The 68,150-nt window shown below is 41.8% G+C and overlaps 2 long non-coding RNA genes across 3 annotated transcripts; both read left to right on the top strand.

Moving 5' to 3' along the window:
• The first annotated feature begins 7,553 nt into the window (after nt 1-7,553).
• Nucleotides 7,554-36,439, top strand: LOC116780171. Of its 2 annotated transcripts, XR_004354364.1 has the most exons (4): nt 7,554-7,848; nt 8,172-8,231; nt 26,880-27,019; nt 33,640-36,439. It is a non-coding gene; the product is annotated as an uncharacterized LOC116780171 (long non-coding RNA). The 2 variants fall into 2 exon arrangements; XR_004354367.1 differs by lacking the exon at nt 26,880-27,019.
• Nucleotides 36,440-63,182: 26,743 nt separating this feature from the next.
• On the top strand, nt 63,183-63,699 carry LOC116796818. The gene is made up of 2 exons (XR_004360510.1): nt 63,183-63,270; nt 63,544-63,699. It is a non-coding gene; the product is annotated as an uncharacterized LOC116796818 (long non-coding RNA).
• Nucleotides 63,700-68,150: the final 4,451 nt, after the last annotated feature.

Below are 68,150 nucleotides of genomic sequence, written 5' to 3'. Positions count from 1 at the left end.
ATGGGCAACTTGTGAAATAGAAGTATTTTCAGTGCCAGGGAGAAAGATACTGTGTATTTCAACAAAGCTCAGATATTTCTGATTTATGTACTCTTAATAATTCAAGTATAGTAAGTGTAGTTATTGCCATAGTCTGAAGCCACATTGGAAAAAACTGATCACTCACCTCATGCTGTCTATAACCGGGTCTTTGCTGCGGCCCCCAAACAGTTTAAGCTGTGCTGGCCATAAAACAATTTTGAAGATTTTCCCAGTGCAGGCAGGCTTGAAGAAGAAGCCAGTTTATTGCAATTCATGTAAGTGAAAAATACATGACATTAAGTTGCTTCCTGGAGCCATTCCTAAATGAATAATGGATAAACAATGTCAGTGACCCCCCCCTTGCCCTTAACTGAGGCACAAGAAAAGAACACCCGTGGTTGAAGGTTTTGTTCAGCCTGTTGGGAAGCTTCCCAACAGAAGGAGTCCCAGGCAGAAAGAGGCACCTGCCACTGCTTTATATGGAGATTACTTTCCCCATGACCACTCACTCCCCTATAAATTTCTTCTGCTCTGTGGATTTACACACTAAAAATATGTAATAGGGAAGGAATATAAACTCTCACTTTGTGGTATCGCTGGCTCGCATATTGCAGCTCAGCAGTCATGGACAGCATCCAGCATTAACGCTCAAAGGCAGCTGCCATATTTATGACTTCTCCAGCCTCACAAGAGCAAGAAAAGCTGGCAAAGAGTGATTGAAGCACAGCTGAATGAAATGCATAGTATAAAGAGGCCAAAAATAAAATATTTTTTTAGTGGATTCCTAAAGTAATGGGGTTTATGCAATGCAGCTTGTCTGGGCGAGGATGTGTGTGTGGCAGGTGCTCCTTCCACAAGCCCCACACCATATTTTGATCCTACTGAGCTGCTGCCAATGACTTTTGACAGGGGGGATCAGCAGTTTTGGAGGCAATTCAGTTTGCATGTGATGGATGGAAACAGATGCTTATGCCTCATAGGTAGAAAGGCTAATAAACTCATTATTATTAGGCATCAGACTATTAAGAGAAGGTAGACATTTTTGAAACTGCACCCACTTATTCTGCAGCCCACAGAAGATCCCCTCCATGGCTTAAACTGGCTGAAAAATATCTCTGTGTATGTTTCAAATGCATTTGCCAGCTTCTTCAGAAAAAAAACCCATACATTTCTGATGTGCAGCTCACCTGGGAAGGGTTGGCTATACTCACAGAGTCTTTTTCTGGTGCCCTCTGTTTCTCTAAAATTATGTGCGGATGCAGATGCTGCTCCATGGGGGCAAGGCTGCCATCACCCAGCCCAGGCTTTGCTGAGGGCACAGCGTGCACTGCTGCTTGTGAATCACACCGCTGCATGTGCAATGTGAAGTGGGCACTTGAATTTATAGTATCTATTCAAACTTCTTGGTAAGCAGAGAAAGGGAACATTGCCATATATGGAAAGTAGGCAAATGGCATTGGGAAGGTTTTCCAAGGTGTGCTCTGCCACATAGTGAATGATTTTTATGCTTCACAGACCCGTAACTGGCCAAATTGGGCTTGAGGAGGAGGGAAAAGTTCAAAAATCTACAGTCATAGAACAGTTTTGCAATACATTTGGATCATATCCAAATGCCACTGCTTCCATTAAGAAGATTCCCAAAATATCCTGATTTCCACAGTAGGTAAAGAAATCATAATAATGAATGCAATTACATCAGACAGCCCATTACCTGTGCTTATAACTAATGTGATCATGGTGCAGCAGTGATGAGTGGGTATTCACTGCTTCTTATTGCAAACAATAGCAGTACTCCGGTTTTTGCACCCACATTTATAATATAGTAAGAGGAGAGAAATTTCATAGCAGTGGCTAATATCAAATGCTTCCATCCAGAGAAGGCTGTGAGCACACTGTTTGATGTTCAGAGGTGGAAAAGCACCAACAGCTTTCATTTCATCATTTTTAAAATCAGATCACTTGCTCGGGTGCTGCTGTGATTGATAATGCCAGTGCTTGCTTCAGAAATGTTCGTGCTCACACCTCTGTGAAGAATATCCAGAAGAGTAGTCCAGGACTAGGAAGGAAGTTTTGGCCTACACTGCATCTGAATGAAATGGAGCTCACACTGTAGTAGTGATTATTTCGGGTCTGTGGAATTGAAGAAAGCTCTCTCGCCACATGTGGTATCAGCTTTCACTCAAACCTCTACCAAACAGTAAAAACTTCTTACTTGATTGCAGCCACTAAAGCAGGATTAAATATATGACTAATTTGTAAGTTGAGATCCCTTTGACTCTGAAGAGAGCCTGAAGCAATGATTCAAAACTATGTGAACTTTCAACTTCAGCTCACTCAGGGCTGTGGGCTCTCCAGTTGTAAGCTGTGTTTTTCCAAGCTTTTTTTTTCTTTCTTTTGCTTTTGCTACAAGGTTCGTTATTTTGCAGACAATGGGTCTTTCTGCCCTGCAGGGATTTATTTATCACTGCTGACCCTCTGCATCTTCTCCACATGGAAGAACTAATTGGATGTACTTTCTGCACATGACCAAGGCGGGGAAACTCAGAGCTGTAGGCCAGGGAACTGAGCTGTCTAGAGGGTAGGGAAGCACCTGATGCCTAGGAAAACTAAATGTCAGAGTCTTACAACAATATCTTTCCTTTCTTCCCATAGAGGAACTGGGACATACTGAACTGAACTCACCAGACTGCCTACGAAGGTCTGTGAAGCCTTCAGGGAGCAGTGAAAAAAAACTACTGAGATAATCCCTGACAAAAACCAGCCCAGGGGCATTAGATGTCTGTGAATATACAAAACAATATATATTCTATGGGATACTAAGAGTTCAGGACATTTCTTAAAATTACAATGCAATTACCACAAAATTACAGTGGCATTTTTACACTGTCAGGACCTCCATGTGCTACCCTGTGGCTGGTGTATATGATTAGGCAGGAACAACTGCTGCTTTTCAGCCTAGAAAATATATTTCATGTATTTCCAGATAGGGTTGTATTTATTATAATTAAATGTTGCAAAATGCCGTGTTGTAATCTTAAGCATTTTTCTATTTCTTTATTCCTAAAGACACCAGAATCCTGACATTATTGTATTTGGGAAAAGTGATGGGATTGCCAAGACTTTATGCTGTAAGTCTTTAAGAGTTTAGTAGATTTATTATTTTCCTTCAAACGAATGCCTTCTTGTCATTGTCAACCTTCCACTGCTTATCCCCACCTCCAACTCCTTAGATCCAAGCCTAAAAAAAGAAGCTCTTTGGAGCTTGATGCTTTGCTTGTATCTGTGTTAGAGAAACTGTGCTATTCTGGAAACACTCAGGCTTCTCCAAACAGTTCTTCCAGGAGTAACATCATGCATGGTTTTCATCTCAGCCATAAGAACTTTCACTGGTCTCCCATCAAGCACCACCAGCCAAACCCCAAGTACTGGCAAGGCCTAAAAAATGTGTGTGTATGTGAGTATGTGCACATGGGTGTATGCACATAGAATCATTTATTCTCATGAAAGAGAGGTTTAATGGCCAGTTTTGAAAACACACCAGCACCATTACAACAGGCTCATCCTGCAGGCTGTGTCCTGAGATACAGCACTGACACGGACTTGCAGATCTGACCCAACCACCACTGGGAGGTTTACTGATGGGATGTGTTTTTTGCTCTGGACAAGCCATCACCTCCGTCTGTCCCTGCAGTGGAGGCAGAGGAGGGTTCTACATGCCTGTATGATGGCCTGTGCCTCAGGAAAGCCCCTGCCTAGGCTGTGCCAGCTTAGGTTTGCATGAAGGCAGCTTTGTACAGGGATGGGACTGCACTACACCGGAATATCACCCCCACACTTGTGCTGATCAGCAGCAGCACAGACTGAGTTGTACGTTTCTCTTCAAGAAATATTTTATCAACCTTGACTGGAATAAAGCACTGACACACAGGGAAAACTGTCTGCTATTATTTTACAGTTATAAAGAACACAAATCTGCATGATGAACCAAATTCTCCTATTGCAAAGATTATTTGTTAAATGAAACAGCTAAAACAGCAGAAAGAAGCCATTCCTGGAATTCACAAGGAAAAAGATTTTTCTTTACAGCAGCAAAGCAGCACCATTGTCTCACTCAGCATATTAACACTCACAGTAAAAGATGGCAGTTGCAAAAATGTGGGGGAGTACAATTAAATCAGTATTTCTTAAATAGTTCTGGAGTGTGCAAGCTGATATTTTGGAATAATAATGGAGAACGCACCATGTTCTGAGCTGTCAGAGTTTCTGAGGGGGCAGATTCAAAGGTCTTGTGTCACTTGATACCTCCAAATCTCCAGATGAATGGAACAGGAGCAAACAAGACAGGGTGTTGTATTTGCATGTTGGATGAGCTATGTTTTGTTTTCTTTTCTTTTTTACTTTTTTTTTAAGCAAATCCATAATTTAAATGCTGCCGTGATTGAAAACTAAAATTGCACAGTATCATACACAGATCTCCTACAGATAGTATGAGTTGGTGCATATATGTGTGCATGTCTTTGTACTGTAATTTAAAATATAACATTACCCCAAGCTAAAAACATTTAGGAAACTCCTTTGAGAGAGTGTCTTCACCTCAAAAAGGGGATCCATGGTAATGAAAATCAATGTGGCAGCCAGAAATAGCATTTAAGCCTTTACCAGAAAGATATGGCACATCAAAGAAGTTAAATCAATCTTCCATCCTTCCGTCCCAAATATCACGCCTGCAAGACGAGCATCCCTTTCTCTGTGCTGACAACTACGCAGTTGTTACTTGTCCCCATCAGTGTACACTGCATGCTGTCTTTGCCACCACCCTCTCTCTCCATCTCCAGACATCTGATCTGCAGTCAACGATCTGGATTAATAGGAGCAGTTTTGCATGGGCAGTGATACTGTGAAATACAGTGAAACCAAAGAAATGTGGACTTTTACCTTGTGGGCAGCCACAGACGCTGGGTTTTCAGTTTGCAGCATGGCTGAGGCTAAACTTGGTATCATAACAAAGTGTGGGTCTAAATAAAAGCTGCCTTAAACCCCCAGGAGATTTGCTGCTTCTACGCGATGACAGTTGTTAGAGAGTAGCTCTCCTACAGAAACAACCGTACCAAATATAACATGTTGGAGTAAATGCAAGAGGCAATGCTGGAATAACACTAAAAATGTTTTGCTTTCTCTCTGAATGCAACGCTATTTCTGTGAGAGGTCAAATAGATGCCATATCTTAAGGGATTTGGGTATTTGTCCCTCTAGCTCTGTGATTCCCTCAGTTATTAATACAACACAACCATTTTCAGAAGTTCCTAGTCTTTCCCGAGGCTGTGCTTTGGGTTGAGAAACTCTTTCATGTACCAGCCCCAGAGAAGCTGGTGAGCAACTTTCTCTCCCAGATGACTGCCAGCTGCATTGAACATAGGCCACCAGGATGCCCTAATTGTGTCACCTTTTCTACTGTTCTGCTGTTGATCAGTTTCACAGATAGTCTTGATTCAGCCACGTATTCATGCAGGCAGAAGACGCAATTGGGGGAGAAAGCAGCCAAACACAGTAACACAGACATTTGCCCGCTTTACCACAATGGTGTATTTTCATAGAATGATAGAATGTCTGGGGTTGGAAGGGACCTTAAAGATCCTCTGCTTCCCACCTCCCTGCCATGGGCAGGGACACCTTCCACCAGACCATTTTCTGTCAACTTCTCTGCTGTCCCTTTCCTCCAGCTCTGCTCAGAATGGCACGTGGATTCCTCACGCAGCTGCTGTGACCTGCAGGAACTTTGCAGGCATGTACAAGCCTGTAAGACAGAAAAGTAGTGACCTTGCCTGGAAGCTTAGGTACACCAAAGCCAAAGGAAAAGCTCTTCCAGTCCATAGAATGCCTGGATTTTTACCTGTGGATTTTAACCTTTGTGTTCAAAGCACAGCAGGCAGCACTGCTAGTAAAGGAGCTTATAGGAAGATTCATTCTTTGGCCTTTTTTTCCACACAAGTTTTCTCCTCTGCTTTTTTTTTTTTTTTAATTTTTAAAATTTTTTAAAATTTTTTTCTTATTTGGAGTTCTTCTAACTTCAGCACACAAAGCAGAATGCAGCAAAACCCCTTGTATGTCAGTACAAAACTGTAGCAAGAAATGGTTTCGATTGAAGCTGAGCCAGCTTTCACCTGCCTCGATCCATAACCCTTTCAGCTCCCCTGAGAAGCAACCTTGCTGGAAAATGCTGCAAGCAGACGAGTCTGGTGTGGCTCCGTGGCAAGCCAAAATAAAACACAGTCACACTGCTAAGTGCTGCTCTGGGCTGTGAGAGGGATAAGATATCCCAGCCCCTTTGTGTCCCTACAAAGTACATGTTTCCACGCTGCAAAACGTGGGTCTCGCTTGCTATGGGGAGAGACAGAAACTGAGCAATACCTTCTTTAATGCCCCTTGCTATAACATGCCCCTATGGGTGCCAAAGGTGGACTTGACTAAATAAAAGTGAGTATTTGGACTGCTACAAAATGGGAGATGTCATAGGGGGATGTGCACGCCTCTGAACGATGGCTGGGCCATCTGTGACTGCCAGCGTGGTGGAGCTTGCCTGATGCTTGAAACATTATCAACAATCTCAGCTATAAGCTCCCACCATTTCATTTTAAAATTAAAGTAATTTTATGAGTAATAGGAGCACATTCATGCTTGGAAACAGTAGAGCACTTAGAATCTTTTTCTATTTCAGCGCTAGAAAAAAGAAAGGGACAAAGTGCCAGGAAATATTGTTTCTTGGCTGAACCCTTGTAGACTGAGTTTTGGTCCAGAGTGGGTTTTTTTTGCATGACTCAGTGGTAAGTTTCTGAACAAAGAACTTTATGATACAGAGTCAATACTGTAAAAAGCATTTAACTCTAGATGTGCTGGAAGAAGTTTTGAAAACTTCTGCTATCTTCTCAGAGCAGTGCTTGCAAACGGATTGAAACATTCCTTGGGGATTTCTGTAACAAAGTAGGTAAAAATTTAAGTGCTTTGTAATCTCTATGAGAAGAGATAGTATCAGGTAGAGTAGATAATTTGAAATACTTAGAGCAATGATGCTTTTGAAAGCCTTACTTCATTCTTGGAAAAACTAGTTAGTAGCAAAATTACCTTCCAAAAGCTTCTCTGCATACTCTCCTAATGAACTTCTGATTTACATGCAGGTTTTAGATATGACTTGTCTCTTCTAATGTAATTTTCTTCCTTTTATTCAAGGTAGATTTCTGTTTTAGGTGGAAGTATTATGTAGTGTAGATAGCTGCTGTGGAGGAATTATTGCAAATACCTCATTTGTAAAGCTTTTGTTCTTCCACTCTGAAACGCCACATCTCGCTTCTCAAAGGAAGAGAGGATATTGTGTTTGACTTATGACAAAGCCTAAAGCATTCTTAGGATTAACTGCAACTAATCACTAAAACATGCCTTCTCATTTTGGAACTGTTGTGACTCTTCAACATAGGAAAAGTGCTTCCTGCTTCAAAATCTATTTCATTTCTAATTTTTTTTTTCTCTCCCCAAACGCTAGATCTGGGCCTGTGCCTTCCTCATCAGCATGCCTATTAATGTCAAGACTGAGGACATGAGAAGGATGAGGTGATCAGCGCACAGCAGTGAAAAAGACGCCAGTACAAGGATCAAGACCAAAAGTGATCAGACTTCAGACAGAGAAGGAGTAGGAAAATTGCTGAGGTCTCCACGCAGGTGTCTAATAACAGTCCCACCAAGGTGGAAGTCAAACTGTCTCACAACTCAGCCTCTTCTCCCTAGTGCCTGTGGAGGCAGCTTCCAGCACGACACATCCCATCTTTGCCTCTCCAGGTAAGACTGGGATATCAGTATGAGAATTGGGCAAATTTTTACTTCTTTTGATATATAGTAACTACTGTATCTATGATACGATATATTTATGTAATTTATTGAAGGATAATGCTGAAGAAAGGGATGTCAGATGCTGTGCTGGTATTTAGAAAACTGACCACTAATCTAGTGATTTCCAAAAAGCCGCTCTGAGTTACAGCATGGAATAGAAATTGTCTCAAAAAGTAAGTGAAAGGAACTTGTGCTTCAGGGCATAAACAAGTTTCATGAAAGGTTGGGATAGGAATAATATCCCCTTCTGACACATTACTTTATAATTGCAGAGTATGGGACTGCTTGCATCGTTCTCTGAAGGGTCTAGTGCTGGTACTTCTAGACACTAGGTAAGTAATTTTTTAAATTTATAGATTCTTCAACTTCTTTCAATGGAAATATAAGTTTTCAAGGACATTTTACACAGGTCAATTACTATGTAGAGGCAAAGAACTTCATTTCCTCAATTACATTTCATGATCACATAAGGGGTAGTTCACAGATGCCCAGGGACTGATGAACCTCATGATGAAAACCACAAGATAACTCAGACCAAGAATCAGATTCTGTCTGACAGTTTTCTAATACCTGATGTCTTTAAACCAATGCTTGATTTTTATTTTTTCTAATTGCAGAAGACATGCTTCAGTTCAGTCAGAAAATATGAACTTGAGGGAAGAACTTAAAATTCTGTGGCAAGTTTATAAGGACTGATATACCATTTGATTGTAATTGTTTAATTCTAGACTGAAAAAAATCGATGAATATACAAAATTTCATATTTCTAAGAAAACAAAGACATAAATCTACAGCCATGTTGGCAAATGATGTGCAGATATCTCCTTGGGGAATCTGCAAAGAAGGCCCACATTTGTGGAAAGGGTGTTCCCAGGATTACGTCACTTACATGTATCATGAAGGAATTTTCTCCTTGGCTGCTCAGATGAGGATTTTTAACAGTTGCCTCCCATTTACTCCATAACATTTCATTGCTGAGTAACTCACACTTCTTCACACTGTTTTAGTTTGATGGCATGTACAAGTAATGCAGAGACCTTTCTTTCCTAGAGGAAATTAAGAAAATAATTAATTCTTTCACTCAGAAGCTCAACTGAATTCAATTCAGGTTCATTCTTTTAGGGAAGGTATTTAGCTAATTCTGTCAAATTAAAATATGAAAGGAAAAATGTTAATAATAATGACCATCATCATCACAATTCTTAGTTCTTTCATGTCATGCTTCCTCCACTGAGAATTTTATTTTGCAGAGGGAGAAACTAGCATAAAGCCTTAGAAGGTTCAAGTCATATCTGTAATTTCTGCATATTACTAAACACTAGCATACACATATATACATGGCACAAAATCTCAGCAATGCACTTTTCATGTTGATTTGGCTTTTTGGTTTCATTTGTGAGAATTTTTTTTTCCTTATATTTACTTTAATGTGTATTTGCCAGATGCATTATATGCACAGAAAAAGGTGTAATAACAGGACAGGAGTGTCAGCTGCACTCCATGCCCTTAAGAGAGAGAGAAAAAATATTATCTGGAAATATCTATGGCACAGGGCCCTGCTGGCAGCTGCTGATCTCATTCCTATCCTCACATGGGGTTGTTAACACAAAGACACATCAGGGAATGGCCAAGTATTGGAAAGGCCATGACCAAAGTGAATATTGATTCTCTTTTTCCTTGGTGTGACTGGCTGCGTAGAAAACACTGATCACCATTGCAGCTTTGAGAGAAGGTTGAATGAATTCATGGAAGAGAAACTCCCCTGAGAGCTACTGAATACACAGAAAACCAGTCTGGCTCAGGATGTGTCTGGGCTGCTAAAGGCTGTAAAGTACTTGGAGGAGAGGGGAGATGCTGCTTGCACTTCTCTGATCTCATGCTCCTCATTCCAAAATCAGCTTTTGGGCGTTTGCATTAGCTGTTCTTGTTTCATTATGCTTTTGTTTATTGTTGGAAGGAGATGAGGACTGGAAGCTGTCAAGGACACTGGCTGCAGGCACTGAGAGACCTCTCTTTCCTGAGGGCTGGCTGCAGCACAGAACTGACAGGCCCTGCAGCTGCCCAGTAAGCATGTTTCATATCCAGAATGAATTTTCCAGATTGCCTAAATGAGTTGAAACTGCAGGTTCTGTTGGCCAAGACCAAGTGACTTGCACATATTGGGAAACTACTTCCAATTAGCTTTCTCTCTCTTTGTCTTTCTACCTGTGTTTGAGCATTTTCAATTATGCAGAAATGTATCATTAAGCTCCACTTCTTTATATTTAAGCAGGCAAGGAACAGGGATCTTCAAATTTTGAGAGAACTGCAGAATACTTTGAAACATTTTAATGTGAACCACTCTTTCTCTGATAGAAAAACACATATTTCCTTGTTAATTCTGAGTCACGTTAACTGGTACTGGTAAGTTTGTACTCGCAAGCATAGCACGCTAGATGGATAGACTGCAGCAAAACGAGTTACGTGTTGCATTTAGAAGCAAATATCACCTTTAAAAAACTTACCTGTCTGCCAAGACTTGGTAAAATGAGAAAGTTCATCTCAGTACACAGAGCAGTTCTTCCCTGCCTGACTCTCCTCGTGGCTGCTGGGTAACACTGGCATGCTGGCTCGTGGCATGTCAGGTAACACATGCTGAGCAACAGTCAAAAAGCCCTTCATTTCTTGTAAAAGTGAAACAAGTTCCTTATTGAAAAAAAGCTATTTGCAGAGGTATTACAGCTGCAGATGATGCTGTAGGCTTCCTTCTCAGCCATCAGGCAGAGCCCAGGAGTCTGCCAGTTTCAGTAGGTAACATGTATAACAGGGACTCCTCAATCCCAAAGAGAGAGGTCCAGCTGCCTTGTGCCAGAGCATCCTACCTTTCTTTACACCTTCATTACCCAAACAACACATACTAACAGCCAACATTAATATGAAACAAGCAACAATAAAATATACCTATTTAATTGTTCACAGTCTGCTAAGTGTGGAGGGCCCCTGGGACATCCTGCGCTGTTTTGACCTCCAGTTCTCTCCTAACTCATCTGCAGCTCTGCTGTTTCATGCTGGGAGGTCTTTCAGTTTTGGCTTTGCCTTGCCTACTACATCTGCAGTGAAGGTGCTGTTCTCTCCTAGTGTGCCCAGTGGTTGCCCCTCCTGAGGAAGAGTGATGATTTTTTGAGGCTGTGGTGATCTGGTGTGATGAATGGCTGTCTGACCTCTCAGATAGGAGGTCTCAGCTAGCAGTCTCTTGTCTGTTCAAGACCTTACAAGCTAAATGTCTTCACAACCTTCTCCCCTTGGGCTTGAGGGTGGCATCAGGTGCTAGGGCTCTTTCACACTACAAGGTTTGTAACATCTGGCCAATGTCATGGATTACAACAATAAATGACACCACTTATAACAAACATCTCCAGGATTTTTCCAGACTTTTCAATGGTTTCCAGATTTCCTGTCCCCTGTATCTAGAAATGACAGTTCTCTAGAAATGACAATAGATGTGATTTTGACATTGAGGATTCATGTGAAGCTGGTGCAGAGGCTAGTAAGAGACTGCCCTGATCCTCTGGGGCCAGAAACATTTGAACTGAAAGTAGAGAGGCTATAGAAGGGTCAGATAGATGTGTATGATCTCACTTTTCTCTTTGTGTCATGGGACTTTGTGCATAACTGGCAATTACAGATATACCCCTGAAACTCACACCAAGCTTCTGACCTGTTGTTGCACACTATTTTATGCAGCATATCATGTCCAACATGACTATAACATCTTCTGATTTACTCAGATCCAGCTCTGTCTCCTGCTTTTTTTAAATTCTCTCCCAGGAATTTCCCTTAGGCAGACTTCTTTTTTCATTATTCAGATCTGATTTCACCACTGTTTTGCTCCACATCAAAACCTCCAACCTCACTCCCTTTACACTTAAGGTTTCCAAAAGCCTAGAAAGCTGCTCCAAGGCAGCTGGTCTCGGTGGAGCTGGGGTAATGAGCTGGGGTGGCTGTACACGTTTCTGTTATTAAAAGCAAACCAATCTGTCCAGTTTGTTTGGTTTTTTTGTATTTTTTTTTTTTATACCCATGTGCCAGGTCTATCTCCCTACCAGCTCACTGCTTTCCCTGTCTGACAGTATTTGCTGTGGGCACTCATGCTTGGCCAAAGGATATGCTCTGTGACTTCGCTCAGGCAAGGCTGTCTACCACATGTTCAGTGTATGCTGAATAAACAATGTCAGATCTTTGCTGGAGCTACTGGGTCACTACTTAAAAAAATGCTGGGAGTTAGCTCAGGCACATCCCACAGTGCCCGTTGTGGGCAGTAGGTTACAGTGGTTGCTGGAGCCTCCCTTCTTGGCTGTCAAGGTTTTGCAAACAGACATCTGTGTGGTACTCCACACAGCATGCCCTGCTCGCTGTATTGCCAGAGACATTGCTGGGCAGTACCCTCTCCTCACCTGAGAGCTCTGGAGTCCCAGTGACATGTGTTATAGTTGTCTGAGCACTCATCAGTGACTTCTTTGTGATGATGGCTAATCTCTCCAGGGCTGGATCTGTTTCTGTTAATAATTTTCCTTGCACGCTGGAATCCTGCAAGCAACCCTTGTTTTTAATTAGGGGCTCCATAATGTCTCCGATGATAGCACAGTGTCAGAGATCTTACATCTGAAACATAAGGCTCTATTGCCCCTTATTTTTATTCTCAGTTTTGAGCACAATTACTGAGTCCCTTTACAGTCGTATTCTGTCCAGGTCAAGTCTTCAAATAACTTTCTCGATGGTTCAATTGTTCCAAGTATTATTTTGAAAATAATAAGTGACTCTCTCGTGTCACTTCTTGTCCTCCTTGCCCAGTGAGACAGTAAAAAGTTTTACTTCCAAGTTTTCCCACTGTCTTTCATGACCAACTCCATGTATCAATTCTGTGTTCACATGGACACCTCAGACTGGCTTTTTGACCTCTCAGTGACACAAGGCCCTTATGGCAGTTTCCTGCTTCATTTCCAGGCTGTCTTTCTTTGCCTGGACAACAGGGCATTAGTCAGCAGGGCTGATGCTGCAGTGATGTGTGTACTGCACTGGCTGATGACATAAGCTCTATCCCACCTCTTAGAAAGGACAGTTTATCTCCAGCTGCCGGTCACCCCCTTGCTGTGTGCTCCCTGACGTCACCTCTAAATGCTTCCTACATAGAACCTATGCCTCACCCTCCCTGCTCTAGAACTGAGAATATAGAAATACGTGAATAAAAGAACTCAAAATAATTTCTGCTGTCCTTTATGGAGTAGCACTGCTACTGGTGTTAATAAGAGAGAAGTCCTGTTAGAGTCTGTTCAAACATTCCTCAGGTAACTGTGGCAAATAAGGAAGCATTTAAAGGTGGGCTATGTCCTAATATCATCTGTTGGAAAGAACTTTATGTTTCATATATTTGATGTTATTGCTCTGAAAGACTGAATGAGGGAGCACACTACGAATTGAAGTGCTTATGGAAATTAAAGCCATGTTTAAATGAATTTAAAATTTTTAATGCAAAATTCAGCAGTTAGAAATTTTGCATCAACTTCTACTTAATTAAAATTAATAAGGTTTCAAAGAGTTTTAGTTGGGATAGATGAGGAAAGAATTTGGCCTTAAATGTGTAATTAAAATACAATTATATTGGAAGGAAGTAATTACTGAGGTTGTACCTCAAAAGAATACCTAATGGGCTATCAGGAGGAAAAGGTTTATGCTTTTGGTACACCAGTTATATAAGATATAAAAGGATGTAGTCACTGAGAGAAAGAGATATTAGCAAGATCATTTAGGTAGATAGTAACAGCTCTTTTATGGTCAAATCTCTCTGGCTGTATTCAGCAACGAATCTGCTTCATCTTAGTTTGGGATGTACAAGCATCTCTGCAAGTTTTTCTTCTGACACATTTAGTTGTTTCCCAGCCCTCTCAAGGGGCTGTGAGAGAGGGAAGCATTGTTCAACCATGTCAGACATCTCTGGATGATGGAAACATTAGCACTAAAATAGCTCAGCTGTCTGATTTTGGGAGCCGTTTGAGAAAGGTACACTCAAAGTGAAGGGCCTAATCCAATCCTTGTTGAAACCATGGGAGGAGCTTCCCTCTTGGTACCTGCACCAGTCTGCATGAAGCCCTGAGCACAGCACCACAATTGTGGTGTCAGAGTTATGCACAACCCTACACTTGCAGGTTTTGTTTTTACTTTATTCTTCTGGCACACCTATGAAAAATGATTTAATAAATGTGACATTCCACAACATGCACGAAACAGACAGATTTGGGAGTTAAAGTTGAAGTGTGAGCATTAAAACTGAAGCCACTTTGTGCTCTGTGGAGACAGAACAATCCGTCATTCGTTGGACTGTTTTGGGTTTTTCTGGCTTTTTTTTATTTTCATTTTTTTTGGTAATGTGATAAGTTTTGGTTTTGAAGTCAGTGGTGAGGTTTCTCTTGACTGTAGTGGGGTTTGGATTAGGTTCTTGGAAGTAAATGTATTATCTTCTGTAATAAATCATACGGGTAGTCAAAGATGGAAAGTTCACAGTCCCACTCAGATCAGCTCCTTTTCAAATGTTCTGAGTCATGGATGGAGTTGAATGGTCTGGACCACCTGGATATAACCTTGAATTCAAATCACATCAAGAGGATTTTCTTGTAAGTTTTTGATTTAACCTTGTTTCTTCACATAAATTTCTAAATTTTTTAACTGTGATTTTTACAAGTACAGTGAGTTTTATAAAAGAAATGCGGAAGAGGAAATGTGCATCCCTGAGCTGTGCAGTGTCCCCTTTGATACAGTACAAAATCTAGAGTAAGTAGCCTGATGTTTTAATGAACAGATATATGTTCCTAGCAAGGAAGGAAGTGAACTTAACACTTAGTGAGATGCACTCCGCTGAACTGCTGACATTCAGTTCATAATCAAACTTTTATTGTTAAAGAGAAACTGCAGTCAGACCCTTTTTATTGAAGATTTAGTTCAGTAAAATAAAATTCTGTGGCAGTAATTTCTCTCTACCCTTAGCTTCCCTGTGATAATGCTTGTTACATGGATAAGAAACATATAGAGCTTGACCTAACCTTTCTCACAACAAAATCAGATGTCTTCAGTAATACTCAACAAAGATGTTTTCAAGCATCTTTTTTTCATTTTTAATACAATACTGAAGATGTGTGATTGTCAGTGTTGTAGTACTTCATCATCTAAAATGGTTTCTGCATCAGAGCTCCTGAAGAAGCCTGAGAAGGGGTGTTTCATGTACAATATTAGCAGCACTTTCAACAAGGCAGGACTGAGTGAAGACAGTCTTCTGTGGCCATAATAGCATAAGTGCATCCTTCCCTTCAGCAGTTTCTTTCTTTTCCCCCAGGATCTTGTGGTAGCTCACACCTGGAAAAGCAGCCTTTATATCTTCCTCAAGCTAATTAAAATATAGATTCAAGTAGATGAGCAATATTGCTAAAGTGTCCATTTTTTAAGTTGTCAGTCTCTGAAGATTTTCACGTTTCAGTCATGATTGAGGTAAGTGGCAGCAGAGTTCTCAGCCATGGAAACCACATCTGGATAAATTACACCTCTCAAAATTGCAAAACTCTTAAGGATTGACCTGGGGTGGCACTAACTACCAGGATCAAATAAATGTAGTGAAAAAGTGCTCCCAATCACAGAGGTCACTGAAAAGCCACACAATTTTGGCTTATGTTGAGTTTTGTCTTTTTGTACCCACAGGAAATATTTTTTGTAATGCTTTGAGAGGGGGTGGTGAAATTTAGCAGAGAAACTAATGGCCTGAGGTACACAGCTGAGTCAGGCAAGGCCCATTGCTTATGTCCACACAATATTGATGTGAGCATAGTCTGAGTGTGACTTACCCCCTGCAAGCCACAGCTCCTCTCCATGTGCAGTCACTGGTGGGGCAGGGCAGGTGCAGTCAAACAGAGAGCATTATGGCTGAACCCCCTCAGGTGCGGACAGAGGCTGGATGGAGGCCACTCAAGCCTTTTCACTTGTATTTTGAACCAAGTTCAGAGCAGTATGGTTTAGCTGATATGGTGGTGTTTGGACTTGATGATCTTGGAGGTCTTTTCCAACCTTAATGATTCTATGGATCTATGAATATAGGTATTCGCTGGCTGACATCTATGCCATTCAACTTACAGGGTTGTTCAGGTCCTTTGGATTTATATTTTGTATCCTGTACACGGTTTAAAAGATATATCTTCTGTCTAGGATTTCAATATGCAAGCCATGTAGCTAGAATGCATGAGGGGGCTTATGTCCAAGAATATCAGGATTTGCCATCAGTTTTGCATAGGGATAAGGCCTACTTCCTTTCTTTTTTTTCTTGTACTCATTAAAGGCAAAACACAAATCTGTGCATTTTAAAGCAGCTCTATGAAATTGCATGACCATATAATTGCAATCTACTGGACTAAAAATTAAATCTAAAATTAGGGATAAAAATCACAAAACTTTACCAGTCCTGAATTTAAGGCTTACATTTCTGTGAATTTCTAGGAAAATATTTAAGAATCAATTTAAATGCTAATGAACTGGTTTGCCATAAAATACATAGTAGTAATTTTCAATAGCTGCTTCAGAGCCATAGTCTTTCCTTTGTTGGGCTTCACTTGTGACATTAAATTTACACATATTGCTGTGTATCACAGACCGAGGAGCTTCCCTGAAACCCTGAAGAAACCAAGTCATCAAAACCTGAAATTGTTCATGTGCGCTTTGAAAATCTGATTGTAGAGCCAGACACAAACTTGTGGAATCCTGAAGAAGAGTTAAAGGCAGAAGTACTTGTCTCTTCCTACCCTGTACCTGACTAGCTGTGGTCTGCAGCTTTGCCTATGGGATGTCCCCTATAGTTCAGAGACCTCAAAACAGTCTTACTCAGATCCTTCTGCCAGCTTCCCTTTAGTTTGCACTTCTTTGGGGACCACAGGCACTTCCCACTCTGGGTGGTTGTGGGGTTACAGCCCATTAGAGGTTATTTCCATTTAAATCGGGACCAGCTACAGTTATTGCCTCTGAAAAGCATGGTCTCTGTGACCTCTATCACACCATCTAGGGCTGGGCTGCAGACCATGTGACAGAGGTGATGATGAGGTGGCTCTTTTACTCAGCACACACCCAGTGACCTTGTTAAACTTCTGATGTAAGGGCCTGGGCATAGCACTTTCCCACACATTTTCTGAAGCAGTCATAAGCAGTGCTGTACAAGCAAATGGCCCTGGGTCTGGCCATCTGCACAAACCTGAAGCATTTGCTCCATTCAGCCAGTCACTACCAACTCATTCCTGAGCTGATGAAATCTGGTTTGCCATGAGGTTGTGTCTTGTAACCAGGCCTTCTGGTGTCAGGAGACAATTTGGTGTAGATTTCTGACTGTTTGCTATCTGGCTTCTATCTCTTTCAATTTGCAGGTATAACCATTGGTTACATTTATCCTAGAAAACTAAGCTGTGGCCATGGGTATATAGTCATCTCTACAGCACAATGATGATGGTGACCCCTTGCCCCATTTTGGCCTGTGCTGACCAGCACTCTCCCAGCAGATCCTGGACATGATACAACAGTAAAGCCCAAGATCATTCCAAATACACAGTGTGGAGAAAAAGGAGTTGAATCACATGGACAAGAACTGTTCTGTGCCAGGGAAAAACTCCAGACATATTTAATTCATTGCTATATTTGTAGCATTTGAAGCCACTTCCATTTGATCAAACTTGTTTGGAAACTGCCTAGCCAATACCAGGGTCATTTGGGAAAGCTGGCATGGAGGAAAAAAGGGAGTGAAAAGGCAAATAAACACATTTGCCAGTAGCTTTTTTTCCTAAATAGCTGGGCTGCAAAAAAAAAAAAAAAAAGAAGGAAGAAGAAAGCTTCCCTCCTGGTACTTGTGGATTGGGTCAAAATAGAGGAATCACAGGCAACCACAAGCATGTTCATGATCTGTAAAACATGTATGCAAGGCAAGGAAAGATCCTGGAATGACAAGTTTGAGGAGAGTGAGAAAGTTGCTCCAGTGGAGCTGTTGATGGAGGAAGGTTGTTAATGGTGTGTCCCCACATAGCAGAGGACACTCACCAAGACTCTGGAAATGCCTTTGGGCTTTCTGTCAGAAGAGGAAACATGAATATACGATGCAGTCCAGCCTGAACAAGGATGGAGGGAGAGGACAAAGACTCAAACGCCTGTTAACCTGGTGGGAATATAACCTGAAAGACAGAGAAGATAGGACAGTTCTGGAGAACCAGACAAGCCCAGCAGCTGCACAGTGCACAGTGCCATCTTGTTTGTACTGTATTTCTGATGAAGTTGTACCCAAGACAGCTGTATCCTGGATGTGGCTTCCCTGTGCCAGGTGTCAAGCACCCCAAAACAACAGAGAAACCTGGTCCCTGCCAGCGGACACTCACACCAGAGAGCAGAGACACCTTCACTCCCCTGCTGCAGGCAGATGGAGGAATGGGGCACCACGTATGTCACCTCTTCAGTGTCTCAGTATGCTCAATAGCCTCGGATGGGACTAAGGTGTGGGGACATCTGCCGGCATCACTTCTGAAAAACTGAAGATTCATTTACATACTGTTGATTGTTCATCATATTGATTGTTAGCAAGTAAGAAATTTAAATATTAAGGGACAACTTCAGAGTTAAACAGGCAGAAACCTTAGTCCTTTTTCATTAAGAAAACATCTGGGGGCTTTTTTGCCCTCCTGAACAGGGTTTGAAAAGACAAGTTATCCTCATAAACTCTTATAAACACCCACAGGACAATTTTGCTTTGAAGTATCAATGTGACAGAGCAAAAGCAGAACAATTTGATACTAATGATTTTAGTCACCATCCTAATGCTTCATGTTTTAAAGATCATTCTGCAATAAAGACATCATGATTTTACAGTCACATTAGAATAATAAACTGTAGCACTTACCGAGTACATTTTCTCCAAGACATGAAATAAAATGGAGCAAGAAGTGGTTTTCCCATTTTAGAGTTAGAGAAACTGAGGCCCAAAGATGTGAACTTCTCATAGCACAGTTTGGGAGAACCTCACCTGCCTCCTAGTTCTAGGGCTGCCCTTTGGGTCATACTATCCCTCACCTGCTAGTCCAGACAAGATGACTGATGACAACTCTCTGCAGGAAAGAGCAGATGCATATTGATGTTCTCACTCCCTCCTTTGTAACTTCAGGCACTTCACGAAGACATCTCAAATAGCAGTGTTGAAACTGTCATTAGGGAAAAAAAATAAAAGCAGAAAGAAAAAGTGTCAAGATCTATTCACAAAAGACAAGATGAATACAATTCACCAGACCTGCTGATAATCTCTGGAGGGCAGCGGGGTGGCCACAGTCACCTTTCCCCATCATTTTTGCTGGCACATTCTCTGTCCTTTCGTCTGCATGAGAGAAGCAGTAGTGTCGTCCCCAGCCTGGGTGACTGCATCTCACCTGGTCCTACAACAGGCCCCGTCACTGACCTTACAGTCACCAACAGGTGAGGAACACACAGATGTGCGGCTGGTACCAAACAGCCCCTCGAGTGCAGGGACTGCAAAGGCAGGAGGCCGACGATATGTCAGACTTCTAATTGAGATTCACCAGCCTCCAACCTGGGCTCGATTCATTATTCATCTGGAAATTTTCCTCCGTAACTTTCTTCTTTTCTTTTGTTATCACCCACTAAGCAAAGGTATTTATTTCCCTCTCATCGGTGTCTCTGCTGATATGTTGCTCTCAGATTGTGACAGAAGAGAAAGAAACCAGGTCCCAGAGCAGTCATCAATATTTACAGGAGTCTGACAGTGACTTATTTTAGACCATCTACATTTAACCACAGAAATGCAAATGAGGTGCTGTTTGCATTGTGAGCAGTAAGGATGAGGTATTCTTACATGGGACTCCACTAGTAGAGATTTGTTCTTCTTCTAGAAATATTTCCTTTTGGTGCTGTCTTGGCATCTCACTGCAACATACAGTCAAGAAGTCAGGAAAGGCAATACAAAAGACAGAGTGGACTTCCTAGCTTAGAAACAGGTGTACATAGCTTAAAATTTTGGCAGAGAAAAGAGAGGAAAAACTCTTTGCAGCAGGCGTTCACCATCAAAGCCTCTGCTACGCTCTTTCACGGCAGTTGCCCAGTGAGCCAGTGCATGCTGAGCTGATTTAAAAGATTGATTCAGATAAAATATTTAAGGATTGACATCATTAAGTATGCAGGAGTTGATATGAACATTTCGCTCTCCATCGTTCTCCTCCAAAACATGATCCCATGTGTTGCACACTGTGGGTGAGATGGGATGGGGAAAAAAAGAAAAAGAAGGAAAATCTCTAAACTGGAGGCTCTCATCTTGAGACTTCAGAAGAAAGCTCATACTGATGTGGACACAATTCTCAAGATGAGGTTCCATTACAGAATGAACGCAGTGGAGAACGACTACTGCTTGCCTACCTACTGTCCTGGGGAAGGACCCGCAGGTGCTCTCTTTTGATGGTCATGCTCACTCCCTGCAGCATCCTGGCCCTGGGACACTTACTGAAAGCTGTCCAGAGCATCAGATGGCACATCAGAGAGCAGAAAGCAATTTCAACCGTGGGATTGCTTCTGGTAGCAGCACTCATTGCCAGTTCAAGGTTGTCAGCCTCCCAAACTCACTTTTACTCTCAGTTAGGGATTTTTTTTGTTTCTCAGCACAGCAATCTTTTTACTAAGCATCATTTGCAGAATTGGCTGGAAAGATAAAGATCATCATTTCATCAAGTTCTCTAGATCTGCATCTTCATGTTTATTTGTCTTCGCATGACTGAGGAATGTACTGAGGACTGCTCTGGGAGTAGAGGCTACCCTCAGGAATAAGGAAAAGTCCCATGAGTCTAGAGATAATTTCACTACATCTTGGATGTGTGATATGTGGGAGGACAGCCCCCCTCTTTTTTGCCGCTTGCTTATGTTGCTGTATATGAAAAGTTATTTCCAAATGATGAAAGTGTTTGCCAGGGGTAGACAGGTTGTTATGAATGGCATAACTTTTGAATTCTGCTTATAATTACCCTCCTATAAATTTTTCCTTCCTTCTTTTTTTTAAACTTTTTATTTTTAGGGCCTGTATGTATCTAGTACATTTCTTCCCTTATGTGAAAGACTTAATAATCCATTGCTTGATTTCCATGTTAATTAAGCACGTGGCTTCTCCAAATAACTGCCACATCCTTGCTTACTTAATATGTACTTTTATACCCTTAGCAATGATCTGATAACATTGTCAGAGCAAAATACAGAACAAGAAACTGTGGGGATTAGATATCACCACGGAGGACACTTTAGGGACTGTGTTAATTGAGGCAATCAGCAAGATTAAGATAAGTCTTGCCGCTTCCTCATGTTGGTCTTAATGACACAACACAGACCCCAAAGCACTTTACCTGCTGTACAATGTGGTTAAGTCGCTTTCTTCCCTAGGGTGTGTAATCTAATCTGCTAGATAAAACACTTAGCACACTGAAACCAGCTGGTGTTAAAAGCTGTATTTCTAAAATACGGCACCTGTGTAAGGTTTTGAAGACTACTGAAAATAGTAAGGGCCTATGAAAGTTGTCATTTGGTGTATATGTGCATACACACAGAGATAGAAATCTGTATGTATGTGTGAGTGTACAGGCTGGACTGACCTAGGTTGATGCTACTCCAGCTTCAAGACCGAGGCTTGCCCAAGTGATCCCCAGGCATCTCTAAACAATATTGCCCTGAATTTCTGATAGAATCCATGGGTCGGGATGTGATAAAATTTGACATTAAATTTTTAAAAAAACTATTCTTCCTTCAAGAATATTGGTGATTTTCTTTTTTTTTTTTTTTTGCTTCTTTCTACAATTAAAATGAAGATATCTCTGCAGCAAATGATTTTGCATAAACAGGCTTTAAATAATGGAGCTGTTGTCAAGGAATAAAAAGGCACTACCCAAACCTTTTTCAAATCAATTCTTGACAGAGTTCTTCAAACAGAGATAAACATTGTTAGTGCAATGATTTGCCACATGACCTTGCACTTGAAGTGCCAAGCAAACTGAAAAATAGCACATTCAAACAAAAAAAGTGCTGATTCTGATTCCCAAAATAATATTTTTCTAGATGGAACTATTTCTGCTATGGACCAGCATGCACATACAGAGAGAAAGTTAAGATTTTCCCTCAGCAATATATGACATTTCCTTCTCAGCTTAGATAACTGAGAGTCTATTTGGGCTCGCTAAAAACACTTCTGCACATCTGGGAGCAATACAGCTCAAAAGCAATTCGTGAGGAAAGATAAGTCTTGCAGTCAAGGCAGAGGATTAAAAGGGTGAGTTCAGTTCAACTCTGTCTTGACCTCTGAGCCAGCCTCTTTCTCCCTCTGAGGTTCTCTTCCCATTTCCATGAGTCTATGTGGGTCAGGGGCTCCCATTTGGCCAGAGACCCTTCCCATCTCCTGTGTCACCAGAGCCCTTGTTTTCCATGCATTTATAGACCGATATGAGGAGTTTGGAAAACAAGCAGGAGGAAATGAAAGTAACCCCAGTGGGAAGAAATCTGATATAACTGGCCTACTAAACAGCCTGGAGGGTTTTATATGATGGCAGTGTTAAAAGCACTGGATAAAACCTGCTTGGGCAGGGCACAGGCTATAAAATGGAAGGTGACACATTCTCCACAGTTGCTGGTTTGGGGATGGCGGGCATCTCAGGGGCAGCAAACCTCCTCTGCCTGTGTGTCAGGAACAGCTTCGTAAACTGCATACACCTATGAAACCAACACCTTCAGAGAGCAGAGACCCTTTGCCACCCCGGGCCCAGTGCAGACTGGTGTCCTCCTTTGGAATTGGACTGTGTGGCAAGGAAAACTGTGCCGAAGCATAAGTCATAGGCTGCCTAGGGACAGCTGCCATCACTGCCCTGACAAGTTGTATAACCCCAAGTGCCACATGCACTCAGTAGTTAAAAGATACTAGTTTCCCAAACCAAGAAAAGTTACAAGTGAAACTAAGTGTAAAAAGTTATTAGGCAGAAGCACATATTAAATGGCCAAAAAGCCATTACTTCACAGCAAAGGAGCTAAATAATATTGGTGAAAAGCACATTCTCTTTCAATGGAAGAATGAAGGCAGGAATAACGAATTAAAAAGCAATATGCAACATATGGCAAAAAGGGGGAGTAATAAAAATCCATGTAAATAAGAGTTTATGAGGTGTAGAAAATTGATAAAGGATACTAAAGACATCAGAAAAAACTTCATGGATGGTCAGACTTTGTTTAAGAAGAAGTATTTTCTTGAAAAGATATGAATAATAGCAGAAAAACTATCAATGCCATAGACTCATTACTAGCTGAAGACAACCTAGTCATTAATAACATTGAAGAAAAACTCTAAACTGTTCAACAATTATTTCTGCTCTCTATTTGGAATAATGTATTTTCTGACACATTACTAATTAAGAAAGATATTGAACAACTTGCACTAGAGTTAACCATTTTTTAAATTGGAAGGTCCACAAAAGTGGCCCACAAGAGTCAATGAAGGATATTTTTAGCATGTGTACGTACTTTTTAATATTAGTATTAATATTTTTAAAAATGGGTAAATTCTCATAGTTCGATGTCAATATTGTGTAAAAATTCTGAGACAAATGAAACCATGCAGGTGAATATAGTCCAGTTTACTTGATATCAATATCAGGCTAAATAAATGAGAAACTAATTGAAGATTTAATTAATAAAGAGTTAGAAGAGAGGCATATAATTGACATGGTTCTACTGAGACGGAGTTTGTGATTTCAGACAGACCACCTGTCGTGGTTGCTAGAGGGTAACCAGGCAGGACAGATATGTCCAATGGGCAAAGCATCAGTGTGCAGGACACCCAGGGCCAAGACAAGAAAGATCACGGCACTGCTTCCCTTCAGTGTGCTAGACAGGTGCTGTAATTCCCATCTCCAGTTGCCCCCTAAAGCTGCAAGGCGTGGGTAGCCCCTGTGGTCGGAGCCACTCAGTGATAGGTGGCACGAAGGGAAAGCCACAGGAGCCAGGGACAAAGAGTCTGAAATGTCCCAGGCAGGCAGAAGGTGAAGGAGCCTAGTGGTTTCTGGTGGCAGGGGTAGCCCAGATGGCCAGGGCAGTGGATGCAAGGAGTCTGGGGCTGTGACAAAATGCAGGACACCAAGATAGGGTTGGGGGTCAGTGGGGCAGGAAGGGAGAGTGGAGGTAAGATCAGTAGAAAGGCAATGGGACAGGGAGCTTTGGGGTGGAATGAAGAATGTCTGAATTCAGCAATAAGATATAATTTTCTGGAAAAGCTCTGTCCTAGGCAAGGGATGAGACAGGCTCCCTTGGAAAAAAAGAGTCAGCTGTTGCGCCGTGGTCCACTTTATTGCCACATGCATGCAGTTCATGCGAAAGGCAAGCATTCAACATTGACCAATGAATTTCAAATGCCTTTTCTGTTTTAATTTGTTGTTCTTTAACACAGAAAGTCATTCCAATAAATAAATAAGGTGATTGTGCAGAAATCTGTGAAGAAATAAATGAAGCAGGGGCAGGAAGCAGGGCAATGTAGGTGCTTCAGGAAGTGAAGGGAGCAACTGGGCTGCAGGTTGCTCATATGGCAAAGAAAATAAAAAAGGAGAGAAGGAAAGGGGCATGTTATGTAGGCTTTAGAAGCTTCATCAAATGTCCTTAGCTAGCTTTCATGAAATGATGAGTGTGTGGCTGAACTACCCTTCCAAAGGAGTGCTCCAGCAGATTAGCGGGGAATACAATGAAGGGTCATTTTTCTCTTGGAGCTGTTTAATTCCTTTCTTTTATTAAATCAGTGAATTGCAGATTTCGCTTATCAAAGGTTCAGGTTCCTTTGGAGCTCTCTGATGATGAGCCATATTCTGCGTTGACTTCCATCCCAGGCAACCCCACTAAGTTCAATTACATCTTGGGGAGAAAAAAGCAGGACAGACGTTAGCTTGATGTTTTTAACAGTGTTGTGGCCGCTAATGAAGCATGATCTGATCTGGTACAAGTTCAGACACTGCTGCCGGTGTCTGCAGTAGAATAAACTGTCTTTAATGTGAAGGTGCAGTTGATACATCAGTACATCATGTATGCAGGAAAGTAGAACAACTTTTCTTTTTTGTTTGATTTTGTTCCCATTGAGGAGTCACTCAGATAAAATATGCAAGAAACAGTTCAGACAGTTTTGGCAATGAAAAGGTTTCTTTTCCTCCCACTCCTGCCCCACCCAAAATTAAAGGATCTGGTTATCTTGTTAGTTAGCATGGGCAAGTTTTAAGACTCTCCTTATAAAATAAAGGATTGGAATTTTGCTGTTATAAAGAAGAATTGCAGAACTGGAAAGGATCCATATTTAGGACATGAATGCAAGCTGTTATGCAGATCAAAGTATCTATTTGAAGCTGAATTACTCAACAGCATCTATCTATGCCTCTTCAACACCTGCAGATTAGCAATGTAATCATGTGGAGGTTGCTATAGCTACATCTCCAGAGCAGGTGGAGTTCTTCATCTCTTGGAGCATTATGTTCATTCTTTGCAAATAAATCATAGAAGAGTATATTTAAAATGCCACCCTAGCGGTATCATCTCCTGTCTCTAACTGAAACTGTCATGTCTAATCTGTGCTTACCCTATTAGTCCTGGTTGTTTTCTCTAGAAACAATGCCACTTCCATCTGAGTATCATGCCTTCCTTGTAAATATTTGTGAACAAGCACCAGGGCCTTGACAATCTAGACCTAGTAACGTCATAAAGCAGGTGCTTAGTTTAAGCTGAGAAAGACTGCTCAAGTATATTTAGCAAATATGTAGTCTTGCCTTAGGTTTGATGGCATGTAAGACTGTAAGCTGGAGCTAAATACAGCACGTAGCAAAACTACCAGCCTTCAGCAACAACATTTTCCAGAGTCTGACCAAATACTCAGACAGCAGGCGTACTGGTTATGATGGTTTTCAGCTGGTCTCTTTTAGAACAAAGGCTCTACTCACTTTTTTTCTCACTTTTTTTTTTTTTTTGCATTGAAAATTTCAGCCTTCTTGTTTTGGTTCCCTTGCTGTTTACTATAGCAAAGGGCTGTCCAGATGACCTTTCCTTCTAGCTGTCTGTCTGCGGTGACTGATATATGCTGTAACCCTTAACCCTCTGCCAGTCAAGCCCACAACATGCTAACCTTTGTGAAAACTCAATCCCTGTGCAAAAATCTGATAGCCTAAAAGAAAAGCCCTGACAAGTAGAAAAGATACAGACAAGAAGCTAAGAAGAGAAAGTACCAAAGAGTAGATAAAAAACAAATCAGGATGCTTTGACTTGTCTAATTTTGTCATTCTCCTTGTTTGTCTTTTTCTCTAGCTCTTCATCAAGTGCAAGCTTTTCATTCCCTAGTGAAGGTAGGGAAGGAGAGATTTCTTACTAAAAGTTGTCAACAGCAACAACAACATCAGAGGATGTTTTCCCTCCCTGGCAAATTCTAATTACTACACTAAAAAGCTCAATATCAGAAAATGCTCCAAACATAACAATATTTCAGTAGCTTTTCAATAGAAAGTTTGAGTTTTTCCTGGAAAGCGGATGCTGTTGAAAGGGCATTTAGCAAAGAAGTAGAAATTTTTGCCAATGCCCAACTTCATCCTTAGCACTGCTCTTTTTCCATTTTCTCCTTTTCCCTCCAGTTTATTTTTGGCCGTTATCTCTCTGATACACTGATGCTTTAACTTTTTACAAATTACTGAAATATGTATGCTCCTCAGAGCCTGCTAACTTTTGTCTGCCCTGAAAAGCAGCGCTGTAAAATTTATTCCTATAAATTCAGGTAGATAAAGATATGTCATGTTGCTTTGAGAGAAATCCATCTTCACGTGATTGGTGCATTACATATCATAGAATCATGGTATGGTTTAGGTTGGAAAAGACCTTTGTTTTTCTCTCTCTGTCTTCAGGCTGTTTCCTTTCAGGAAGTTTCTTCTACATGTTCTGCAGACTGCTGGTACTGATGACGATAATGAAGAGGCCACTCATTAGGAGAGAGGCTTTTTAGTGATCAGTCTTTCCACTTACTTCGGGAATACTGTTGAAAAAGGTGAGTCAGACAAAGGTAGCATGGAGAAATTCACATCAACCTTGCCTTTCTTTTCTTCTGACACTGTCTTGGTCATAACCAGCAATCAAAACATTGCCAAAAGCAGCAGTATACATTCTGGCTTTGAAAAGGGTATGGCTTTAAGGCATAGAGGTGAAACCGGCTACAGCATCATGTGCTGCAAGAAATGGCTCCTCCTATCTAGGTGCCGAATTCCTGTCAGGATTGAGCCATTACAGAGCAGGAATTAAGCCTTGGTAAATGTAAGACCTGGGGAGAGTGTGCCCAATGGACAACTATGAAAATTGATTTATTTGGTTTTTTCAAGCTTCAAGTCCAGAATTAGGGTTATTTATTTTTTTTCTCTTTGAGCTGTTTTTTCTCTAAGGTCTATTAAAATTTGTAAACTGGTAATTTTGTACTACACCAAATTAAGAGTAACATTTGCTCATTATTTAGCTACCAGGAACTTAATTTTGCTTTTTGTGGCCTGCCTGACAAACAAGAGGCACACACAAATTTGCATCAACAAGGTTTTCAAAAGCAGCTGGCAATGTGGGCAACTGTGGTTCCCCACCCTGAGACTCCTGCAGTGGACTTCCTTCCCTGAAATGAAGCCTTCCTTAAGACATCTCCAATCAAGCAAATAAAAGACATGCCCCATATCATTAGTCAGTTTTAAAGCAGACTACCTTAACCATCAAAAACAAAGAATGTGGTCTCAATAATTGCCAGTGTGCCCCAATTGTCCAGGGCACCTGAAGGACTTTTTCTGAAGGACGAAAACTCTTGCTGGGAAGTCTCCTGAATGACTTTGTTACAGGGAAAATAAAAGAAAGTCAATCTGTTTGAAGTGGTAGCAATCAGTACTTGGGCTGAGGCAGAATTTTGTTCCGTGCCTGAAAGAAATGCAAAGGAACAGAAAAGACCACAAAAAATGGCATCTGTTTCTTTGGGGGCAGAGCAGTGTTGGGGGAGGAAGTTAATCTCCATCCCTCAGTACAGCATTGTGCTCACAACTCCCTAACTGGGCTTGACCATGGGCCCTGTGCTGTGCCCTGCCCTGGGGGTCCGTCAGTGGGAGAGTGGTCCCATGCTAACCTGTTACATCCACCACTGGCTGCTGGTGGGAGCCCCAGGCACACTGGCTGGCACCTTGCTGCCAGTGCTGATGTGCCCAGCAATTCAGAGGCCAAAGAGCTGCAGTGGGTTGCCTGCAATTCTCAGCACAGCTTCCTCTCTATTCCCATTGCTATGGAAATTGTTTCTGGAGGCAGCCCTAATTTTCCTTTCATCAATCAATTAGGGGCAGGCTTTGCACTGGGTTGTTTGTTTCCCCAGCACTGCTCCACTTGATATTACTTTCTTCATGATAAATTAACCACAGCTGGACCCGTCTGAAATTGCTAAGAATTCTCTTATATAAAGTGAAGAAAAAAAGAGAAAAAAACCATACTAAGCATGAGAAGCAGGAATAAATTGATATTTCAAAGAGGAAGGAGTGGGAATAGCCGGGACCTGACAGCTGCCCAGGGAAAAGGATGTCCTCTGATTGCCTGTCTGGTCAGGTCCCACCATCTCCCAGAGTCAGGCAGGCTAACAGCGTGGTTCAAAATCCATAGCTCCTCTGTGTATTAGTGGTGACACTCCTTGTTATGCTGAGCTGTGTAAACAGCCAGGAGCTTTCTGGAAAAGTCCAGTTGTGAGGCTGTCACTTATTCCTTTACCACAGAGTCAGCCAAGCCAAGGCTCCCATGTTTGACACAGGGACATGTCCTCTCATGGAATAAGAAAAGCAGGGGGAAAAAAAAGGTCTTTTTTTGCTACTATAAAAGTCTGGCACCAGGAGCTTTGAAATCGTGTGCTCTTTTAAATCAAACAAACTTACTTTACATTTTCGCTCTGCCTTCCCCCACCTTCTATACTTACTTGCCACAACAGTCTCCCATAACATATTAACAGATTAAAAATAACCTTCTGCCACCCTTCATCTACTTTGGCCAATTTAAAACTAGACAAACTACCCCAGGCACTGTAGAGTAGAGGAAGTACTGTGTTCACATGTGCATGCATATGGGCTCTGACCTAAAGGGAACAACTTTAATAGCAAGAGGCAAGAGGTTATTTTTATTTCCAAGATGTCCGATTTTGCACCCTCCTTTTTCAGATGTTTTTTTTTCTCTTCTGCTAAGACAATCAGCCAAAGGCCTAGAAAAGTAGTAATTACAGTTATTAAGTGACAGGAACAATGATTTCTGAACAACAGGACACAAAAATACTCTGTCAATGCATTCATCTTTGCTGAAGCGATCAGGTCCTAATGATTAGAGCTGAGTGAGCAGCAGAGAGAAAAATGCATGGAAAGGAAGACTTGTGTATTGAATTGGCCCTGGGTGCAGATATTTCTCAAAATGTGTGAAAACGGCTATTAACTGCCAGCTCTGCACCCCCCACCTCAGTATGGATTATTTTGAGGGGACCTTTGACACAGAGGCATCAGTGAGGGAACGAGCACAGCATCATATGAAGAAGCAGCTACAGTCCTAAAGCAAGTGCAACCTGTGCAGTGGCTGCACGTGCTTGCAAGGAAAGATGTAAGGAATACAAAGAATACAGGGGCTTGGAAATACATCTTAATATCATGCATGTTCTTGCAAAATTAAAATAACTGTAATGTCTGTAGGAGCAGGATGAGGTTGGACAGGAGCAGAAAACCTGTGGAGTGTGGGGGAAAGAGACGCTGTGTCCTCTGCTCACCCAGCAGCTGCATGGCTCAGAATGCCTGAGATCCAGCCATGCAGAGGGTGGAGGCAGAAACTGGACAAGAATAACCCCAGCACCCAATTGATACATGACATTCACCTGTAGAAAGGTATAGCTGGGCCACGTAGCTGGGCAATGGCCATCCCAGCCGATGGTCACCACTGGTTTTCTCCTATTATAGACCTCAGTATTCTCTTCAACATGTTGTCTCTTCAACATCTTCATAAATGACCTGGATACAGAGGCATACCAGGTAAGTTTGCTGATGAAACCAGGAGGAACTGTCCACTACCTCAGAGGCAGAGAGACCCTGCAGAGAGACCTTGATAAATTAGAGGGCTGGGTAATCCCCCACTGTATGAAGTTTAACAAACACAAGTGCCATATTTTGCACCTGGGATGGGGCAACTCTGGATGTATGTACAGACTGGGGAATGAGATGCTGGAAAGCAGTGCTGTGGAAGGAGACCTGAGGGTCCTGGTCAATGGCAAATTGAATGAGTCAACAGTGCCCTGGCAGCCAGGAGGGCCAACCATGTCCTGGGGGGCATCACCAGCCGGTAGAGGGAGGGGATTGTCCCGCTCTACTCTGCACTGGTGTGGCCTCACCCAGAACATTGCGTACAGTGTTGGGTGCCACAATATAAGAAAAACATTAAGCTCTTAGAGAGTGTCCAAAGGAGGGCAACAAAGATGGCGAAAGGCCTTGAGGGGAAGCCCTATGAGGAGCAGCTGAGGTCACTTGGTCTGTTCAGCCTGAAGTAGACTGAGGGGAGACCTCATTGCAGTCTACAACTTACTTGTGAGGGGAAAAGGAGAGGCAGGCACCACGCTGGTGACCAGTGACAGAACCCAAGGGAATGGCCTGAAGTTGTGTCAGGGAAGGTTTAGGTTGAACATTAGGAAAATGTTTTTCAACCGGAAGGTGGTTGGGCACTGGAACCAGGAGAATGGGCACAGCACCAAGCCTGACAGAGTTTAAAAAGCATTTGGACACTCTCAAGCATACAGGTGTGATTCTTGGGGTGGTCCTGTGCAAGGCCAGGAACTGGACTTTGATGATCCTGATAGGTCCCTACCTATGATTCACACAAAATGTTTTGTGTCACAACTTAAGATACAAATTCCTTTAGCAAGCATTTGGAACAGATTTTTCTTAAGCATTTTTGCTTCAAAGATTGTTTGTGCTGGTTATTAAGCAGTGTTAACCAGGTTCAATCAGTCTGGCAACTGGGCTGCAGGGCAAAATATAGAAATTTCTGGGTAACCTGAGCTGACAAAAAATCTGTTTCCCCATTGTTCTTCCTTGAGCACATACAAAAATCAATAGCTCAGAAAGCCCTTCAATGCCTCTGTCCCCACATGAACTCAATTTTTTTTCCCAGCTGCTGCTCATTTACCTACCAAGGCAACCAGATGCTTCCTGAGGTTTGCTGCCAATATTGTGTCATCAAAGGTGAACTGATGTCAAGACACAGCAGAGTACATGCTGAGAGACTGAGCTTATTCAGAAACCATGGTTTGCTTCCCCCAATCTTCACACACATCTGTACTTATTCACCCATGCACATATTGCTGAAAGAGCACCTGGTATAGGGAGAACCATCTCCACAAACTGATGCATCCTGTCTGCTTCCCTCATCCACAACTTCAGCCTTACAACTTCTGTGAGGTGCATCAAATTTCAGGGTAGACCAAAAGATGCTATTAATTTGGACCTGTTCAAGAATTGAACTTCATCACTGTAGTGGTTTGGATTTTGTTTTCCCCCAGAGGCTAAGAAAAGTGGTAGCCCCCAAGGGGTGGAAACCCCTGGAAGTTTTGAAATTCTGCCCAATAGGCGCTCCTGCAAAAATGTAAACATATCACAACCAGACCGGAAGAGAAGAGTTGTAGTTTGGGTTAGAAGAAGGTGGCCATGTTGTGAGCCACGAGGAGAAACTGCGGCAGCCCCACTGGGGGTTGGCCCCCCCCCCCCAGTCCCCAGTGGGGGGCTACAGAGACTTGGAACAGTGTTAAGCTGGACTATGTGTCTGTAGCTATAAGCTAGGAGATCCTTCCCCACTCTGAGCCGCAGAAGAGATACTGAAAGCAGCGGCAGACCAGCACTGACCGGAGAAAAGCAGCGGCATGGAGCCAAAAGACAAGAGAGCAGCAAACAAACATGTAGCAAAGCAGACAGAACTTCTGCAAGCTGAGAGAGAAAGAACAGTAGCAGAGAACAGAACTAAGTTCTACAGAGAGAAGGTTTGGGGGTAAGAACTGCAAAACTCCCCTAAACTTTCTTTGAGATCCCTCTAAGATGGAGGGGGTGGACTCTTACTGATTAGAAGTCCTAAATGGGTAAAGGAGCTAAGAAGCTCGGTTGTCCTGAGAGCTCAACCAGGACGGTGTGGGAGGTTGACCTTGAGGCCCTCCCTTGCTGCAAACTACAAAGAAGCTCGCAGCCTGAGACAGGGCACAGAGGCCCTGCAAGGAGCTTGAATCTCCTGGAGATACCAGACCGTCACGAAGACCCCCTGTGCTTCGTGATATGACGTGGTGAAACGACCTTTGTCTGGGGTGACGAAGCCCACGGAAGACCTCTTTGCCTGCGTCAAGGGGCCGAGGGAGCTTGGATACCTCCCTCGTGAGTGCTGGCAGAGATCCAGCTATCAGCTGCATGCATGAGATGAGGAGAACCTGCTGCCTTAGAAGAAGCTGCTGCCCTGAGAAACTGGAAGGGGTCTGTCCTTCTTTCCCTCCTGGACTTTTATTTGGAGGGGAGAAGAGATCTGATCCATAGTAAATACTATATGTCATGGTAGAGATAGTTGTAATCGTGTGTATAATGTATTATGATATTTATTTGTACAGTCATTGTAATATATTCCCTTTCCCCCATTCTGAGTCTGGTTGTGTTTTGTCTGGAAAAACCCATCTCACATTGGGTTGAGATGGAGGGGGATGGAGCTAGGGAATTGGATTTTGGGGCTATCTCAAACCATGACAATCACAAAGGCATCTCTGCCCAACCTGTCAACTAAGGAGGGTTTGGAGGACTGCTTTCTCCTCTGACTTGGTAAAGAGTTGTTCATTGTATGTGGAAAAATATAACATGTTGTTAGACAAGTCTTGGACACTTAGCTCTCTTGTACTGCTGCATGGCTACATCTCTGGCATAAATCAAGGACTCTAAGTTGACCTAATGCCTGGCTTACTAGCTGCACAAAGCTTTTCATGACATATTTAGGATTGTTATTTTTTTTCCTTCATCTGAATTTGAAAATATTTCCTGGCAATGGAGTATCAAATAAAAACTTTGAGATTGATGGACTTAGTTGTTTTTGTGTGGGGAAGTAAGGATGTTTCAGCTCTGACAATTGTACTTCAGATCCCCTAGTTAGTTAGCTGATAATTTTCTTTCAGATTTAAATACTCTTCATGATAGTATTAAAATTGTAATTTTCAAATTTAGTGCACATTAGGACTTGTAAATTCTCCACTGGTACACTAACTGGGGGGAAATGCTCATTAATATCTGTTATTCTCTTACTAACAATAATTCTTAAGGCCTGTTCCACAAATACTTTGTGTAAAATGCTTAGTGGCAATTTCCTCAGAGCACTTTGGATTATTAAGGTGGCAACAGAAAACAGTTATACCCTTGACTTTTTTGATTTGCTTTACCAAATCATTCAGCAAAAATATCAACATCAAGATGGTAGCAGTCATCTCCCATTACCCACTCTGCAACCCCGAACCAATAACTCCCATGTTTACTTCATGTAGGGACCAATTATTTTGAGCTATTATAAATTCTTTCAAAATTATGGCTTTCCGTTTGTACGTGAAAATGTTGACATAATATTTTTCAGCTTTCAGCATTACTGAACAACAACCAGAATTCCCAGCAACACTGCGTTGGACAGCCCTGCTTGTTGGAAGAAGGTGAAGAAGGAGCTTCCTACTTGGGTACCCTGGGAGGGAAGTGACCGTTGTGGGTGGAGGCGTGCAGAAAACACACCCGAAGTCCCACTGCTTTCCTGTGCAGGGAAATCCTTCAGCTTGACTGGAGTCAGAGGAAACCTGGTTTCTGTCCCCACACAAGGTCACACTGCAGTCTCGGGGATCAATTTTCCTGGATAAACCAGAGGTTTCCTCCCAGTGGACACTCCTATGCTCTCTTTCTCTAGCAAGCAGCTTTGATTCAGGAAACTTTTTCCGCTGATTGGGTATCAGCTGATTGTTACTGGAGTGCTGGGATACTGGAGAGTTGGATGATGAAATGCCTCACCTGTGGCTGCCCAATCTCATGCTGCTTCCTCTCTTCAATAATGCTCCCACACAGACATCCATTTACTTATCTAACCATGGGCTAACTTTTTGTCTGGTTTTTTTTGAGCTGTTGTGGGATTTGTTTCCAGTAGGCGTATTACTTGATTAATGACCTTTCTGTTAACACTTGCTCATATTCCATATGGGATCTTCTTGGGCTATCTAAATGCACAAAATACTTAAACTAATTTTTTTTCTCAGCTCATCTCTGTTTTTAATAACACAATTTTTTTCTCCTGCCTCCAAAGAAAAAAGAGCATTTTTTAGCTTGCTCAAGCTCACGTTGAATGTTTCTTGTGATTCATGTTGTCACTTTATGCAGTATTCCAAGAAAACAGAGCATGGACAGGCTCTGTCAGGAAGGGTTTTGTAATCTATTTGTCATTTCTTTTCTGTATAGATTAAGGGCTAAATTTTGTGATGGCAGATGAATTTGTAGACCCCATCTTGAAATCACGCCAGCTATTCAAAAGAGAGAAGCTGCTTTTCTTTCAACCCATGATAGTAGCGCTTTCCTGGATGCAAGTTGAAAAATATTTACATCATTATAAATAAGCAGTGTGTAACTATAAATAAAGAACACGGGTAATAAAGTGTTATCATTGAAGTTGAAATTAAAATTGGATCCTACCAAGCCCTAAACATAGATCATGACAGAAAAATCCAATAAGGTTTTTTTGTTTGTTTGTTTGTAGGTGCTGTAATTATAGACTAGATAAAGGAAAGAAAAGATTATACAGCAGACATAATTTGTAATGATTACAGTAACATTTCTGATGCAATGCCATGAAAAGAATGACTACTTGTGCATGGCATCCACACGTGCATCTACATCCCTCCTCAGGGAGGTGCCCTCTGCAGCACTTACCTCATAACCTGAGACATGTCACAGCCTGTATGACCATGGGCTATGTGACCACAGCCTGTATGACTGCGGGCCTGTTTCCAAAGAATATGCTCTGGTGTGCACTGGGTGACTCCTGCTAGGGTTGTCCCTGAACCTGACCCCATGCAGCTAGATCCCCCCACCCAGGGGAGCCCCTGTTGTATGGTAAATTAAGAAGCCCTGGAGTAGAGGGATGCGTTGACTGTCTCTAAATGCAAGACGTTCATCTTGAATTAAGTTACTTCTTTATCATCAGGGTTTGATCCGAGCACTGTGCCCTTCACTGGCAGAGCAGGAAAAGATTTGCCTCCATTGGGAACATGGACCATTGTGAAAAAGTGCAGTTGGGTGCAGAAAAGCCCTGAGAGATGTTCATGCAAAAACAGAAAGCATTTCGTTTTAGTTACCAAGAGTGAAGTCTCTTGTTGCCTTTCTGGAAACCAAGGCTTGAGGCCAAAAGCAATTTCTTGTACTTCAATAACTGAAAATAAAGCCTTAAAAAAGAACATGTCAGGGAATTAAATGAGAACCACAAGTTTAGCAGGGCTAGTGATTGCCCTGGAGAATATTGAGGTGAAATGTATAGAAAAGAGGGGGTTAGAGACACAGTTAAGTGAATTACTAGTCCCATCTGTAACACCTGTCATAGTCCTGACTGCTGGGTATTTACTTTCAAAGAAATCAGCTTGCACTACTGTTTGATGAAGAGCCCTAAATCAGGTGTAGAGGCGCAATTACTGAAAATGAATCTGTCAGAGCAAAGCTCAGGTAATCAAGGAGTCCTGTTTGGGCTCCCCTCCTGTACCCATCCTTGCCTTAGGGATAACCGAAACCAATGTTCCTCAAACCTATTGGGAATGAGCAACACAGATACAAGGTAGACTTACTAAGAAGGTTAAAGAAACTTTAACATGTTTGCCACAGGCTGATAATGGCATCTGGGAGTCAGCCATCCACAGGGGCATGTCAAATGGTGTTTGTATCTCCTTGAAAAGAATCAGGATTATTTTAGTGCCAAACAGAAGACATAATCTGATGCAATTTTCAGAAGCACCATCAGCCCCTGATAGACAACATATGCCCACAGCTTCTCACACCTTCCTGCAGTAGCGGGTATGTTCTGATAGGGTTTCAGCGTGCAGTGCATGACAGATGATTTGAAAACTGAGTATTCCTGAGGAATGGGCATGAGACTCTCGTTTGATTCTCTGAACTCAGTCCATTGACTAGTGTCTCTGAGCAAAGACGTTTTTTTCATTAACTAGATCTCTGTTTAGTTGTACCTTTCTTATTATAGATGAGATTCCCCCCAGCTTGTCTTTTGTCTTTAAGCTATGCAAGTTTCTGTAGAAAATTATGCATGAATATATAAAAGGCTGTGGACAATATCAAGAAATGAGTATGCTAACATTTCTGTTTCTTGGACACATTTTGGTTGGGTTTAGTTTTTTGTTATGGTGATTTGGGGTTTTTGTTTTAATAAAATTTTGCTCAAAGGACTGCTGTTGTGTGAGTTTCTACAGCATGTGCTTGCTTTAGTCCCTGATCCACACAGCAAAGACACATGGAATCTCATTGAACCATGGCTCCTGATTAACTGCAGGCAAATGTTTCAGAGCTCTCCTGAAGGCATGAACTGTTTTTCAGAGCAATGATTTCTGTACTGTCCTTTCTGTGAAACGGGTAGAAAAAAAAGACAGGTGTTGCCTTCTCACAGCCTCTGCCAGAATTACTCTGAACACTTTTGCCCCCAAAGGATATATTGCGCAGATGAAAATGCTAGCATGAACGTTTAGGTTTGGCAAAGATTTTCAACATTTTTTTAAAACAAGATTTTTTTTTTTAATTTATCTTCTCTCTTTTTATTCAAGTTTGGGCAAAAGGGAAAAATTTAAATGCAGCTGTTATGCTTAATGAAAAAGAATTTATTTTTCTTGCTTTTAAAATAAAAATCCCATTTTCAACTTCCAATTATTTATCCAAATATTTCTATTCTCTTCTGCACTCTGGACATCTGATTTATATGAGGCAGTGCTGTATTTAACATTACTAGCACTAAAAGCAATAAAATATAAAATGAATAGGTGAAAAGAGATAGCAAGTCCCAATTGCAGAATTACCTGGAATGTTCTGAATCACGGGAAGAAGTGAACAAAATAAAATTTACCTAATATTGATGAATGTCACAGTAATACACCTGAAGAGAAATAGCAACAATCAACACAAATATTTAGAACACATAGGTTGGTAAAATACCTTGGGATTGTAGTAACGAAGACTGTAAGAGCTTACATTTTGAGGAAAGCAATCTCTGTTCTAGGGTGTATAGAGTAAAGAGGGAACTGCCATGTGACAAAAAGAGAGTGATGAGTGCAGCATTTTGCAGTCTGGATAAGGCTAGAGCTGAAGAACAGCAAGCGATTTTAAGCCTCATTTTCTAAAAAGGACACTGAAAATTGTCAGAAGATGGGCAGCAGGAATGGCGAAGGGAACTGCAGATGGGGGTATGACGGAAAGCAATTCACAGGGCAGGAGGGAACCCCAGCTAGCACCAGGATGAGCACTAATGTGTGCTGTTACGATGGACCTTCCCTGCGTCAGAGATGGTAAAAGGGTCTCAAATTAAAAGTGGAACAATCCCATTTAGATACAAGAGAAATGAATTCATAATAAGGGCTATTACACAGGCAATAGAATAAACTGTCTGATGAGCAACTGAATATGAGTCACCACTGGTAAAAGGTTTCTAAGGCAAGACTGGAAAACGTAGCAGTGGGATTATCATAGAAGAGGCCTCTCAGCATCATCTGAGCGTGGCTGATCTAAAAGCTCCTCTGTTGTTGTTTGCAATTCTGGGATCTCAGAGGCTGCAAAAAAAAATGACTCTACACACAACAGAAGAGGTGATACAGACGGTTTATTAATTAAATCCATCTGCCAAATGTGATAAGCCTAGACTGTGATTGGGACAAAAGGTCCAGCCCTGCAAGCCTCACCCCAGCTGTCCCATCTGCTTTACAAGCATTTGCAAGTGCGGGTCCAGAAGCTGGAGGTGCTGCATTCAAAGTCATCCGCAGAGGTGGCTTTTACCACACGCATTTGCAAAGAAGGCTGGCACAGCTCCTGCCTATTTTAAATCGTTTGCTTCTGGAATTCGCAATGCTTGTACCAGTTAAATACTAAATTATCATAAATGTAATTTACATGTTTCCCAAATAAGGGAATGCAAGTGGAGAAGAGGGTTTCTGAACGTTCATATTTCCAAATTAAAGGGATGTAAATGAGCCTGCTGTTCAATTCAGTGTGTAATGTGTTATTTCACGGTTGTCTCCTTGATATTACAGGCCCCTTTTACATTAGGCAATGTCACATCCCACCCAAATCACCATGAGATAAAGATGTTCCCCTTTAATGTAATAAAGGACAATGACAATATTCCAACAGAGAAAATAGCATGCGCACTGATTTGGTACAAATACATCATCTCCTGCTGGAAATACTCCACTGTGTCCCCTCCACCACAACATGCAGTGCTGCGTAGCATCTTTCAACAAAAAGCCCTTTGTGGTGAGGCTCCCACTGACACCTCATCCTTCCTTCAGCACCCCACATCATTCCGAGGAAGAAGCTGCTTCAGCTTCCCATGGAGCAGTTTGTGTCCTGACAGCACAGGTGTGATGTGATGCTCAGATCAGTCTGCTTCTTGCCAGAGGATTTCTGCCCTGCTTGTTTTCCTCATGTTCTTATAGCCAAGGAGAGGGAAATTATAGGATGGCTCAAAATTCATTCATTCATTAGGTGTTGGTGACAGGTCTTCCCTCCCTCCCCAGTTATCTTTAAAGGAAAAGGGGTTGCTGTCTATAGCGTGGTTAAAGGCACAGTGGGAGGAGATTGATCTGTTAGACTTTAAGGAAATTATTTTTTAGACTTTAAGTCAATCATAGCTCAGTCTGGACAACCATAAAACATCTTTACTTCACACCAATAGGTGAAATTTATAGACCTGTTCACTGGCAAGTGAAATACTCCCACAGGTTGAAGGGAAATCTTGAAAGTTTCTTATTCATTTGAGGGGGAATGTGTTGCTCCTTGCTCTTCCCTCCCCAGATTTACTTTACATCAGACTGCCCCATAAATCTATTTCAGTGACAACCTTTGGTGGTGTTTAAAAGCAGAGAGCACATCCTGAAAGCATAGTGGTTTAGGGATAGGCAGATCTTATACCTTGCTGCTCGCGCTAAGGTAAAAGCTGCAAGGCTGGTTTTGTCTTTTTTTTTTTTTTTCCGTGACCTCAGGGTTTTTCAGGTGGCTGAGGACAGCTCAGACAGCTGCTCTGACCAGTTTCTCACCTCTCTGATCTTCTGGACCTCTTGGGGCGTCCACAGCACCAGGGCATCACAGCTGTTGCCTTGCTTGCTGCCAGTACGCCATGACCACCTCTCTACAGGGACCTGAATAAAAGTGGGAGAGTAGCCTCAGATTTGCATTACAGCCACTTTGCATTACAGTGACTGACTTCATCCTGTTGTTTTCACTGTGTGTCAGGCAGAGATTTCTCCCTCTTGCTGTCCCCAGGAGCTTTTAAACTGAGCTGCTGAAGAAGTGTCTTGGTTTGGGGGAGCTAACCCTCTCCTGTGTCTCAGTGGAAGCAGGCTCAGGACAAAATGAACTTGTTACTCTGGATCCCTTTCACTTTCTAGTATTTGCTTTGGCTGCACAAGTGTAATTTTACCCAAAACACAGCTCCTGCTGTGATTTTTTCCAGTTTCCTTTGACAATATAAACAGCTAAATGATGGGAACTGCAAGGGCCACAGGCTGCAGATGACACACCAAATTCTGACCGGGTTACTCTGATGTAAATGCAGCTCCATGACACTTACATTTAGTCATCCAGATTCACACCAGTGTATCTGAAAACACTCATTGCCTTTAATATTACAATTTTTCTCCACAGCCAAGTTCGAGGTAATGTGCTGAAAGTACAAAACACTGAGTGCTTACGTCTTACACTGAGCTCTGCCATGGGTTTCATGTTAACTTATGATATATTGTCTTTGCTGTCTGAGAAGATGACGCTAAGATGCTGACTTGGGGATTGGCAGGTTGGTAAAATAATTTTTCTGGCTGTAAAACAGTGATATGACAAAACAAGCCTTTCCTAGGAATATATCTGTCGTAATTATTTCTGTGTGGCAGTCAAGTTTCTCTGGTCCAGAGGGAGATGTCCTATTTCATCAGAGAAGTGCTCTACCTCAGCAGCAGAGGAGTAAATGAAAAACAACTTCTTAGTGCTCCATGCAAGGCAACAGGGAGTTGGTAAGTGTTGTAATTCACAAAGGAGAAAGAGGTGAAGAGCACCTGTTTTCCACAGTGTCACTGGGATGGATGAAGGGGCAGGATATCCTCTTGCACGAGATGACAGACCCAAACCAGACCCAAACCAAACCTGCATGAGCCAAAAGGGGGATACAGAAGTGCTGCTTCCATCTTCCAGCCAACTACTTAATTACAAATCCACAGAGCCCATCTCATCTCTGTCAATGGGAACATCTCCCTCCGCAAGAGCAAAATGACTGCAAGCAACACAGTAGTTAGGGCACATTTAAATGCAAGGCCTACTCTGGGCTTGAAGGCAAATCCCCCTCAGCTTGGATGTGCTTAACATATGGTGTGCTAGCAGTCTCCTGCTTTTTATTAGCGTTTTTGAAAGGCTGGATTTGCTTCTATTTCAGAATGGAAAAACCCTGGATTTTTTTAATGAACCCATATTTGGCTAGCTCTCATTCTGATCGGGATAACATACTTTAAGAGTTATTGATGAAGAGGCACTATATAAGAGGTATTATTTCTTGAGAGTCCTGGAAGATTTAAGATTTACTTTATGTGCTCTAAAATTGTCATTCATTAGCAAATTCAAAACACCAGATATTTCAGACAGAACAAAGACAGTGCTCTTCAGCAAGTACTAATTTCACAGGAAGTTTTAACTTCCAAGATTTATTATTTTAGCATGTCTCATTTGCAGTTATTTCATGCAGTTTTCTGCTTGAAAAAACAGTCTTAGCTTTAGGAGATAGTATATCTTGTCAGCTTTCATAATGCAAAAAAATTGTCAAAGGTATTACTTGGCTTAAATGCCTTGGAAGAGAATTTCTCCCCAAAGAAGTTTTGCAAAACTGGGAACTGAAATTCAGAACGGAAATAATTTTGCAGCCTGAATTGCAATGGAGGTGAACGGTATAGGCTGGAACATAAAATCCTTATTTCTGCTATTGCAATGCTGGAAGGCAGACGTTATTCACCAGAAAAGACAAACATCATAAGCTCCAGCCAGTCAAAAAATAAAAAGGCTGGTTTCTAAAAGGTGGTTTTCTTTCATAAACAGTACCGTAATGGCTAAGTTATTCGGTAGTGCTGACTGACTGAGGCTCTCAATCGCTGCATTCCCTATGGCGGCACGAAGACCACAGGACAATCAGGTTAAAGTGAGCAATTGTAAGTCTAACCCATGAGCCACCATTAGCAGCAGTGCATCCCCACTGCAGCAGAGCCACCTTGAAAATTTTCCTCCTACTCCTGTGAAGTTGCTGCAGGCCAAAACGGATTAAATCTACTGCCCCTCATTTTTCTGAAAAAAATTGAATTAAAGGTATCAAAACAGAAGAGTGTCCCAGGATCAATGCCTCCTGCTTTGAAAATAAACATTACGGCTTTCCTTCTGTATTTATTGCATTTACCATTTATGCAGCAGCAGGAGACCGTTATTGTGTGACAATGTTCTACTTTACTGACATTACCTCTTAATTATATCTTCGTTAAAACCAAATTAGAAAGCGGTCAGGAAAGTTAAGCCAACTGAATTGCTCATTTGGCTGAACATCCTGACACTTTTTTTTTTGAAAAGTGATGGTGGCTCATGCAACAAAATGTTTAATGATCTGCCTCACTGCTGGGAAGTGTTGATTTTCACTTTAAATGGTGAACTTGCTACTCAGTCACACTGCATTCATTCTTCATAGACTCTGCTTAGTTAAATACTGGCATGGCAGTACAGCTGGTTTAGCCCATACCTGCAAGGTGATGATGCTAGATTGGGCTTGCTACTGTGGTCCCTTGACACTATTTCTTCATTAAAGCTGCAGGCAGGAAAAATCTGTGCCTTAGGAGTGCAGAAAGAACCAGGAAATTGCATTCCCCAACAGTAGAATTGGTACCTCCCATTCATTGCTCCCACCCCTGCAATGTGATGAGGACAGCTATAGAGGGATACTGGGACAGAGACCAGCTCAGCCAGCCAGCTGTTGGAAACCTCTCCTTCTCCTGAAGGAGAGGTAAGGCCTGCCTGCCAGGCACTGTTGCACCTGCAGGAGGAGGTGCCACATGCTGCCAATACCATGCAGTAACATTTGACATGGACATAGCTGGGCTGCCCATATGCATCTTGCCTGCAGGCTGAAGCAGACAAAAGGCAGCATTTTGCCTGTGGCAAGCTTTTGGGCAACCCTCTGTCCTCTGTCCACGTGGACAACATCTTTGTGTTTCACGTTCTGTGGGGGCTGAGTGACAGAGACCCAAGCTTTGTGTCTGCATCTGGACAGACTTGTACCACCAAGATCAGAGAAGAGCTCAGACACCCAATCCTTCAGCTTTAGCAGCTCTCAAGTCTTTCTCCTATCCCCCAGGCTGCAGCATCCCTTAACAGAGGTTTCGCCATAGCCTACAGTAGTCAGGCTCTTCGGGAACGAGTTGTAGTGTGTAGACCTATCAGCTCAGGCATTACCTGTCAGGTGCATCCATGAGCCATCTGACAAGTATCATCAGCCAGATGAACTGGGGAGACAGAGATAACCACGAATGTACAGACACAGACAAAGTGACACAATTGCCAGTGCAGGTAGCATGAGGACATGCTACCTGCGTATTACTTCCTATTACCCAGTGTTCTTATCATTACAGTTAGCTGATTTTTAGGGAAAAATCAATTCATAGGTATAATACAGGGAAAATAGAAAGGAATGTGGTTTTTGAGGAACCATTCTACATAAAGCTATGTGGGTGGGGAAAAAGAAATATTCCATTTTGAGCAGACAGCAGAGATCAGACTTCTTATAGCACAGGTCTTCAAGCAAAGAGAGTTTGTAGAGTCTCAATGAAGAATACCAGAGGCAAAATTTTCCTGCAAAACTGGACAGCTCAATATCATTCACGCTTAGCAGCTTTGACAGCCAGAAGCACGTGGGGAAATGGGAATACTAGAATCGTGGATCCCTTGGTTCCAGTGATCTGATATACACTTACAAGTGCAGTTTAAATAAGGAAAAAGATATATATTTGTTTTGAAAATTGAAAGCAAAAGAAGGAAGGATGTGTTAAACATATGTCTAGCTCCTTCTTGTTCAGAATTTAGAGTAAGGGAATTTGTAATGATGTTACATGGATGCTACAAGGCAGACCAGGCACAAAAAGGAACCTTGCCCTTTCAGAAACAGTCACCAGCTCTCCATTAGGCCTTTGAAAAGCAACTTAATATGCAATTTCCAAAGAGAATCAATGCTGGTACTAATGTTGGCAGTCAGTGAAAGTACCACATACATACCCTCTCTGACATAAAAGAGAAATCTGCAGTTTGGAGCACTTAGTCCAATCTCTCTTGTCCCTCTACCTCTCAGATGCATAGCTGCAAGGAAATGCCTCCATCTGCCACTAAGCGGGAAGTCATTCTTAAAAAAAGGTTTACCTGCCTGGGATGCAATGAATGAATTGTGTTGCATTTGGGGTGGGAAAAATAATCAGAAAAAAAATGAGCACAGTGAGGTGGATACAAACTTTTTAATCAAGGAACTATAATGAATCTCTTTGGTTAGAGTACTCTAACATAGAGGAGAAACAGTTTGTGTTCAACCAGGCTGTTGTTTCTCGAAGGGCTGTACCTTAGGTTGAGTAGCTGTATTTTATAGGTAATCTGTGAGGCTTCATTTTCAGTTCCAAACAGAAGTAAATTAGAAGGAAAAAAGGCAGAGAGGCAGAGAACAATAACATGCAGCAGGAATGAAGAGATCATTTCCAGTCCTAAAACAGAGCAAGTAAGTTGAGGATGCGACTGGTTTAGTGATCACTGTAATCAGCACAATTGACTGCTTACAGATGACTAATTTTCAGTCCTAGGGAGGTAAATTGAGACTTATATAGTTCAGCTCTATGCTAGCACTACAGGTAATGAAAGACAAATGGTCTGTGAATTCCTAATATCAAAGAGATTTGTGGATTATAAAAGAACACAGAATGCAGACTTTGGGTGAAGTTACAGAAATACAGATTTGGCTTCAGATGAAATTTTAAACAAGCTTTGAGGTGAGTTTTATTTCATTTTAATTATTCCTCAGGTCCATTCAGGCCCATCTGTATTTTAATCAAAAGTGATCATGTTTTCATGGATAAATGGAAAATAGATCTCAATAGATAGTCATTATATCTCATTTTGTTAAAAGTCAAAGAATCAACAAGAGTAATTAACACAGCAAGAAGCGAGGTTCTGAGAAAGAGTAGCAAAGAGTAAGTTAAAAGATTATTAAATGAAGTGAACTAAAGCTGTGCCGGACATTCTAATTAAATCATAAAGAGGAATAACGGAGCAGGGACACATGAGTATCGACAGATGTGGATAAATAGTACAGGGGAGGAGGCGATCATGGGAAGATCTGAAGTTATCCTAGGAAAAAAGAGGTAAGACAGGACAAAAAGACATAATATATTTCCCCTGTTCAAGAAGAATAAGAACGCAGGGAGCAGAAAGACATAGGACTGGGTATAAGCTCCAGGAGTGTGACCCCAGGAGCACTCAGAATGAGGTAGGTTGGAGGTAGGACCAGGCACTGACAGCAGCTGGCAGAGTCCTCTGACTAGAATAAAACATTACCTCTATTTTGCTCTCATTCCTCACTGACATTACAATCCCCTGACTAGGAGGGGTTACCAGGTTCATCCTAGCTAAAGGAAGATGTTCAGCTCTGTACAGGGTAGAAGCACATCACAGGAAAATACACCAATGCAATTTTTACACTTTTTCAGAAAAAAAAAAACCAAAACCAAAAACCAACAAAAACCAACATACTGTCTGAGCTCCAAACACAACTCTGCTAAAATGTAACAGGAGTGTGCCCTAGAGCAACCTGAGCCTCCCTGCTGCTGGGCACTAAATGGCCCCTGTAAAGATGCATCTATACTGGTCTTCTAGGTAGCTCTTGCACCAGATCATGTCAGGGAAAATCACCAATGAATGCTGTTACTTACAGTCTCTATCTCACTAAGAAAAGTCTAGTCTTAACCAAAGACTTCTCTCTTCTTATCAGAGGTGAGATTGTAAGAAATGGGGACCCCCACTCCAGCCCTTACCAGGTGTTCTCTGGCACAGGTCCTTGGCACTGTACAGCTGGACAGTCACTGGTGAGCCACAAAGGCACAGAAAACACAGGGGTGTTGACCTCTAAAACTCCCTTGCAATGAAGGAAGGCATCAAGTGCTGCAACGACCACAGTGGGAAGGACACAACACTAACAGCCTTCCAGAAAGACAAAGGCTACTGGGGCAGAGGAGGTGGGGAACTCTGCTCCTTGAAAGCAGATGAAGTGCCATGGCCCACAGTGAGATGAAGACAGTATCACTGGCTGTTAGACAAGGTGATGTTGTATCACAGCAGAGAAGAACCAGCCCAGCTGCTGGTACCCCACAGGGACAAAGAGCTTGCAAGAGCATTGAAACAGTCAAGGGGGAACAGGACTGGTACACAGAGGAGGTCAGGGATAGGGGACAGGGTTGGGACAGAAGGAAACAGCTTTTGTCATACAGCTGTTGTCCTCATCATGACATACTGGGGGAAAATGGGCAAGAAGTTATAGAGTAAAAAAGTTACTATTTATTTTATTTATCTACACTGAGCATTTTGCCTTTAAAGAACTTCATATGGAGAGCAGTGGTAGTACCATCCTCATCCTTGGTGGATGGCACATATCACAGCCACGCCAGTGTGTCAGTAGGATCTCCACTGCTTTCAGGCTCTTCAGGATGGTCCACAGAGTCTGGGGAGCTGAGGGTTGGGACAGAAAAAGGACTCTCCTTGGTATTGAAGTTGTTTCGAGCCTGTGAATGAGCCCTGTTTCAGTGGGAATGGAAACTAGGGTTCAGAGCAAGTCCACAAGGAAATTCAGTGCCTTGTTCCATATCAGCTTTGTTTAACTCATATGGACAAAATGAAACCCAGTCAATAGTAGAGCAGACCCAGTGGGGACATTATATATGTAAGGGACATGCAGTCCTTAGTTCTTAGATTATGATTGGAAGAGCCACTGAAGAAACAGCATTCCACAACCTATCCATGAATTGAAACAGTGTGAATTTCCCCTTCTAAGCCATTCATCATTCTTACAAAGACAGCTTGCCTAAAATTTCGGCAAGGTTGACACAGCAACCCCTTTTTGCTCATCATCCAATATAGACCAATTCATAAGCTAGAATAATAAGCTAGAAATTACATATATGTCACTTCTAGGTCCTTTTTTTTCCATTTCCCTATGATGTTATCCCCCCAAAGTCTTCCCATGCTATCCCCATCCAATGCTTCCCATTTTTCAATCCACTGCACCCTGACCTCATGCCTTGGTCCTTCACCAGATCATGAGAATGCAAGTCCTACAGCGTTCCTGTAGGCTCATTGATAAAAAAACCACTGCATTAATCAGAGGCATGACACAAAAACCCAAGTAGTTGCTGCCAATTTCTTTCTTTGATGCTGCTTCACAGGGCTTGAAGGAATTTAGCAGGACCTAGGCATTCAGATATAGGCTGTGTTTTTTCTCTGTGATAGGCAGACTTTCGGCTGTTCAGAAATGTGCTTGACAATTAATCCAATGCTTTACATTTGAGTAAATACGATGTATTTTTAGTTTTGCTGGAACCTAACATCACTGCTTGTAAAGGGAAGGAGCTGTCATTTTCCTGCAAGCATTTTTACTCCTACAGAATTAATTACAGCATCAAATCGAATTTGACTCTCCTCTGGCACCTGATTTGCACCCCTAAGCCAGCAACTAGACATGATAACCCAAGTGAAGGGACAGAAGCCCAAGTACAGCTTGAGCCGATAAACAGAAACCTGCATTTTTGAAACTATATCGCAGACAGCAGCACCGTGCTCCCTTTGGCAAAGGAAATCATCCTGAGGAAGAATTTATCTAGTGACTGACAGGAAGCAGTGGGCTATGAGCCTAGAAGATAATATTTTGGCTGGCTCATTTCTCCTCCTCAGAAACTCTCCTGTAGAGCTCTGTGCTGCACAGCACTTACCAGGGTAACCAGTAATGAGGCTGCATTTTGATCTTGTTTACACTTTTTAGAGGTTTTCCCTGTATATAAACTTACTTTTATAGACTACAGAAGATGAGTACTCTCTGATCATTCAGCTAAAAAGGGTTTGCTTTTAATACAGAGCCTTCCTGTGCTTCTTATGCCATATCTGGTCAGGACCCAAACTTTATATCTTGTTGCCTCAGAACATTTATGCTTTAAACATCCCCTCACTCTCATGTTTGTTAAACTTACAGCTTTGTAGGTTCACCCTGACAGCAGAGGTGGATATCTTCCCACCTGCTCATTTTGAAATATTTTTATCGGAGGTCTAGATGTTGTGACCATGCTTGTGCCATAATGAGCCAGGAGAAAAGAGCCAGATATGGAAGTGAACCCAATCTTGGCAGCAAAGCATGCACTGTTGTTGTGCTGACCTTGCCCTAAATGAAAAACAAGGCTGTGCACTGCTCTACTGCTGTAAGGCAGTAATGTCAGAGGGACATGACCTTCTCTTTGCTAGTGAATGGTTGTTGACCAGGAAATAGCAACTCCACATGAAAAAAAATGAAAGGAAAACAGAGAGGTGGGAATAAGTAGATATTCTTTGACTGACCCATTACATATATCTAGGCTGATGAAAAAGCCATTTCCAGCACAGCCAAACTGATATGTGTGCTTGTGTTTCCAAGGGTTACACACCTGCCCAACATTGCTTTCCTTTCCCTCCTCAAGGTGAGGCCTGAACAGAATATACAGGTTGCTGCACTCTGTCCTATGACCAAAGAGAAATTAGGTTAAAGTTGCCTTTCAGTCAAAGTTCTAAATTATTAGTGCCGGGTTAATAAAATTCATTAAGGTTACCTGAACAAATCTTTTTATAATTTTGTAAATCGCTTAACAAATGTGTGAACTGAACTGTGCCATTCTTTAGTTAAAACACATAACAGCTGACTGATGTTCAGGCAAGTAACACTGCTGGTTAATGTGGTTTAAATTCAAAGGGCACATGGGTAAAGAAGAAGTCATCTAAGGACCAAAATAATTAGAACAAATGATGCCCATCAGCTGTCTTGAATTTATGAGGGTGTGGGAGTGGATTAACAGAGGGATTTACCCCCTTCAGAACATCTTTCATTACCAGAAAGTAAAACCTCTGTGAGAGGGCATCAAGGCAGCATCTAAATTGCCTGATCTGAAGGTAATGCTTCCTGTTAGCTGTCACTGTTTCCTCCAGCTTTTTCTTGGCAGTGAGCCAGAAACAAGCACATCCCAACAGCCATCCCCAAGCTCAGCTGTCTGTGTGTGTGTATGGGAATTTGTCATGTGTCGTCTTCAATTTCCTCCTACTAAACTGCCATTTTGGGACAGGGAGTAGAAGAGAAGGAACATTTAGCAACAGTCTGGCATATGGGGCTACTGCCTTCCCTACTGGGTCACTGTGTATTATTTCTTCTTTGTGGTCATTCCAGCTGTGCCTCAAGAAGAGCTGTCACAGCCTAAAACAAACTTGACCTGTAGGCAGGTAGCTTCTCAAGCTCTGGGTTGGGTTCATCAGGAATGGGATTTACATGGAACCTTGGCCCATAAGATTCACAAAAGGGAAGACAAAAGAGTAGTCAGAATATCTCCATCTATCCCTTGACCCCTTCCCTCTGTTCCCCTCTCCAACAAATAGAAAGCTCCACATTAGCGTTATAGACCACAGAAAACAGAAACATTGGGTAGACAATGCCACACTGAGACAATGCTTTACATTCCTGGTCTGGTCACCCACCTCTCCTCACAGGACAGAGCATTATCTCAGAGATGAACTCTGCTGTGGTACATGCAAGAGAGGGCTCACTGTGTTCCCCTGCTGAAAGGAAAATCCTTCCCTTTAAGCACTGTCATCCAGAACAGTGTCAAATCAAGGACAGATGAGATGCCACTGTCCCCATGTATACACAGGAACTGTGGAACAGCAGGTTTAGTGATTTTCCAAATCCCACTCCAAGATGCTGTGAATGAGCCAAGGGAGCTGTGCCCAGGTGCACCAGCATAACATGGTGTGCTCAGTGTGCAACCACACATCTGATTTCCAGAGGAAGGTCACTAAACTGGCCAGAATGGAGTGACAAGAAGGAAGATATTTTAGCAGGTGGCAAAGGGAGGATTGAAAGGCATACCCCATACTGCAGTGCCTCAATGACAAGATGGTTCTTGGTTGTCATCAAAAAGAACAATATGCTTCAAGACAGGCTCACATCTCTCCTACACCTTTCTGCAGCTAAGAAACTGCCTTATAAAATTATTATTGGACACCTGCATAGAAATGATTTGGGATATTATTAAGAGGCTGACTTAATCATCAGGCTTTAGGGCATGGCTAGGACTTCTCCAAGGGGATAAGGCAGGGTGTACCAATTAGAAAGAATCAAGTGCAGTATCAGCTTGATTTAAAAATCATCATAAGTGAATCAGAAAGCAGATTGCCTTTAGTTGATAGCAGCGAGGAAATGAAGTCTGTAAGACCTCAGCCTGGGAGGTGGGGTGGAGGAGAAACAGATTTAACTAGCAGCATCACATTATGGCAAATCTCTAGGGCAAAAACTATTCTTTCATAAATACATTAAGCTGCCAGGAATCTAAAGAAAAGTCTAGGGAAAGCCCATGCAGGATTTGAAGTCTCCTGTAATCCAGTGTAGTTTGTTACAAGTCATTTGTTTACATACAAAGATAGGAGAATAATCTCCCAAGAACGTGTATACCTTCACCCTGTGGAGGTGGTGACCAGTCCCTCTGGGAATCGTGTCCAAAAACCTGAATGAGAAGAAGGTGACCTGAAGTCATTAGCATGGATCATCACACTGAGATATCTTGTCAGCCCTCTGCAATGACAGGACTTGAGGGAAAATCACCATATGGTGTTCATCTTGTCTTAGTCAAAGCTTTTGACATTGTCTCCCATAACACCATCATTGATGCATTGATGAAATACAGTCTAGATAAGAGGACAGTGAATTGAACTTCAAACTGGTTGATTCACTCAACAGGTTGAAGTCAGCAGCATGAAGTCTAGGACCACTAGTACTGTACCCCAGGGATCCACAGCAGAGGCAGTACTAAAAACTGGCCCAGTCAAAAAACTACATTAGTGACCTGGATGACCTGACAGTGTGCACCCTCAACAAACGCGCAGATGACACAGAACTGGGTCAAATATCTAATACACCAGATGGATATGCTGCTGTTCAGAAGGATTTTGACAGGATGGAGAAATGGACCAACAGGAATCTCACAATGCTCAACAAACACAGGTGTAAAGCCCTGTGCCTGAGAAGGAATAGCATGCACCAGTACAGGTTGTGGTCCTACCAACTGGAAAGCAGCTCTGCAGAGGAGGATCTTGGGGTCCTTGTGGACAGCAAACTGACCACAAGCCAGAAGTGCACACTCATGGCAAGGAAGGCCAGCAGCATCCTGCGCTACATTAGAAAGAATAGTAAACAGTGGGACATGGGAGGTGATTCTTCCTCTCTCCTCAGCACTGGTGAGACAGAACTGCGGTACTAGGTCCAGGTCTGGGTTCCGCAGTACAAACCATACATGGGCATAATGGAGTAGGTTAAGCAAATGTCTACAAAAGTGGTAAAGGGCTTCAGTTTTCTGACACACAAGGAGAGGCTGAGGGAGCAAGGACTGTCTAGTCTGGAGAAGAGATGACCCAGGGAGATCTTATCAATAAGTACCTGATAGGAGGCAGTAAAGAAGATGGAGGGAGAAGGGTTCTTGCTTGGTGACAGTACAAGAGGCAACGAGCACTAACTGAAATACAGAAAAATCAATTTAAACATAAGAAATAAAAACATTTTCACTGTGAGGCTGGTCAAACATTGGTACAAGTTGCCCAGAGACATTGTGACATCCTTGTTCTTAAAGGTATTCAAAATCTGACTGGACACAGTCTTGAGCAACTTGTAAACAGTCCTGAAGCAACCTGCTCTAGCAGATGCTGCATTGAGCATAGGGGATTGGATTAGACGATCTCTGGGGCCTCTTCCAACCTCAACCATGCTGCTCCTGTATCCTCAGGGCCTTGACAGTGGGGAAGATGACACAGCCCTCCAAAGGAAAGAGAGACTTGAGGGTAGAAAAAGATGCTTGTTTTCTATAGCATAGTTCCAAGTGGCACTCCCAGTTGAGTTATTACACCAGCGACCTAATTAAACCACATCCTTTCCATCTTGTTTTTCTTCCTCTGTGGTTATCAAAGACGATGTTCTCATCTGAGTAGTACCATTCCCGTTCTAAATCTACTTCTGTATCCCTTCCAGTGCTACATACACTATTCCCGCTTGCCAGAAGCGGCTGCATGAAAATGGGACTTTAATTAGCAGAGAACATTTTTTAGTCTTCTCACCTCCCTAGGGACTGCCCTGCATCTCTAAGGGTATCTGTCTATCCATTAGTTACCACTATACTGAGGCAGAGACCTCAAGCAAGCATCATGTCTTCAATGAAGCAGTGTTTTCCGAAAACCTTTGATGGTGGATTATAAGGCTCCAGAGAAAGAATCACACTTCAGGTGAGAGCTTTAGGGTCTGCCTTTCAAAAAAGGGATGCCAAAATTAAAAAAAAAAAAAAAGCTTGCCTGGAAGGGCCCTATTCATATCAATCTGGATCCTCACTCAGTGCATGTCAGTGAGACTGTCCTGCAGGCAATAGACCTGTGATGACGCACAGAAATGTGCTCATTTGCCTGTATCATTTACGTTTCAGTGTTAATGACTGCACCCACTTTTACAGATCTCAGTTCACCAGGAAGCTGAAGGATAAGAGGTAGCACTTTAGTAAAATACAGCTTTGGACTTCACCAACAGCACAAAGCCAAAATAAGTGAAAAACTGTGAAAAAAATGGTAACTGCTTAAAAAGACTTGATCATAAAGGGAGCAGGAGGAAATTCAGACTTTGCTACCAGAATGTCCCAAAACATCAAATGGTGTTTTAGGATACAGTACCCTTTTCATTACACCACCAGAACACGGTGGTCTGTAAAGAATAAGTACCAGAAAATGAAAAATCTAAGCAACAACTTCTCATCCGCGTGAAGGCAGTGATACTGTGTGTCAGATCACAGCCTTGGCACTGGAGGAACTATGCTGACCTTCCCTGCAAAGTTTCACAGAGGATGTTTTTAATTTTTTCTTGACTTATTCTAGGTGAAAGTGACAATACCTGCTGCACAACATTTCCTCCGAATGCATACAGGCAGTATCCTCCTCTTCTGCTGAGCAGGGTACTTAAGCAGCATTTGCCAGCCAACGTGAAAACTCCAGGAGCCTTTTGCTTTGGAGGCATTGTTTCTTCAGTTCATTATCTATTTATAGTTCTTGCCTTTGATCAATGTTTGTATTTAACCTTGTATTTCTTAATTTGTAGGTCAGTCTGCATTTACCATGGTTAATTTGTTAGGGCAGATTCTTCTTCTCAGTCAGCTTGTTGGGGGAGGAAAGTGTGTTTAGGAGCTGTAAATCATTCCAAACAGATCTCATCTAGTAACCTTAGTAACTGAGTTTTATACTGGAACAAGTAATATTTTTATGCTGATAGTTTTTTTCAGAGTGAATAATAGGAAAATAATGATAAAACAACACATTTGAGGATGAACTTACCAATAAAAACTGCTATAAAAGCAGCAGCCTTGTTTCAGAGCAAAATTATTGCCAATCCTTTTTCAGAACCTCTGTAAATTGTCTCAGAGCAAAGCTTTTCTCCTGTGTACACTGTAAGCTAATTCCTCTATTACTGGATCTTGTAATGCCGACTCTAAGCATATTTTATAGAACCTCGAGTCACAAGCTTCGTTAAGCAGTAATGTGTGCTGCTTTGATCGAAAGGATCATGCAGACTGCAACTTTCATCAAATAGCACTTTCCACGGCAAAGAAAAGGTAAATGCTTCAAAAGACACCAGAAGACTTCCTGCCATATCAAGATAATCTTGAAAGTCTTGATAAGCACCAGCTCTCTGTATGGCACCGCATCTAAAAGTGCCATTAGAAAAAAACTCATCTGGCCAGAAGGCACGTAGACTGCTCTCTGGTGTGATTTCTTACTCACTCAGGAGTTGAGTTTTTGCGAATACTCCTTCCTTGAGCTTAACACCTAGTCTATGCCCTAGACTAGGCCTTAGACTTAACTGCTATCACAGAATCATAGAATGGTTTAGACTGGAAGGTACCTTGAAGATCATCTAGTTCCAACACCCTGCCATAGGCAGGAACACCTTCCACTAGACCAGGTTGCTCAGAGCCCCATCCAGCCTGGCCTTGAACACTACCAGGGATGAGACATCCACAACACCTCTGGGCAAAATGTTTCAATACCTCACCACCCTCACAATAAAGACAGTATCTAATCTAAACCTACTCTCTTTTAGTTTGATTCCATTCCCCTGTATTCTACCTTATAAATGCTCTTATAAATAGTCTCTGTCCACCTTTCTTGCAGGCTCCCTTCAGGTACTGGAAGGCTGCAATTAGGTCACCCTGAAGCCTTCTCTTCTTCAGGCTGAACAATCCCAGTTCTCTCAGCCTTTCCTCATAGGAGAGGTGCTCCATCCCTCTAATCATTTTGGTGGCCTTCCTCTGGACTCACTCCAATAGGTTGATACCTTTCCTCTGCTGGGCTCCCCAGAGTACAGTACAGTGCAGTACTCCAGGTGGCATCTCACCAGAGCAGAGTAGAGGAGCAGAATCACCTCCCTCTCCCTGCTGGCCATCCTGCTTTTGATGCAGCCCAGGGTATGATTGGCTTTCTGGACTGCAAGTGCACATTGCCGGGTCATGGAAACTAGACCTTTATCTGTGATGCACCAGATGGCTGATCTGAAAGGTGGTTTCAGAACATGTTTAACACATGTCACATCCTCAGACATAACTCTCTTCAAACCGAGTAATGAGAGAAAGATGGGAACTTCTCTTACAACAGCAGGTGGCCAAAGCCCATCTTTACTTTATCACTGCCCTAGGAGGCAGGAGACCTCAGCTGAGAGGGAGGTAGACTCACACATACCACATCTCACCTCTAGTTTACGCCTCCCAGTTTGCGTGGATTTGGCTCTTTTCAGTCAAATGAGGGGATGATATCTTTCCTTCTTGCCCCTTGGGGAAACAGCTCTAGCCAATGCCTCCAGGACATCTGCTAATTTTTTTTTAAGGAAAACATCATCTGACCCATGAACATTACCATTCTGGAGTGATGAAAGTACCATCCTACTGCTCCACAAACACACTCCTAGGCTAGGCCATTCTTTTGGTTAGCATAGGCCACGTGCTTCAGCATGGTGGCCTGGAAGCCCCTGTCAGAGGTGTGGGACTTCCTGTGCACACAGGTGTGTAATGCAGGGCTCCAGGTCCTGGATTGCTCATCTCAGCATGGTGTGTTACAACCTCTGACTTTTAGACACACTAGTACCTTTTCAGGTCTAGCCTGAGGGAACGTTTCTCAGCGTACTGTGAGGCTTTGAATACAAACCACAGCCATGGTGACTCCTCACAGACACAAGTACTTTGTTAAATCAGCACTAAGTTTTGTCACAGGTCTTATCATACTGCTGTGTCCGGGCTGAAACAGTTTGCTATTCAGTACTGTGGCCCTCACAAGTAGTGAGCAATTATTTGGGCCAAGAAAAGCAAAATGCCATGGAAACTGAAGTGGGATATTATGTGTTCCCACAGGGCAAGAGTCATTGGCTTTCTCTGTGCAAAACATGCCATCGGCTCTTAAATAAAAACAGGCTGAAAGGCTCATCGGGACAGCATGGGGACAGGCTCTAATCTGCTTTTGATAGCATAGATATTCCACACAGACTTCAAGATTACCCCCTGTGTGAAGATTGAGTCACCTGTGACTCGTGTAGCAAAATATCTTCTCTGGGACACCAGCTTTTCCCTTTGAGCCCATTTCTGTGCCACTCCCAGCAGCTGACCTGCTTCAGAAAGATACTCAACTCCACTTATCTTCTCTGAGAAGAGATAACATCCTCTATGAGTCATAACTACAGCACAAGGTCTTTTCCAGTTGGAGAGGTTCAGTGGCTTGGCTGGAAGACAGAGCTTCCCTCTGCAAAGCTACCTCATACTACTGTCACTTTCTGGTTTGTACATCTGTCATCATCAGCATGAAAGCATAATAATGCCCCAGACACCACTTGCAGCGAAGGACAGTATCAGCCCCTGCCAGGACTCTTTTTTTAGCCACTGCAGATTTACAGAACGGCCTTTTAATAGTTTTTTATTGCGAATTCCACTTTCTATTACTCTGATTACCTACTTAGACCATCTCTTTAGTCTTCTCTGGGTATGAGATGAGCATCATGTTTGAAATCTGAAGCAACAGCAGGCTCTGTGTCCTTTCTCTGCAAACAGCAGGCAGCAGGCAAGACTGAGGAAGGTGCTCAGCATGAGAGACAAGACAAGATGGAAGCAGGAGGAATAAAGAGTAGCCTTAGAGCTAACACAGCTTTTCTAACTGGAATAGCATGGCATGCTCAGTGGCAGAAGTACTCGGAAGCTACTATTTCTTGGGTGCCATTTAATGTCCAACAAAAATAGCAGGAACTGAGGGTATTGAACACCTGGAAATATTTGATTTTTTGAGATTCAAAGTCAACTAAATACATCTTTCTTTGCACAAAAAGCGAATCCAAGAACCACTCTCAAAGACCCATAGGAGAAATGAGGCTAATCAGGGTAACTTTTAGATGCTGATCATCATCCTTGAAGCTTTCCTAAGAGATTTCCTTGTTCTGCCTCCTTTTTTTCCCTTTAAATATGACTGAATTGTATTTCACCATATGTGTCAGAAAAGCCTTACATCAGACCACTTGAAGTATAGCTCTCCCATGATATCAAGACTGTGAATTAAAGTTCGCTTTTGGCAAGCTCACAGAGAGTCTTGGTCCCTATCTGCTAAGTACATTAGGTTTCCAAATAATTTCACGAGCGGTTCCAGATAAGCACACAGTAAGAAGGTGAGGCAAATAGACTTATGACTTCTGTTTTCTTCCTAGCCAAGTTTTTCATCTCAGAAGTTACAGCACAAAATCACTTGGACGTTTCTGTTACTGGTGACTTCTAGACTGTGCTAGCACGACAGCAAATTACTGAAGAAGGACATGGCAGCACTGATATGGCCACAGCACCACAGAAACCAATGATGCCCTCACACATGGGGCATGGCTTTTATGAATGGGGGGGTATTGAAGACACTTGGGGTTTTATTGTTGTTTTCAAAGCTCACAAACTCAGGCTGGGGTACTTGTGGTTGTTAAGTTTCTACAGCTGGGTAGTCAGAGGGGGGGAGGTGGGAATCAAGGTGGGAGTCCTTTCTGCATTTGAGTTGATCACAGTTGCTTGTGCTTTTGTTCAGCCTCTAGCAGAGAGCGCTTAACAACAGAAAAAGAGACTGCAGCTTGGAAATTTTAGTTCTTTAATTCACTCACTCATGATCACCCCTGAGAGGACAGAGGTTACATTTATATAAGTTTAATATTTATGAGCCATGAAACAAGATGTTTCTGGTGAATAAAAGGTGAACTTCTATGCGTGCATGTAAAACTGAACTCTGTTTGGCCTTGATATTTTGAAGATAAAGTGTTGAACTTGAACCCAGAGGAGGAATTTGTTCAGACCCTCCTGACCAAAAAGGTGACACATGCTTGCCCAAATGAATTAAATTACCGTCTTTAACCTCTCGGTGCTGCTACTGACATTGACATCACCACTTAGCTGCAAACAGTCCAACCCTTTTGTCAAGAAACTCCAGCTCCTGTCATCAAAGTGTTCATTAGTTTGAAATGAGGCGCTCTGACAGAGTTTGGACTTCATAACCTTGACTTCATTGTGCACTATGAAGCAGTTGCATTATTTTAAGTGCTTCCCTCGTCAAGTTACCTTCCCTGTTGCTCTGATGTTCCTGTTTTCATATGTGTCCTTCATGTAAGAAGCCAAAGAGTTTAATACATAATTTAAATACATACTATGATCTCTGCTTTCCTTTCACATCTCCCAGGAAAATTAAAACCAAGGAACAGAAAAACCTGTTCTATCTGGTACACATATCTGTCCCCCATTGCAAGTTGTGCCGACTCCCAGTGAGGGAGATTGCGACTTTTCCTGCTGTTTGCAGGAAGAAGCAGGGTAGCACAGTTCTCCTGCCTGAAATCTCACAGTACTGGTGCAAATGAGGGCTCCAGCAATCTCCTGCAGCCCAGCGGTGCCTGCTGGAGGGCTGGGTGGTGCACCTCAGGAGTATATTTCCAGCATGCCTTCACCAAGTTTGCCTTCCCAAGAGGAACCAGTGACAAAATATAAAGTATGCATAAGCCTAATCTTAGTAAGAATGGCTTCCTGATTGTTGCCTGTTTCTTCTGCCATGCAGCTAATCTTAAAGCTGCCATCCTCTGTTCTCTGTTAGCACACACTCAAATAGGTGAGGGTCTCCCACTAACTCATTGTCACCAGCTGGCAGTGACTGCCTGTACCTCTGCACCCACCTAATGCAGCAACTGAACACAGTATTTGCACTCAGAGCTTCACACCTAATAATACTTCAGCACCTCTTTAACTGCTTTATCCATTTTTACCCATTTGCAAGCCTCAGGCTCCCTACAAGTAGATGGTAAGTGGATCTTGTAAATTAAAAACCTATATGCTGCAGGCTTTTAGCATTTAAAGGCCCAAAAGTTCCCCTAGTTCATACTGTCTGCCATTAACATCAACTCCACTGTCAGCAGGTAAATCTGGTGGTAATATTTGCCTATTAAAAATTCTATCACAGGCTTCATTCACTGGCATTATAACTTTCTAGTGTTAGAGAGCAAGTTCAGAGGATTGCAAATGTCTGAAAGTGTTCTGCCCAAGGAAGATAAATGTCCATTTTAAATCAATGTTTGTTGACAGAGAACTAGAAAGGACTTAAAAGAAAGAAGAAAATAAATCTGTTTGTCCTGGTATAAATGAGTTGCTCTTAATGGGCTTTTCTGATAACACAGAAGAGGCAGTTGTGTCCAACCACAGCCTCAGGGGGTAAGAACAATATTCTCCTCTTGACTTAGATATTGATCTACTGGGTAGCCTAGGGCTTTGTGACATCTCCTACTCCTAGTTCTCTCAGCTGATGACGGGACCAGGAACGAGAGTAAACCATATGTATTTGAACAGCAAGGACAGTCATCCAAGTGGCCCACCTTTAAAACATAGATCAAAACATTTCTTTTTTTTTTTTTTTTCCCGCTTCCTTATGGCTTATGTTCTTCTCTGGGAGACTGTTTTCACTGTAAGTCTTAGCCAAATAAGTTAATGACTGTGAACAAATTGGTGATGCCGTTCTCTCTCTGATCTCAATCATGCTTTTGAGAAAAATATAAGAGCTTTGAAACCGAAAAACTGAGGTCAGCTTGAATGCATGATATGAAAACATTTTGAACCTCTGTGCTTTAAATCTTATATTTTCTGAGCCGCTCCATGGGAATATTACATATCCTACAGGAATGTTGTAAAGAGTAGCTAGAGTATCACTGGAACAGTCAATCATTTTTACAGGGATGAAGTTGGGTCATGTTCTGTTAGGGGACTTTGGAGATCTCAATTAGCATGTAGGTACAAAATGCTATTGAAATGTCAGATGTGTGCCAAGACAGGGTGGGCTAATTCAAAGGCACAGGGCAGAAAGCTTCTGGAGTACCAAAGTTATGCTTGGTGCTCTAGGGCATAGAAAAAGCACAGAATAAAATACAGTTCAAATAAATAAGATCATCTTTCTTATGAAAAAGACAGTGATATTTAGTATTTCTCCCTCAAGGCTTATAACCAGCTGCCACTCAGGCAGAATAGATAACACAATTTTCGGACTAATCCATGAAATCAGGAATTGGAATACAAATCTTTCCAAGTGTTGTTTTTCCTTCTGAGTACCATGACTTCTCAAGTGTGGTGGCTCTACTGAATAAGGAGGCTGTTAGCCCTCTTCAAGATGTGTTCACAAATCGCAGAGGAAGAGTCTGCCTAAGATGGAAATGCAGAAGGATAGGTTAGATAGATGGAGATATGCATGCACAAATCACTAAGGATCAGTTTATGAATATGTTCTGGTGTTATTAAAGTCTTCTCAGACATTAATGACATCCCACACTAAAACCAGGTAGATTTTATCTTTTTTGGTAGGGATCAGATTCACTTACTGAGGAAATTCAGAAGCTTGAAAAGCCATTCAGCTCTTCGCTATCTACTGTTTTTTCTCAGTAGCTTCACAAATGCACTGGAACTTGGCAGAAGTCTGTAGCTGTGGTAAATGTGCATGCCTCATGCTACTCCCAAGTTGAGTATGGAACCCTCACATCAGACCATTTGTTCTTTCCTGTTCTCACCTGCTCTCCAGTTATCCTACTCCGCTAACTGCTGTAGCCTTCCCGGAATCTGGAGCAAACCCCATACACACCCAGGGTGGGAGTGCGAGTGCTTCAACACTGGGCAGTGGCAGGGATGCGCAGAGGGATCTCTGCATTACTCTGAACTGTGGAGAACCATTTCCCAGGGTCTTCTGCAGCTTTTAAGGTTTGGGTGGGGTCAAGGAGGGGAGATGACAAATTTTATGTGTTCGGTGGCCAATCTGTTTACGTGTGTGGAGAAGCATCACGGCAGGGATGGCTGACAACACTGTGATGCTCATGTCATCACTCATGCATCCGAATTCTGGCTGCAGATTTGTTTGCTCTCTGTCACAGGGAAAGGCACAAGCACAGAAAAGCAGAAAACAGCTAATTAGCTGTCTCAGTTTTCCAGGGAATCAAATGGATATGTTTCAGAGAGAATCACAGCCTTCAAGCAGAGACTGTGGGTGAGAGGGGTAAAAAGTGGTGAAGTAAGGTTTTCCATGAGAAAACTAATTTGTGTGAAGTTGATAATGAGTATTGTCATTGCAGTATTCAGTTGAATCTCTTCCCAACAACAAACTCTAGAGCAAGGAAGCAGAAGGAAACTGAGCCTCCATCTTCTTTCTCAACAGATGTAGCCTGGTTTTCTTCCTCCTTCAAAAGTGGACAATTGGTCTGGGCATGGTGGGAGTGAATTCAGTGAATTCTACAACTTTCTGCATCTTTCTCTCTACTCTACAATAGATTGACTGAGCTTTGGTCATATGGATGATGAGCGCTTTGAGCTTTTTTCTGCAAAGCCTGCATTTGTGTAGGAGCCAGATTACTTTTGCATGGGAAATATAATTTCTTACAGAGTTATCCTTTATCTCACAAGCCAAATCAGCCATCACCAATTCAGCAGTCTGAGACCACACACTGAAACTTAGATGACTAGTCATAGCCTGGGCAGCAAGAATAGTGAATCAATGAAGTCTGGAGAAAATCTGCTGAGGAATATTTGGTTGGGATTCCCAGCTAGGAGAGACTAAAGATCATCAGAAACTACAAATTACTCAATAAATATAGGTTCTATAAACAACTTGTGAACAAGAAGAGAAGTGAATAATTCATCATTATTTGCAGGGAAACATCTCATATTTATCTTGCAAACTAAGCTAATTAAATCCAGGAATTATGGAGAGATTAGGAGAAATATTTAAGATTAGAATTACACATATAAATTATATACATATAAGTTATACTTTATATATAAAATTCCATAACTTGAACTTTTTTTTAATTTCATTTTTATAGAAATTTTGGCCAGGAGTTTTCTATTACTTGCAGCTTTGTATTGGCAGCCAGCAGAGAGTCTCTGCAGCAAACTTCCAAGATATTCCTCAGAGTATGTTTCTTTGAATAAGCTAAGAATGTACTTATAACTGTGAATTTCCAAGGCCTGAGTCCTATGACGGTCTTAAAAAAAAAAAAAAAAAAAGGAAAGAAAAAAGAGAAAGAAAGAGAAAAAGTTAGTAACACTAATAAAGAATTTGATATACACTAGTTTTAGCTGACTTTATGTAATATCCTTTATTATCCTTGAACCTTCAAATTTCAGGGACCCTTGCTTTTCTAAATCTCTAATTGTTACAGGAATGAAGCCTAGATCAGAGGTGAGAGATGCTAACTCAGTGAGTTTATTTTTACTGTCTTAAGTCAGACCTAAGACATTGCTATAGTATAGTTTGCCTTTCCTATCTGATGTGGGCTTTCTTCATGCTAAAGTTTTCTGGGGCACATTCCTTAGAAACAGAGAGGTTTAGAGACAAAGAGCTCTCTGCTGGGCATATCTGAAACTACCAGGCCAAGAAATAAAATAACTGGGACTTCTTATTCATGGTTTGCTGACAAGTTTGCTAGAAGTTGTCATTGTTTTTAAACAAAAACTCACAACTTGTCCCAGACCTGGAAGACTGGGTTTCTACTGAGATCTACATGTTTTGCTTCTTTAAGAAGGATCCCAAATCAGCCAGCTGATTTTGATAAATTAAAAAATATCAAATTGTAAGCATGGGAAGCTGTCTCTAAAGCTGGTGTTTTAAGTACCTAAAATTAGGGGACCAGAGGGTCCCTTACTCTTGATAAACTCTTACTCATTATTTTTCTGATGTGTCCAAATTGCAAGATAAAATTATAAACTCAATAACTGGCATGTAGAAAGGCCTAAATTTCTTAATTCATTATGCAGGGAAGATTACCTCAGAATGGCATATCATCTCAAAACTGGATTTTTATACAGCTTGAGAATTAAAACTGTATTAGACTTAAGATTATCTCACATTCGACCAGCACATTGTCACAGAATCTATTTTAAGCATTCAGAAGTGTCATTATCACTATTATTATTGCTCATTACCTAGACTAATAAGAGCTCCAAGCTCCTGCCAAGGTTATAGAGCCAGTACAAAAGGAACTTTACGGTTATCATTTGCCTAATACAGTTCAAAACCTTCAAAATATTTCAAAACCGTCTTTAAAAGAAGAATTTCTTCAAATTCTGCTCAGAGGAGTTTTTGCTTTGTTTAAAAAGAACAAAGAACCATATTTTAGATTTGAAATCAGGCCAAGACTGAAAACAAATGCAGCCGTATAACCTGCTGTGAGACAGAAAATATAAGAAATTATTTTCTGAAGAATGTTGCAACAGAAAACAGTTTTTGAGCAGATGAAGAGGAGCCTTCTCATTAAATAAAAGGATTAGAGCAAAGTCTGAACCATCAGAGCTTGCCTGACTTTCTTCCCTTTTATGCATTTTGACTCAGCTTTAGTCTTGGCAGAACACCTGTATTTGGTGTGGAGTTGTTATCTTTCAGTTGCAAGAAGATTTGGGAAGATGGGCATATGTGTGACAAACTAAAATATGACACACTTCTGTATGTTATAGATGGAGAGGCAAATGGACCCAGCATCAATGAGTAAATGTTGCAGGAATGCATCGCCCCTGAGCTTCAGATTTGGTTGAGGAGTGACTCTCAAACGGATGTCTATGTCTAAAGGGAAAATGGCCAACAACCAGCTTGGCACTGGCAAAACACAGGCCACCTCCTCAGCCAATGTGACCTACTGGAGGCTGCATCTGCCTGGCAATTGCAGTGCAACCATGAGAAATCTCCCTGGGGCCTTCACTCTGAAACCATCAGTTTAGCTAAGACTGAGACAAAGGCCTCAGTCACACACTTTCCATGCCTGAGGGGACTGCTTAATAATTCTGTCTGCTTAATTTAAGAGCCCTCTACTATCAATCTTCTCCTCAAAGTTATCAATGGACCACGATCAAGCCACATCCTAACCTTCTCTTTGATAACTTAACTCTTGGAGGATTATGTCTTTTGCGTTTATATTGTCCTTTTTGTTAGTTTTCAAAATTTCTTTGCACCTTTTCATTGTCCTTTCCGCATCAAAGACATTAGAACTAGAAACAAATGCCAGGGATGTCTTCAGCAGCCCTGCACAGAAAGGCAAACCTCAGCCTCCGTGACAATGGTGAGCATCCTTCTGGATGAGGCAACATGGCAAATATTAATTGGGACTTTATTCTTGACCTTATGAGACAGCAGGGAATAAAGAACAAAGTCATAGTGGGCAAACTGCCTCGAAGAAAAAGATGCTGCCGCTGACTACAACAAGCCACCTACTGTGCTAACATGCTGGACTTGTATTAGTTTATTTAGGGTTTAGTGTGAATTTCTACCATACATGAAAATATTTTTGATCATGCAAGAAAGAAGAGGTCAATTTTATTCACTTTTTTTTCAGGGCAACAAAGATGCCCACCTAGTGTGAATGGAATCCTGCTCAGAAAACAACTGAAGAGCAGAGACTGGGCAGTATAAGCAGGGACAGTCACTGTGATCTCTTTGTCAGGGTCCTGAAACACTCAGCTTCCTCTTTCGAGTAGTGATGAAATTTAAACTATGTGAGATAGTTTAACATCTGTGAGTATGGAAAGGTTTGACAGGGGACATGGACTGCTTCTGGCACAGCAAGAAGCACAATATGCATTACACAGAAATATGGTGAGGGAGGCACAAGGCTCCTGGAGCAGCATGGTGATAGGGGATACACCAAAAAATCAAGACAGTACACAAGTTAAGTTAAAAGTTGGTGGGGTGTTCTTTTTTTTTATAATTTATTTTAATTAAGCACCTTATTTCCAACTATACCATCTGTGGTATCATGTTTGGTCCTCATAAGGTACTCTCAAAAGAAGGATAATCATGAATTTAGTAACAAAATAGTACTTTTCATATTTCCTGTAATATGTTTCTAGAGTCTTACCCATATGTTTTCAGAAGGTTGTATCATAGATAATCAGTGGGAAGCCAGGAACATGGTAATAAATATGTATGGTAGCAAAGCTGAGAAAGAAAGTAATGTGCTCTCCCCCCAGACCCATTTCCTGCACTCCCTCTAAGACAAGTAGGCAGTAACATGTTTTCATTCCAAGTATCTGGTCACTGGAGCAAAGAAAGCAGCCTCCACCATGAGGAAAATGGGCAAAATAGAGGCATATTAACATGAAACGGCAACAAAGAAGAGAATAAACATTTTCCCTCCTTAAAATAATAGTTTTAGTATAGCAGCAGCTTCAAAGGAGAAACAGGTTGTGTGAACTGCTTGACACACTACATTACATTACATTATTCTGAGGACAACACAACAACTCACTCTAAAACCTGCAGAGACCAGTTTGAGAGCTGGTACCACAATGACAGGAAAAAAATCTGCCCTAAATCTGGGAAGAGTTTTTGACAATTATCTGTTCAGAAATACCTCAAGCACAACAAGAATAGTGTCTAAAGCACAGCTTGTAAACTGCCATCATTTATTAAAGTGAGGGAATTTTGAGAGCTGGGAGGTATAAAACTGAGCCTCTGGGAAAAGGAAACGACCAAGAAATGAAAGAGTCAGAGAATGCTGCTGTAAAAGGTAAAACATGTAAAAGAAGTTAAAGATGGAAAAGTCCTGCTAGGTCATGTAAGTCAGTGCCCTTACAAGTGTACAAGAGAGAGAGAGAGCAACAAAAGTGCTTTGGGTTCAAACATCATACACTGGCTGAGGTTGCAGCGACAAAATACACAGAAAATGGGCGGCTACCTCCAGGAAGTGTTTCTGCTGTGACCTCAGGGGAACCAGAAACACATGGCTTGCTTAATCCTGGCACCTGTCTATTACATCTCTCTTGGAAAGAGAGAAGTATCTTGGAAAGACAGTCATAAATATCTGCCCTAAAGCTGTTCCTTTTCCATTGCTGATAAATAAAAGACAGTGAAAAAGTTCACGTATGAGAGGACATGAGGTCAGTGAGGGAGAGATGGGACAGAATTTGGTGATGGATTGGATCCTTCTGGCCCAGCTATGTTTCCAATTATTTGTAGGAGTAGGTCAGTGACAGCAGTGCAAGCTGCTTTGCTCAGAGGTAGCAGAACCCAGAAACAAGCAGCAGCAAATAGAAGAGCAAATAGGAGAAAAGAGAAATGAAAGGACAAGAGAAACCTAGCTGAATTTATGCTAAACCAAGCAGTACTGGGGAATAAGAATGGCTTTCTCAAATGCCTTGTAGGGTAAAGGAAAGATGGCCAGGAAGGAGTTTCATTAATAAGTGAGGGGAAGATGAAAAACCCAGTATTTCTTCCAGGGCCAAATTACCCCTTTACTATTTTTTTCTTTAATAAAATAGAAAAAAAGGGATGTAGCAATTGGAAAATAACAAAAATCCTAACCAAATAGCCATCACTGTAATACAGGTTACAGGATCAGTTGAAAATTTTGAACGTCCATCATACAGATCAGCTAATCTGGTTGCACTCATCCTTAGGTGATGAGAGAATAGCCAGTTAATTTACAGAACCATTGGCAATTATTTTTGAAAGTCATGGAGAACTATGGAAGTCCCAAAGGCTGGAAATAAAGCAAATATAGTATTGATTTACACAGAAGGAAGAATGATCTTGGCAATTACTGCCCAGCACTTTTATCTTCAATCTCCAGTAAAATAATCGACCAAGCAGTACAAAAAGAGCTGTTAGAAAACTTCGAGAGGGCATTGGAAACATGAGCAACAAGTGACATGGGATAAAGAAAGAATCTATTCTAGGGGGAGATATTGATGTTTTATACATAGAAGACTAGAATCAAAAGGTAAGGGATAAAAGTAATTAAATCGAAACAGAAGCCTCCCTTCAGCAGCACTTAAGCACATGCTTAAATCTTTCCAACTCAGTTTTGAGCAACCACCAGATGAAAGCAAATGCTTGTTTGCATTCTTGAAGTTCAGCAACCAGCATAAACAATTTGCTTAATAAAGACCAACAGGAGGAGCTAAAGCAGAAGGGAGACTGATAAGGAGACCTACACAGAACTGCAGCAGGGAGAGTGATGAGGTAGCAGAAGCAAAATGTTCACAGGGTTCCATCTAGTTTTGACTCGAAGTAATACCTTCATTAGGGATGCAAAAGATGTTGCAAAGTGCACACTCAGAAACAAAAGAGAAAGGACAAAACCATAGCAATACATACATATCTACAGAATTGAAGTGAGAAGTAACAAAAGGAAATTCATTGTAAAACAAAACTTGCACTAACCCCTACTAACACAACCCAAAGCAGCATCATCCAAGAAGGAGAAACCCAAAATAAACAATGTCAGGCACTTAGGAAGAACAAAACTGGACAGGAAATTGTTCACTGCTTGTAAATGAAGGATAAGAAACACCATAAAGCCAATAGATCACAGTGAAGAGGGGTGATGGACTTTCTCACCTGTGCACTGCTGAGGCACAGGGGCCAGCACTGAGAACCCTCATTATGTACCAAACAACCTAAATAGAAAATTTGGAGAGGGTTTGAAGGACAAAAGGCAAAAATCATTAAGGTGTAAAGGTACAGCATTTGAGGAGACACTATGACATTAAAGTTTCATTATACAGCTTGGCTGTGTTCTGATAAGACTTCAGTCGTGCCCTCAACTGCATGTCCTACACAGAGAAAACTGAAAAACGGTGTCTGGGGGCTGGTCACATACAATCACTTTTTCTGATGCCTGTAGCTCCATTACTGACACAGAGACAAAGATTATGAGTTTACTCATGTAAACTCATACCTCCATGTAAACACATAGCTCCATAGAAAATGGAAAGAGCAAGGAGTGAGACTGTTGTGTTTCTTGCAAAAGGAAAGATCAAGCTTCAAAGCTTAGAGAAAAGGGGGGTGGCACAGACTTAAGCCACCCATTCATGTTTCTAAATCTGAATGACTCCAACATTTATACACATAAGACAGAGCTACCTTTTAGATTGCCTCATGGACAATATAATCTCCGCAGCCCTACCTGAGACTGATGCTAACCGCGCATCAGACGTGTCAGGGTTCAGGGTTCAGGCACCTCAAGAATACTAAGCAGAACTTCTGCAATTATTTTCTTACTTTACTTTGTCTTTCTGATGGTAATAGAATTTTTTTCCCCTTAAATTACTTCCTTTATTTCTTGCCATCTCTCAGATCTTCCCAATTATTTATCATTATTCTTTCCTATTTTTAATGCTTAACATCTGTTTGAAGAATGAATTACTTCAGCCTTGAAAAAGAGAGTGCTAGTTTATTGAAGAAAATTATAGGTAGATAATGCTGAGAAAATAGTGTCAGAATAACATAGAAATGAGAGAATATATATGGTTGGGAAAATCTGATGTATTAAATATTATATAACTGCTTGGCAAAAGGTCATGGAGGTGGTCAGCTATCATTTCTAGACACCTGATTTAAACCAGACACAGGCCAGAGTTGATAAAAATCTTAATATCCATTAATGACCTCGTGCTGTCAGCTCAGCTCTGATTATTAGGAGGTAACTGTCCAAAAGAGGTGTGGGCTCACACACATGCATAGAGCAGCAGGCTGCCTGATTGCCAATAACTAAATAGGTCAAGGTAGGTATGAAATATTCTTTTGATGGCTAAGCATCAGCTCCCAGTTCAGGACTGAGACACGCCTGAATGATGTGGAGAATGAGCACTCTGGCTGCATTCACTCTCCAGCATTTCCCTTTGGAAGAGGATTTACCAGGGAGACTACAAAAGACACAAAAGCACCTCCTTTCATCTGCCCGCTGCTGCATGGCCATATCCTGACACAGAGCTGGAAAGCAGATGTGCTTCTTCAGGGTCCCCTGTCCCTATCACAACTGCCAGCCTCATTCCAATCTTTCAGTACTAATATCAATCCCCCAGCTTTTCTAAATATCTAATTGAATCTTCCCACAAAATAATTAAAGCCACCATAGAGATGCGCAGTTATGGCTGCTGTAGGATTTTGTTTCCAAGATCTCTTTTTCATTTCCTCAGAAATATCTGTCTCTTGAGCCAA

This window comes from Chiroxiphia lanceolata, chromosome 1 (genome assembly GCF_009829145.1).
Source record: "Chiroxiphia lanceolata isolate bChiLan1 chromosome 1, bChiLan1.pri, whole genome shotgun sequence".
NCBI lineage: Eukaryota > Metazoa > Chordata > Aves > Passeriformes > Pipridae > Chiroxiphia > Chiroxiphia lanceolata.
Note: the sequence above shows the minus strand (reverse complement) of the source record. Positions and strands in the feature narration are given on the sequence as shown.